Here is a 60,948-nt window from a genome sequence, read left to right as displayed (position 1 = left end):
TCCTCTCAAAGCCGTTTATAGAGTCAGCATATTGGCCCCCAGGAATTTGGGTCCTCATTCTATCCACCTCGGAAAGATGGAAGGCTGAGTCAACCTTGAGCCTGGTGAGATTTGAACTGCCAAATTGCAGTCAGCCTACAGTCAGCAGAAGTAGCCTGCAGTACTGCACTCTAACCACTGCGCCACCACAGCTCAGTATCATGGATATATTTTCAATCAGTCTTATTAAAGTATATGATGGCAAATGTCAACAAAAGACTTTGACAAGCAGAAATCTTGAATTCAGATTCCAATTCAGATGATTGTTTGGACATATAAATATCCCTCAACAAATATGTTTTTTCCCTCCTTTTTTAAACTACTGTAATCCAGCATGCACCACTCAATTATATGAGCTGAAAGAAAAGGCATAGTTTAATTATTACTTGACATCTTGGAGTGCATTTAGAACACTTGACTTCTGTTAGTCCTAATGGGATTTAAGTGGTCTCTGAGTGGAGATGTAGCTTTTTTTTTAAAAAAACTGTGTTGTTTTCCCCCCTGAAACTCTTTGTCCTCTTTTGTTAATTTGTGCTTCTCATCCTTTTCCCCATTACAGAATCTTTGTCTGGAGCCAGTTATTTTGGAACGTTTTTTGCAAACAACAAGCAAAGGCTGCTGATCCCCACCTCCACCCCCGAGCATGTTTAATGAATACAAAAGTAATTTCTGTGCAAATTAGTAATGATCTCAAAGCAATTTTGAGGCTTTTGATGAAATGAGGTTATATGTTTTTCACTCGGTTCTACTCAGCTATCCTGCATATATTATATGCTGATATACATTTCTATGGCATAGAAAGCTAACTGCTTGGAGATGTTAGCACAATTGTTGAATGAACAGGCCTTCCCCATTGCTTTCCTGTTGATGTTTTGTCTTTTCTTATAATAGGCTATTCAAGAAGTTCAGTCGTAGGCCTGATTAAAAGGTTGAAAACTTTTTCCACCTTCTACCCTTTTATTCAAAATAGTAATTTTACAAGGACGGGCCTTGGCCTTTGCAATTTGTTCACTTGTAGATGTATCCAGCATGTCAAGAAGGAATCTGCTCATCTCAGTTTTAGTGGAACTATTGGACTCCGTTTGTGCACAGGGTTTGTGAAGCTTACAGCTATTGCAACTCATCCATGCAGTATAGTAACATCAGGTGGAAAGAGTTATGTTTGACTCAGCTTATATTTTACATAGGGTGCATTCCTCTCACCGCCATCTTAAAATGATGAAGTTCCCATCATTTTATTTGGTTAGACTTTTGCCTTTTATTGCATCTGCAGACTGAAATTTCTCAAAATTCAATTGATGTAGTCATATGCAAATCCAAATGTTGGACATCCACCTTGGTTCCAAATTGCCTAAAACCTTTGAGGGCTCCTACGAAAAAACTGGAGTGGCTGAACAATGGTGTTGGTGATGCTTAATTCTTGCTGGGCTCAAATGCAGAAAAAAATTGCATCTTATGTATGTGTGCTAAAGATATTTAAATTTAATAGCTAGAGCCGTGGGGTTGTGCAATGAGCCAGAAAACACAGTTATGGTAGATTGGTTGGAGAGCACTGGCTCCTGTGTGAGGCAATCTGTGCTGTGATTGGCTACTGTGGATGTAAAGGGGGCGTTTCCTTGTTTTCCCGCCTTTTTCTTCCATGTATCCTGTATGCTCTGTGATTTACTTCATGATGCTCCTGTTAGTCTGACTATCTTGTTTGCTGCAAATATAGATGTAAAATATATTTATTTATATAAAACTACAAATTCATATCAGCGTCTCTGACTTCATTTGGACATCTGCTGTGCAATTCCCTGACTCTGTGTATGTGTGTGTGTGCGTGTATGTGTGTGTTCACTACCAATAGTTGTCTTCCATCCACAGAAAGCAAAGCCAGCTCCGTTCAGCATGGTTGCTATACCCTGTTTCTACTGACCATGTTCAGGGGTTATATGACAGGGCTAGTCAGGGCTGGTTCTAAGACCAGTTACAGGACGGAAAGCCCTTTTGGAGCCTTGTGCTACTAAATTCCAGCTTATATACAAAAAAAAAATCATGACTACATACAAGCAAAGCAATATCACGCTGACCATCGAGACAGCTTTCCATGTTCACATACAGATAGAAAAAAACTGTTGTATCTCCATAGCGGTCTCAGATTGATCTGGTACAAAGGCTTGCATAGTTGTGCTTATCCCTTTAAACCATTGTAGACGCTTTTGAAATGACACCTCTATACACATGCATGCACATACATGCACACACAGCTAGAGGCACGAACTAGATTTTATAGGTTCAATCTAAACACTACCTTTGCAAATGATCTTTAACTGGCGTTTCAAAGGCAGCCTCCCCTTTGGGCATAGCAGCTGTGTTCTTTGCAAATGGGATCCCTCCCATTTTTCAGGATTTGGTGGCGAGACGAGCTGGCGTCAGGTTACAGATCCAGGGAGTATTTATATTAATGTACATTCTGCAAGAAGTGGGTAGGCCCCTCCTTCCTTTTGTTGCTAGAGGAACAAATTAAGGATTCCAGAAGCTGTCATCTGTTCTGTGAAACTTCCTGCAGAGCGTCAGTTTGAGCTATAGAGCTCTAGTCCAAATCCTCTTGGTCAAGCTTCAAAGGAGGTCTGTTGAAGCCACAGACAGAGGCCAGGACCAGCAGGAAACTTGGAAGGGGTGACCTTGAACTTCCTTTGAGCCAAGGAGCCAGAAATCCAATCTCTGCTCCTAGAAGTTAGGAGAGTGTTTGGGTTTGTGGAAGGAGTTGCTGAGTTTTTTCAGGGTCTTTTTAATCCTCAGAGCTGTGAGTCTTGCTGAGGGACTCTGGAACCAGCATTCTTTCATGATCTTGGCTAGCGAAGATAAAGCCTGGAAGGTGAGGGAGGGGTGTATGTGAGGGAAAGAGAAGGGATAGTTAGAATCAAAACCTAGACTTAACACATTCTACACGGCTAGAATCTTGCATGCGTATTCACTGGACTCCCATCCTGAGCAAAAAGCCTGACAGAGTTTAACTATGGTTTGCTGAATAAATCTTAGATGTTGGGATTGTACATCATGCTGAGATGACTAGTCTTGCAAGGGTGGGGCTATGAGATTTTTCTTACATGTTTTAAGGCAGGGGGCTCCAACCTTGGTCCCTTTAAGACTTGTGGACTTCAACTCCCAGAGTTCCTCAGCCAGCTTTGCTGACTGAAGGACTCTGGGAGTTGAAGTCCACAAATCTTAAAGGGGCCAAGGTTGGAGACCCCTGTTTTAAGGGACGGTCTGTCTGTTTTTAAGCATCAGGTCTGCTTGTTAATATGAGGTGGAAGTCAGGGATGGTATTTGTTGAACCTGGTGCCACAATCAGAGTTAGGGTCTATAAGGAGAGATCAGGGATAAATTAAGGAATTAACCCTTTCATGTCATTTCCTACTGCCTGACAGAATTTCAGTCAGAGCTAGCTTTGGAGTTGATGCTGAAGTATTCTAGATTTATGACATCTAGGAGTGGCATAGCCATATTCTCAGTGTCTGACTTTTGGAGCAATTCAGAAGTCTATAGCACCAAGGACAGCTATAATGTCAACACACAATGAAAATTAAATGCTTAGTTTATACTCTTATTCAGATTAGGGAGATGCTTCTTTGGTGGGAATACAGGTAGTCCTCAATTTAAAGCAGTTCATTTAGTGACTGTTCAAATTTACAGCAACACTGAAAAAACTGACATGACCATTTTTCACGCGATCGTTGCAGCATCCTCATGGTCATGTGATCAAAATTCAGGCGCTTGGCAACTGACTCATATTTATGACAGCTGCAGTGTCCCGGGGTCATGTGGTCAGCTTTTGCGACCTTCTGACCAGCAAAAATCAATGGGGAAGCCAGATTCACTTAACAACCGTGTTACTAAAAATTGCAGTGATTCACTTAACAACAATTACAGTGATTCGCTTAACTATTTACTTAACAACTATGGTTTGCTGAATTAATCCTAGATGGCAAGAAAGATTGTTGGGGCAAAAATCACTTAACAACGGTCTCACTTAGCAACAGAAATTTTGAGCTCCATTGCGGTTTTAAGTTGAGGAGTACCTGTACCCCAGATTTTTTAACTGTCATAAATGGTTCAGTCTTTGATTAAGGTTGTATATCTGGATCTCATGTCCAGTAGGGACAGGGTCTACTAGGGTGATCTGCCCAAAAAAGTTACTCAATTTGAGTTGATTTTTAAAAGAGCTTGGAAAGTCTGTTGTAGCACCAGTGATTTTGTTAGTATTCTGGTTGAAATGTAGAAGAAAGAATTTTAGCACTGTTCACAAAATTATTCTGGGATAGATACATGGGATAGATACATGTTAAAGAATGCGGGGTGAGGGGTGAGGGGTGGAGAGACTGAAGTTTGGTAAGGTACAATATAAATGATTTTATTGTCATGGTGATCTCTGCAGCAAAACAGCAATTGAACCAGTCGGGGTGCCATCATTGACACAGAATCAAATATGAAAATCTCTCTCCTCTGATAGGGTAAAACTTGGACACCCGATAATATAGAATAGATCTTAGTTCTATAAAATTCCCTTTTATTCTTTTCCTCAGTATGGCTTGCAACATATTTGAGAGTTAGTTTGATCTAGTGGTTAAAACACCAAACTACAAACCAAGCTACAAACCGTCTTAGGCATGAAAGTCAGCTGGGTGACTTTGGGCCAGTCAAACTCTCTCAGCCCAACCCACCTCACAGCTTTGTTGTTGTGAGGAAAATAGGAGTATTATGTATGTTTGACACCTTGAGTTGTTTGTAAAGATAATAAAGGTGGGATATAAACAAACAAGCAAGCAAGCTTCTAAGTAGGAGTTTATTAAATACGTTTTTTGGAGGGAGGGGTGCCTTCAACTCAATGGTGACCGACTGGTCCTGGTGAATGACTGGACAAGACCCTGCAGTTCTTTTATTCTTGGCAAGATTTTTCAAAAGTGGTTTGCCATTGCCTTCTGCCTAAAGCTGAGACAGGATGGCTGGTACGAGGTCACCTAGTTGGCTTTGTTCAACTATATCGCTGCTACATCTGTAACTAGCAAGCAAATCTCCCCGAAGGAAGAAAAAACAAAAAGCTGAGGAAATGAAAGGTTCATTTCGGCTGACAGCTGAAGCTACCCTGAAGATTTATCATTTCCTGAGGATTTAGCATGCATTTGAGAATTTAACGTCTCCAGACTATAGGATACCCTAGGAGACAGAATGTAGAGATAACCCTCAATTTATCTGATGGAACAGGGATTTCTGGAAGTGTCTGTTGTAAACAGGAAGCTATGTCGGAAAAGAACCTACTAAGCATGGTGGTTTTCAGACTCTCCATAAGATGCCATTCAGAGATTGTATTCTGAGTACAGATCACCTGAGGGGGGCAGTAAGAGATGCAAATTCTTGTCCCTCATTATGCAGGTACCAAAGACGGCTGACAAGGATTTCAGAAAAGTGGAAGAAGGGCTTGTGTGTCAATCACACAGTTTTGGGAAAGGGAGGGAAGGAGGGAGGTATCCTAGCAACAGTCATGGCCCCTGAGGAGAGTGGAATTGAGGACATCAGAAAGTCATCAATAGTGAAATATCATATCATGCAATAGAAGGCAACCCTGAATTTTAAGATGACTACTTCTGAAAAAGCAGTTAGAGAAAATAAAAAAGGCCTACCCTCCCAAATTATAATGCCTTGGTAAGGCCACACTTGGAATATTGCATTCAATTTTGGTCGCCACGATGTAAAAAAAATGCTGAGACTCTAGAAAGAGTGCAGAGAAGAGCAACAAAGATGATTAGGGGACTGGAGGCTAAAAGATATGAAGAACGGTTGCAGGAACTCGGTATGTCTAGTTTAATGAAAAGAAGGACTAGGGGAGACATGATAGCAGTGTTCCAATATCTCAGGGGCTGCCACAAAAAAGAGGGAGTCAAGCTATTCTCCAAAGCACCTGAGGTTAGAATAAGAAGCAATGGGTGGAAACTAATCAAGGAGAGAAGCAACTTAGAACTAAGGAGAAATTTCCTGACAGTTAGAACAATTAATAAGTGGAACAACTTGCCTGCAGAAGTTGTGAATGCTCCAACACTGGAAATTTTTAAGAAAATGTTGGATAGCCATTCGTCTGAAATGGTGTAGAGTTTCCTGCCTGGGCAGCGGGTTGGACTAGAAGACCTCCAAGGTCCCTTCCAACTCTGTTATTAAGTTATGTTATGTTATAAATAAATATGCAGGTGGGATATGCTTCAACCCAAGGGGCAACTCCCCCCCCCAAAACGCAAGTAGAATGAAATACCAATAAAATAAGATATCCATTTATAAAATAAATTGAGGCCCATTTGCATATGGCCAACTACACCAAAATCAACCTCATGTACACAAACACAAGTACATATACAGGTAGTAGTCCTCAACTTATGACCACAACTGAGCCCAAAATTTTGGTTACTGAGACAGTTGTTAAATGAGTTTTGCCCCGTTTTATGACCTTTCTTGCCACAGCTGTTAAGTGAATCCCAGCAGTTGTTAAGTTAGTAGCATGGTTGTTAAATGAATCTGGCTTCCCCATTGACTTTGCTTGTCAGAAGGTCTCAAAAGGTCATCGCAGGACCCCGGGACACTGCAACTGTCATAAATATGAGTCAGTTGCCAACTGTCCAAATTTCAATCACGTGACCACAGGGATGCTGCAATGGTTGCTAAGTGTGAAAAACTGCCATAAGTTACATTTTTCAGCGCTGTTGTAACGTTGCATGATGACTAAATGGTCACTGTATATGATTGTGCACAGACACAGCCTTTCTTCAAAACCCACCCGCCCCACAATAAAAAAAAATAAAATAACAGAAAGGGGAGAGGCAAGGACAAAGGATAGCTGAGCTAGGAAAAAACAAAGAGGAAGGGAGAAACAAAAAACAGAGAGATGAATAGGCACAGAAGACAGATGGACAGAAGAAGGAAAGGAACTGTTCTACTTAGGCAGTAAAAAGGGTTAAAACTTAGCAGACGAGTGCCTGCTCCCGAGGGATGGGTAATCTGCAAAGGCATCCAGGTTTTTCCAACCGTGAACCTGCAGCCTCCTGCACTCCCGGCATCTTATCAGTCAACGGTATGCCTTTAACCACTTGCACTGTCCCAGTTTGGACCAACCAAAGCTTCTGAATAGTCTTCCAAGGCCGCATTTGCAAAGCCTCTTGCAGTAATTTAGGCAAGATAAATGTATTTGTGTATCTTGTGATGGGTACTCCATCACTAGAAATGTTCGATCTTTGGCAAAGGACAATGTGAATCACTTCATCCCTATTGGTTGTAACTTTAGAGTAACATCAGCGAAAATGGTTGGGACTATTTGCGTTTGTTTTTCTTCCCTGGGTTGTAACAGCGAAGTTATGCTGTTGCTTCATTAGGCATGCAGATGCCAGCTCTAAAAGTGTTGTCTCAGCATTATAGCCTGTGTGATGACATTACAGAATTTCCCATGCTATAGGAAAAAGTTACATAATCAGGAGGAGACGGTACAATGTTGGCTAACATATGCTAAAGCTGTTACCATATGGCTTTAGTATTGAGGATAAATTATTTGTGCCTCAAGGCTTCTGGTAGGTGGCAATGAGAGTCTGGGAAAAGTTCCACAATTCGGAATGCTCCACTCCAATCTCCTTTGCAGATAAAGCAGGGATCTCCAACCTTAGTAACTTTAAGGTTTGTGGACTTCAACTCCCAGCTTTGCTGGCTGAGGAACTCTGGGAGTTGAAGTCCACAAACCTTAAAGTTACTAAGGTTGGAGACCCCTGAGATAAAGTACAGGTGGTCCTCAACTTATGTTCATTTAGTGACCGGTCAAAGTTACAATAACACTGAAAAAGTGACTTAAGACTGTTTTTCATACTTATGAGCTCTGCAGCATCTCCACGGACACATGATCAAAATTCGGATGCCTGGCAACTGACCCGTATTTACGATGGTTGCAGTGTCCTGGGGCCATAGGATCACATGACTTTCTCACAAGCAAAGTCAATGAGGAAGCCAGATTTACTTAACAACTGTGTTACTAATTTAACAGCTGCAGTGATTCACTTAACATTTAGTGGCAAAAAAGATCATAAAATGAGGGCAAAATTCACTTAACAACTAGCTCACTTAGCAATAGAAATTTTGGGTTCAACTGTGATCATAGATTGAGGACTACCTGTATAGAAAAAAAACACTATTGGAGTGGGATCAGCCACAGAGAAGGTTGGCCCAAGGAAATCCACCTCAGTAGGAAGCTCATCAAGTGATCTTGAGCTATTTGCTATCTCACCACTAATTCAGTTTAGGGGACATATTTATCATTTAGATCTTCGAGAAGGAAAATATGTCATGGAATATGAGAATGAGAAATTAAAAGCTTTCTTCATAGGATAAAGTAGTAGACAGGGCTCTTCAAGGAATGAAATGGTATTCAGGCTCAATGATTTATCGCTGGCTTAATTAAGATGATGGCCTGTCCAAATTCAATTGCTAATTGGGGCACACCCTTGTTTACATGAAGGAATCTTCAATATGGTGGTCTGCAAAGCAACAAACAATCCCTTATCGTTTACATGTATGGTTTACTCAAAGGAGGGCAAATAGCTCTGTGCTGGCATTTTATCTCCTGACCACCCAAGGCCCTGGTCACCCTCCCTTTAGCTTCTGGGATTCCAGCAGCCGCTGCCCACGATTCTTCCTGCTTATCTTATCTTTGCGTTCTTTTTTTCTTTCTTTCCCTGAACTAGTGCCAAGATTCTCTCCCAGGGATTCTGAAGTCATGATTTACAACACAATCTGCGCTTCTCTGTCTTATAAATGTCAAGTAGGTCCTGCAGCAGATTTGCCAGGTATCGAGTCAGAGATTGGCCTGGCCCACTGACAACAAAGAGTAAATCACGGACTTTCTTCCCTATTCCTTGCCTCATTCATTCAGCCCTATCTCAGACAGATGTTCTACAGTCGTAGAATACTGGTTTTTGTAACAAAGAAAATTGGGAAAGATAGAAAATGTAGAAAAAGTGTTGGATAGAGAACTGGAAAGGACAAGACACATATGGGCCCTGTGTCTTCTGATTAACTAGAACAGGGGTCTCCAACCTTGGCCACTTTAAGCCTGGAGGACTTCAACTCCCAGAATTCCCCAGCTTTGCTGGCTGGGGGATTCTGGGAGTTGAAGTCCTCTAGGCTTAAAGTGGCCAAGGTTGGAGACCCCTGAACTAGAAGACACAAAGCTATATGATAAATCCTCAAGTGGAAGCCTGGCAATCTGAACAGTTTTAAATATTATTTCTTCAGATATTGCCATGCAGAGGGCTTGCCTCTGGATTACCACCTCATAATTTTTGAAACCATCTTACAAAGTAGTCCCCATTTAATTTTTATAGTGGTTTTTTTTTTTGGTTTTAATTTTTTTAAAAATTTGAATTTATATCCCGCCCTTCTCCGAAGACTCAGGGCGGCTTACACTATGTTAAGCAATAGTCTTCATCCATTTGTATACTATATACAAAGTCAACTTTTATTTCCCCCAACAATCTGGGTCCTCATTTTACCTACCTTATAAAGGATGGAAGGCTGAGTCAACCTTGGGCCTGGTGGGACTTGAACCTGCAGTAATTGCAAGCAGCTGCTGTTAATAACAGACTGTCTTAATAGTCTGAGCCACCAGAGGCCCTAATAATGACTTTTGATACTTTTGTAATGATTTTAATGATTGTAATGATTTTTTATGTATTTCCTATTTTGTTGATTGTTGTAGACCAGGGGTGTCAAGCTTGCTGCCCACGGGGCGGATGCGTCACGTGCTGGCCATGCCCACCCCTGGTTTAGCGAAGGGGGGAAAAGTCACAATATATCACGTGACGACAATGTGACGTTGCGAGTTTGACACCTGTGTTGTAGACTGTCAAATGTCACTTTTTGTGAGCTGGGTTGCCACACAAATGTGATTAATAAATAAATTAAATGGTTAAGTATCCCAACAGGGCCATAATGTGATGGGGCAGCCCAGAATTCTCCCAGGGGAAGAACACCAAGGCACGGCAGCTCTTGTGTAATGAGAGTGGGCATCAGCGGTGAAATCCTCTGAAATCTGCTACCGGTTCTGTGAGTCTGCTAGCGAACCCGTGCTTTGCGTGTGCGCAGCACTAAAAAAGGATCATTTTGAAGACTTCCGAGTCTGCAAAGGTAAGTAGAAGAGCGAGGGGGTGGAGGAATCCGCTGTGCCACACAATTTAGATTAGCTAGAAAGCAGGAAATCTGATGATTCTAGCTAATATAAATTGCGCATTACAGCTGATAGTCGCCCAGCTGATCGTCGGAAATATTGGTTTGCCCGAATTGGTAACATTTTTTACTACCAGTTTGGGAGAACTGGTCAAAACTGGTAGCATTTCACTCCTGGTGGGCATCCTTGTAGGGAAATGCCTACCCTGCAGCTGTAGAGCAGAGTTTCTCAACCTTGATAATTTTAAAATGTGTGGACTTCCAACTCCCAGAATCCCCTAGTCAGCATGTTGACTGAGGAATTCTGGGAGTTGAAGTCTACACATGTTAAAGTTGCTTGGGCTAAGGAACACTGCTTTGGAGGTAGTGCTAAACATGATCATCAGGTCAGCTGTTTCAGAGAAAAAGGGTAGTGAATTAGCTGATGGGGTAAATAATCTCATCTTTCCAAGACAGTTAGAAGATACATGGCGTCACTGGGATAGCGTATAGCTTTCCTACTGCATGGAAGGGGCCTCTGTCTCCCCAAACAGTTCAATAGATCTAGCTGGGAAGCTTGATTCCTATGTGGGTGTGGTATAAGATGCTTTCTTTGCTTCTGCCTCTACTCTGGAAGTTGATGGCCACACAGCAATCCTAACTCAACAAGTGTTCTTTTTGAAACAATGGGAACCACTTCCTGTTCAATACCAAAATAAAGCCCCAAGAGTTATCTTTCTAACAGACTGCGTCACTCACCGGGTCAGAGAACATCCGGTTTGGAATGGTGGGTGTCTGCTGGTCAATGCAAACCACTTTTTTCATGTCTTCAAAGCTGGGGTCGACTGGGACCAAGTCAAAGAAAGGAGGTTTATAATCTTCAATAATCCCTGCAGGATAAAAAAAAATGGAGGGAAGAGGAAGGAGAAGACTTGAGACTGCAAACATGCAGAAATTATTCAGTGTGAACATCATCTTCCTGTACCATCTGTTATGTCCAACACAGGTCCTGGTGTTCGAACACAGTCAAATAAGGACAAAAGAAAAGCTACACAGATTCAGGAGGACTGTGCTGATAAAGGATCAGGCTCATACGAATAGGAAAAAAAAAAGAATTTTCTAGTGGTTCTGTTTCAATTCTCTGTGTACATAGGTATATATATGGAAAGAAGCTAAATCTGCCCATTATCTCAGACTAGGGGGGATCATCATGAACATGGAATTGGAATTTGTTTACATCCTATGCCAGCAGTCATGTTCTCCAATGCCATATAAACTGATGCCTTTCTTTTTGTCCTGGAATCAAAAACAACTGAACTGAGTTTGAGGACGTTGCCGTAGAAAAGACCTATTTTGATGTGCATTTCTGCCATTTGGCAACCCAACCAATTCCAAGATTGGGTTAAATAAAGGACTTTAAAATATTTCCTCTGGAAAATCTCAGAAAAGATTCCACCCTGAAAAACATCCAGATGTAGGTGGGCCTCCTCAATGGACACATAACATATCAGGGCAAAGTGCTTTAGATCAGGGGTCTCCAACCTTGGTCCCTTTTAAGACTTGTGGAGTTCAACTCCCAGAGTTCCTTAGCCAGCTTTGCTGGCTGAGGGACTCTGGGAGTTGAAGTCCACAAGTCTTAAAGGGACCAAGGTTGGAGACCCCTGCTCTAGATGGTTTTATTCCAGTACCCCTTTATTCTTTGAGAATCTAGAGAGTGTGAATTAAACAGATATTTGGTTTGACTCTTATTAAGTATTGTTTCCTTTCAATATATGTACTTGTATATAATGTTGTGACATAAATAAATAAATAAATAAAAAGTACAATAGTTAAGTTCTCGTGGTCAGTAGTCAGATATTCTATTCTGATTTGCTAGCACTTTAGCTGAGAGCCTTGAAATGTTTTGTAGAGATGGAGACAAGTAGGAAGCGTGAGCAAATCAGCAGCCGCCTCAAGAATCCATTTACAAATCGATTCTTAAAGTTTGAGATATAAGAAAAAAAAAATCGCATAAAGCAAACGTATTTTCTCTTACCACCTGAAGCAGATGCACAATATCAAATGTGCAAAGTTTAAGAAAGAATAAAGAATCCAAAGACAGCTTAGAACAGTGGTGAAATTCATTTTTTTTTACTATGGGTTCTGTAGGCATGGCTTGGTGGGCATGTGTGGCTTGGTGGGCGTGGCTTGGTGGGTGTGGCAGGGAAAGGATATTGCAAAATCTCCATTCCCACCCCACTCCCGGGAGAAGGATATTGCAAAATCTCCATTCCCACCCCACTCAGGGGCCAGCCAGAGGTGGCATTTGCCAGTTCTTCAAACTACTCAAAATTTCCGCTACCGGTTCTCCAGAACCTGTCAGAACCTGCTGGATTTCACCCCTGGCTTAGAATCTTACAGCTAATATGACAATGAAGCCAGTATGGTTTGTGTATTATAGGATAATCCAAGACCACAGTGAGCTCAATTTCCTATCATCTCAGGCTGTCAGAATTTGGCAAATCGACATGAAGCATCCCTTACAAAATGATAAAGAAGTTACAAAATTATCAAGTATTACATTTCAGACATGATTTCCACTCCCCCCCCCCATGCTGTACGAAAATAGCATGAGAAAAGCTCTGAGAAAGCTGAGCAGAAAAATACAGGAAAGACCAAGGTAGAAATCTTTTAAACAGCCTCCATTGAGATATAGCAAGTGGTGAGACTACTTTTGTTAGTGACAACCCACATGCCCATGCACGCCTCATGAGCAAATGCTCACATGTCTTCCATTAAATGCAATAAAGCAGTTTCCACTAGCTTAGCAAGGTAAGTAGGTGAGTGGGAGGGCAGGGGCTAATGTTGAAGGAAGGCTTCACCTAGGCTGTTGTTTTCTTATAGGGAGAATGGAAAAATGAGTCTAAATTGGTGAAGATCAGTGTTTTTCAAACTTGGCAACTGAATTAGTGTATGTAATTAGTGTATGTATATATGTAGAACTGCAGAAAAAACAATTGCTACCACCCTGCCTTCCATTGAGGATCTGTATACTGCACGAGTCAAAAGTCTTGGCTGTTATTAAGTTCAAAATCAATTTAGTCTCTATAGCTGTACAATCCATAATTATTCCTAGTAGAAAGAACTGCGGAGTAAACTTAATCTTCTTTTCAAAATATTCTGCATGATCCACCATACTTTCATCCACAATGTTTTAACTTTTTTACAAGTCCACCATATATGGTAATAAGTGGCATCTTCACAATCACATCTCCAACATTTAGCCTGTACATTAGGCTACATACATGACAATTTTTGGGGGTCTAAATGCCATCTATAAAACATCTTATAAAAATTTTCTCTCATATTTTGCGCTTGTGTAAATTTAACATTCCTCACCCAAATTCTTTCCCAAGTTTCCAACATTATTGGTTGCTGAAAATTTTGTGCCCACTTAATCATACAATCCTTAACCAATTCAGTCTCTGAGTCTATTTCTACTAATACATTATACAACCTCTTAATATGCTGTTGACCTTGATCTCTCATTTGTTTTAACAAATTATCCTCAATTTGCTTAACACCTATTTTTTGATCTAATTTCCATCTAGCTTGTAATTGTCCATATTGGAACCATGTATAATTTTTCCCTTCTTCCCCCATCTTTTCTCTAGATTTTAATTGTAATTCCCCCTTTTCCATACAAAGAAGTTCTTTATAGGTAACTACCTCCATCTTTTGATATATATTTATATTTTCTATCATATGTCTCGGGATTGCCCATATTGGAATCTTTCCATCTAATTTATTGATATTTCCTCCAAACCCTCAATAATGCATTTCTAATTATATTATTTTTAAATATTTTATCAACTTTCTTATCATATAATAAATGGGCATGCCACCCATATAACAAACCATAACCTTCTATATTCAAAACTCTTTCCTCAGTTAAATTAATCCAATCAGTAATTAATGATAAAACAACTGCTACATAATACAATTTTAAATTAGGCATTTTAAGACCCCCTTTCCCTTGTATCCTGCATTATTTTTAATTTTATTCTTGGTTTTTGCCCATCCATACAAATTATTAATCCCTTTTGCCATTCCTGTAATTTAATATCATTCTTAAGCACCGGTATCATTTGAAACAAAAATAGAAACCTGGGCAAAACATTCATTTTTATAGCCGCTATTCTTCCCAACAAGGATAGTTGTAACTTCTTCCAACTCTCCATTTCTTTCCATACCTTCTGCCACAATACCTCATAATTATTTTTATATAATTTGACGTTTGAAGCTGTAATATATATTCCTAAATATTTAACCTTTTTAACGATTTCAAAACCTGTAGTTCTTTCTAACTCTTCTTTTTGTTGTATATTCGTATTTTTAGTTATCATCTTTGTCTTTTGCTGATTCACCTTAAATCCAGATACTTTACCATACTGACCAATTAGACCTTGAAATGCTTCTTACGGAGCCACTCCTTCGTTGCCCGGGCGGTGTGTTTGGGATCATTGTCATGCTGAAAGACCCAGCCACGTTTCATCTTCAATGCCCTTGCTGATGGAAGGAGGTTTGCGCTCAAAATCTCACGATACATGGCCCCATTCATTCTTTCCTTTACACGGATCAGTCATCCTGGTCCCCTTGCAGAGAAACAGCCCCACAGAATGATGTTACCACCCCCATGCTTCACAGTAGGTATGGTGTTCTTTGGATGCAACTCAGCATTCTCTCTCCTCCAAACACGACGAGTTGAGTTTCTACCAAACAGTTCTACTTTGGTTTCATCTGACCATATGACATTCTCCCAATCCTCTTCTGCATCGTCCAAATGCTCTCTAGCAAACTTCAGACGGGCCCGGACATGTACTGGCTTAAGCAGGGGGACACGTCTGGCACTGCAGGATCTGAGTCCCTGGCGGTGTAGTGTGTTACTGATGGTAGACTTTGTTACATTGGTCCCAGCTCTCTGCAGGTCATTCACTAGGTCCCCCCGTGTGGTTCTGGGATATTTGCTCACCGTTCTTGTGATCATTTTGACCCCACGGGGTGAGATCTTGCGTGGAGCCCCAGATCGAGGGAGATTATCAGTGGTCTTGTATGTCTTCCATTTTCTAATTATTCCTCCCACAGTTGATTTCTTCACACCAAGCTGCTTGCCTATTGCAGATTCAGTCTTCCCAGCCTGGTGCAGGTCTACAATTTTGTTTCTGGTGTCCTTCGACAGCTCTTTGGTCTTCACCATAGTGGAGTTTGGAGTGTGACTGTTTGAGGTTGTGGACAGGTGTCTTTTATACTGATAACAAGTTCAAACAGGTACCATTAATACAGGTAATGAGTGGAGAACAGAGGAGCCTCTTAAAGTAGAAGTTACAGGTCTGTGAGAGCCAGAAATCTTGCTTGTTTGTTGGTGACCAAATACTTATTTTCCACCATAATTTGCAAATAAATTCGTTACAAATCAGACAATGTGATTTTCTGGATGTGTTTTCTCATGTTGTCTCTCCTAGTTGAGGTATACCTATGATGACAATTACAGGCCCCTCTCATCTTTTTTAGTGGGAGAACTTGCACAACTGGTGGCTGACCAAATACTTTTTTACCCCACTGTATATAGCTTGCCAAGCTTAATAACAAATAATTTAGTAAGAGTCTAGAAATAATATCTTTATAAATTATGAGGCATCTGTTGAACTAACATATACCATAACCCCTTAAAGATATTTGAGACTAATGGTTACAAAATCCTGACATCTTTACTGCTAGATGGAACTACAAATGCAGGAACTGGAAAAAAAACGCCATAAGTTCTTGTTAACTTTCCATCAAAATATTGCATAGAGCCATGGTAGTGCAGTGGTTAGAATGCAGTTCTGCAGACTGTTCGATTCTGACCGGTTCAAGCTCGACTCAGCCTTCCAGCCTTCCAAGGTCAGTAAAACGAGGACCCAGATTGTTGGGGGGCAATACGCTGCTTCTGTAAACTGCTTAGTGAGGGCTGTAAAGTACTCTGAAATGGTATATGTGCTATTGCAATATTGTTGTTATTACTATAACTTCACTATCCCCATTAGCATATCTTTCAAATCATAGGATGTAAAAATAGATGACCATAAAAATAAATCCAAGGGTGAAACAAGTGGATAAAAAAGCCACACTCAAAAGACCTTGCCTAGAAAAAAGAGTTTTGGCTGTTTCCTGCAAGACAAAAAGTGTGCGAAACGAGTGCGAATTTTGAGGGAAGGATGCATTAAAAGCCCCCACCCTTCTCCAAAGTGTTGAGACATACCTCAGCAAGTGGGTGGTACCTTTTAAGGGGCTTCCTCTGGTTAACCTAATTAGTGTTGCACTCATGAGGGACACAAGTCTGCAGTCTGACAATCAGGGTGTAGAAAAACATGTACAATAGAAGAAAACTCTAGAATGATAACTGAAACAAAGCCTGCACCAGAAAGAACATTTCTCTCCACAATTCATATGTTCTTCAGTTCAGAAAAGTCCCAAGCCTTGGAATGCCAAACACGATCTACTATATCTGGAATATCAAGATCCATGAACCAGGTGCATGATGACATAGTGAAAAGTACTACACACGGACTGAAAAACATATGCAAACCCGGAATGGATGGATTCAGTATTTAGCTTACCTTACAATCGCTACTCTAATAGATTTTTGAGGCACAATACAATATTAAAATGCTGTGCTGAAGTTGGATGTGAACTTTCATATCGATGGACTTTTAAATGTCTGATGTTACAGCTAGAATGGTTGTTGAGCTTAGCATTACCATTCATTGAGAAACTTCGTTAGGTAACTATGCTCAATGGTTCCTACCAGCTCTCAGCACTAATGCATTTGGTGCCACCTGCTGGCCAAGAACTTTATTTACCTAGGACCTCCATCAGCTTTCTTAAACCTTTCTATACTAAACAGCTCAATGGAACCTGACCCTAATCCATCTGACAACCTGCTTTTGGATGATGGGGGTCCTGATTCCCATTAAAAACACATCTCAGTGCTTTGCTCTAGCTAGAAGACAGGCATGATGCCATTTTTCCTCAAGATGGTCTTGTCATGCCAAGCAATACTAGCAAATTTTCATATGCAGGTGGTACAGGATCTTCCAAAGACAGAGAGTGGCTATGTACACGTAAAAGGCAGCCAGTTAAAGATCCTTTATTGTGAATGTGATTGTCTTATTAACTAGTATTACAGGTATTTATGGGTGACAGAATTAGCCCAGTTAATACATGCCTCAATTGGATTTTATTTTGGCTGTTTTTAATGTAATCACTATTTTCTTTGAAGCCTCTTGTTTCTGTAGTCAAGGATCAGACAAGTAATGAGATTTAGAACAAAGAAATTGATAAGCTCACAAACCAACAGTATAATCTCTGATTATGGAAACAAAACCCAAATTGAAACAGGGCAGGCATCAACATGGTTAGCTTCAGGTACGGAGCTGAGCTTCTGTTTGTTGCATAAGCCATCATTGGTCTGGGTTCACATTAAGTTACAAATTATAAAGTACAGTGACTGAGTTTAGGGCGCATCCTACGCTAAGCCAAAAATAAGAAACTCATCTGGGTTTAGCACAGTTTGTTAATCAAGCCACTGACTTAGTGGTTTGAGAGGAACTGAAAAGAAGCCAAACAGCAAGAGACCATACAGAAGCAAAGGTTTGTAGGGTGGTAACCTAGAGTTACTCATTGAAAGCCTTCCAATAAGCTTGGACAAAGCGGGCTATTGGTATTTCTCTGTTAAAACATCTGCTCATTTTTTCCTTCTGCTGTGGGTGAGTAAAATTATTTAGTTCTTAGGGTGCCTTTCTTGAAAAAAGGAAAGGGACATTTCCTTTGTAGAAAAGGAGAGCCATTCTATGTATCTAATGCAGCTTATAAAAACGTATGCCTTTTAATACGTTGAAAAAGCCCCTACCAAACTCTCTCTCCTTTCTTCCTCCCTCCCTCCCTCCTTTCCTTCCTTCCTTCCTTCCTTCCTTCCTTCCTTCCTTCCTTCCTTCCTTCCTTCCCTTTTTTCCTTCCCTTTCTTCCTTCCTTCCTTCCTTCCCTTCCTTCTTTCCTTCCTTCCCTTTTTTCCTTCCTTCCTTCCTTCCTTCCTTCCTTCCTTCCCTTTTTTCCTTCCTTCCTTCCTTCCTTCCTTCCTTCCTTCCTTCCTTCCTTCCTTCCTTCCCTTCCTCCTTCCCTTCCTTCCTTCCTTCCTTCCTTCCTTCCTTCTTTTGCAAATAGAAAAATCCCATACTCAGTTTCCAGCATCTCCAAGCATGGGTTGGAAAAACCAGAGGGAGCGCAGACTTTAGTTGTCAGCTGCCCAGTCATTTGGGAGATCAGTGACTTGTAAATTAAACCATTTGGATTTAAATTAAAATTCTGCCTCCCCTTCAGTCAAGAACTTTAGCCTTTGATCTGAAAATGAGTGCATAGTTTGATCTAAAAGCACTAGGCTGGAAATCAGAAAGTTGTGACTTCTAGTCTCTCCTTAGGTATGAAAGCTGGCTGGGTGACTTTGGGCTAGTCATTCTCTTTCAGCCCAATTCACCTCACAGGTTGTTGTGGGGGAAATAGGAGGAGGAAGGAATATTAGGTACGTTTGCAGCCTTGAATTATTTATAAAAGATAACAAAGGTGGGATAAAAAAAAGTCAATCGTTCAAGCAATCATTCATTCCAATTTCAAACATGAACCAGCAGTCAGCATCAGTACATAGCAACTTCCTAATTTCCGAGCAGGTACCTTCCTATGTTATATAGCCTCTGCCTCCCTGACAGGAGAACTGCACCCCCATGTGGAATATTTAGGAAGCGCTTAAAGACATGGCGGTTTCAACATGCATTGGGGAACCGAGGAAAGAATGGGGGTGTATGTGAGCTTGAGATGAATCTAGGTATTTTTTTTTTATGTTACAAGGCATCACGTTCTCTTATATTAGTATAAATTGTAAAGCACCCCTTCTGAGGCCATTGTAATTTTGAACAGTTGTTAAACAACTGGTTGTTGTTAAACAAGGACTACCTTAGTTTCCACTTTAGCATTCTAACCCCAGTGCTGGGCTGGCTCTTGATTCACATGTACATCCTCACTTAAGCTGTTCTTCAAATCAAGAGGGCCGGCCTTTAGCTCAGAATTGCTTATTCCAGCCCATAGTTTCAGAAGGGGATCTCCCATTTAGAGGGTTGAACTGGGGCCCTTTTTGAACAACCTTTGTTTCCCTCAAAATAAGACATCCTCTGATAATAAGCCCAATCGGGTTTTTCAGCGCATGGTAATAAGGCCAAGCGCTTATTTCAGGGTTCCAGAAAATATAAGACAGGGTCTTATTTTCAGGAAAACATGGTAGAAGGTTTACTATCGAGCATCCTAATTCTTCAAAACCGTATTCTATGGGTCCAAGTCTATCAACTGAATACTTTTGATCCTTGGAAAAGGCACAGGTTTATAGATACACCGTCTTACTTTTCCACACAAGGGCAGTTTCCTGCATCAGGACAGTGCTAATTGCCAGGGGCTGGAAAGTTGGAAATCCAAAAATTCTTTGGATCTTACTGCAAGTGAGATAGAAGGATAGAAGAATGATTGGTAAAGATGATAGACCCTGCTGGGATGGCTAAATTGACTTCTTTGAGCAGAGAAAGGCCCCATAGGGAGGGTCTCCTCAGGGTGCCGTCGGCCAGACAATGTCGACTGGCGACCCCCAGGGGGAGGGCCTTCTCTGCGGGGGCTCCAGCCCTATGGAACAAGCTGCCTCCAGGGCTACGCCAACTCCTTGACCTCCGGACCCTTCGGCGCGAGCTGAAGACGTTTTTATTCCATCGCGCAGGACTGGCTTAATAGTTTTTAATGGGGGTTTTACTGGTTTTATAGTTTTCAGCCAATTTTGTATTAGTCTTTTAAATTCGTTTTTAATTTTTATATCTGTTGTTTTATCTGGCTGTAAACTGCCCTGAGTCCTTTGGGAGAAGGGCGGTATAGAAATTGGAACAAACAAACAAACAAACAAACAAATAAGAGAAAACAAAAACTATGTATGGAAATGCCTTATGGATTTTTGCACAAAACTTAAAAAAAAAAGAATTTATGATTTACGATTTTGAATCATATATTGTTAACAGTAAGAGGTAAATTTTAACTGTTCTTCTACCTGCTGTAAAGAGGCGGTATATCCTTTGTACCTTTTCCTCTCTTTTCTCTTTCTCTTTCTTTTTTCTTTTCTTGCACTTTTAGCTTTTCCTTTTTTTTTTTTTTTAATTTGCATTTATATCCCGCCCTTCTCCGAAGACTCAGGGCGGCTTACACTATGTCAGGCATAGTGTTCTTCTTTTGAGTTCTTCTTTTCTTTTTTCTCTACTTTATATTAGTTTGCATTGGTTTAATCTTTAACACAACTACATAACCCTCCCCACCCCCCCACAAAAATACATTGGATCTTTGCTTGGTGTTCAGCGATCCTCACTGCAAACTTGTATAGTATGGCTTGCACAGAAGAACACTTTGGATGGGGGATCCTTTTCCAGCCTGTTCTCTGAAGGAATGTTAAAAGTGGTGGTGGGAATCAACTGAGAAGCCATCACTAGAAGCCTCTGCCTATTTTGCCAATGTAGGAGCAGAGAGGCTGCGCTGGTCAGAGGATAGCCGAAGTTCCCTGAAGGTGGCCAGTTGCCAAACTAAGCTGCGATGCTGCTTGTTTCCTAATCAGAGTTGAACAAACAAAGTGCTGATTGAGTCTAATGGTCCCTTTAATCTGCAAACTGGGTGCTGACACTAGATTACAGTGTTTATAATTTACAGCTAATCATTCGTGTGGAAAAAGAAAAATGAAAACACTTCCAACTAGGCCAGTCAAAAACATCCCCATTAACAGGCCTGATTAGCGATTGTTTCTACACAGGGAGCCAAAGGCAAAGGGGGGAGAGTGGCAGGCAGGGCCGGCTCCTTCCATTCTCTAACAGCAGCTGAGATTCCAATTCCTCAAAAAAGCATGAACTCAACTGCAGTGCCAGAAGTTATGGGTTTTTCCTTCAAATTAAAGAGCTGGACAACCTGCAGTCCCCCAAAGACTCTAGCTCCGGGCAATCCCTCTCTTTGTTGGCTTGGGCTGATGGAGGAATGGAGATGGCCCACTGCCATTTTAAAAGAACCAACGGCCCTCTGTGAACCCTGCCAGTTTTAATCTATTCAGCAAATCACAGCTGAGCAAATTATGCTCAGCCCCACGTATGAACTATCCTAGGACCGTTTCTAGGCCACACAATTAGGATCTGTTCGCAGGATCTCTGAGCAGGTTAAGAGTTACTGGAGAGCTATGAAAAGCTGGTTGCTATTCCACTTGTATGTGTACAAATTCTAACCAGGGCCACAGCACCGCGAAGACAATTCCACAAATGTTTGCAAGACTGTGCAGGAAGCTGAATCCAGCATGAAGAACCTTTCGCCGCGAGCTGAAGACACATCTATTTATTTCTGCAGGACTGGCCTAGGATTTTAGTTTTAAATGGTTTTTTTTACTGTTTTAATTATAATTTTAATTTGGCCTAATTTAATAAGTTTTTTAAATATTGTTTTTATCCTGTATTTATTCTTGTTCAATTTTATCAGGCTGTAAACTGCCCTGAGTCCTTCGGGAGATAGGGCGGTATAAAAATTTGATTAAATAAATAAATAAATAAGTAACAAACAGAGATGACCATCATGTGAGATTTCAGTCACCGCTGATCAGACGTCCGGTTGATACAGAAAACTGACTAAACTACTTCTTCCATTTATAGCAACACTTTGGCATGAAGGAGAGGAATAACTAAAATTCTAAATTGTTAAACACAGTCTCCATGTTAAGAGGGAATAGATCTCTGAATACCAGAGAGACCTGTGAATCCCAGTTGATGAGGGCCAGCAATGCCAGAGCGTTACTGACCCAGGGTCTGCATTACAGACTGCTAAAATGGCTGGACTCAATGGACATTTGGCTTGATCCAAGAAGGTAGCTAGCATAAGGCTCCCTGACAAAATGGCTGACCTGGTAGGTGTGGCCAGTTACAAAGCACCTCCTGCAAGCAAGAGAAATCGGTCTGACGGCTCTCTGTATCCTCCCAGATATCTTTCCATTTTACCCTTCTCTGAACAGGTGGGCACACTGCCAGAAGCCATTAAATGTTGCAGATGAAGATGCTATTTCAGATATTTAAAATAGTTCTGTGAGTAGCAGAAAAAAACCCCCCGTCTGATTGTGTCTGGATCAGAGAGGATTGATTTCTGCAAAGCTTCCATCCATTTTTGTAGAGCTCTCCTTTTGAACTTAGAATCTTATCTCACTTGCAAATTACCATGGTATAAACCTCCTGTGCAGTGGTGGGTTTCAAAATTTTTTACTACTGGTTTGGTGGGTGTGGCTTGGTGGGCGTGGCACGGGAAGGATACTGTAAAATCTCCATTCCCACCCCACTCCAGGAGAAGGTCTGTGTGGCTCAGACTGCTAGACAGTCTGTTATTAACAGCAGCTGCTTGCAATTACTGCAGGTTCAAGTCCCACCAGGCCCAAGGTTGACTCAGCCTTCCATCCTTTGTAAGGTAGGTAAAATGAGGACCCAGATTGTTGGGGGCAATAAGTTGACTTTGTATATAAATATACAAATAGGATGAAGACTATTGCTTGACATAGTGTAAGCCGCCCTGAGTCTTCGGAGAAGGGCGGGATATAAATGCAAATTAAAAAAAAAAGGTTACTGCAAAAATCCCCATTTCGTTCCGATTAGCTGGGACTTGGGAGGCAGGGAATAGATGGGGGCGGGGCCAGTCAGAATTTTTATTACCGGTTCTCCAAACTACTCAAAATTTCCGCTACCGGTTCTCTAGAACTAGTCAGAACCTGCTGAAACCCTCCTCTGGTCCTGTGGCAAGAATAAGGGGGTAGCACTGTGCCTGAACCATGAGGCAAGGCCCTAGATTACCGCATCTTAATTTATTTCCATTTGGCTTTCCTTACCATTCACAATAGTTCTTCGGGCTATCTCCCACAGGACCAGACCATAAGCCCAGATATCTGTCCGCTTGAAGGATTCAAAACAGTCCATACGAATCTGTTCATCCAAAACTTCAGGTGCCATATAGCGTTTGGTGCCCACCCGTGGGTTGTTCCCAATATCCAAGTAATCATTGCTCTGGGAATGCATGACTGCCAATCCTGAAAAAGAGGAACATCACCACCATTATGGTTGTCTTGTATTTTGTTTCGTTCTTGCAACAAGTGGGCAATCCTACACCAGGAAGCTAAACATTGAAAAGGTCAGATTTCATTGGGGGAAAAAAGACATTACCCTGAGTTTAGGAGAATAACATAATTTTTGTGGCTTGTTTAACATTACATTACACTTTGGTTTAATGGGATGAAGATATATGCAGATCAAGGGTGAAATGTAAAATTTGTTACTACCGGTTCTCTGGGCGTGGCTTGGTGGAGGGGTAATGTGACTGGGTGGGTGTGATCAACTTTTTTTTTCTTTTAAAAGCATTTTTTTACAACCTCTTTGGCCCAAGAGAATGTAAAAAAAAAAGCTTTTAAAAGGTTCTGGCGATCAGGCAACTCAGCTGGGATCGCCAGAGGAACCTTTTAAAAGCTTTTTTTTTACAACCTCGTTGGCTGAAGAGGTTCTAGAAAAAATGCTTTTAAAAGCCTCTGATGATCCCAGCTGAGCCGCGCAATCATGAGAGGCTTTTTTTTACTTTTAAAAGCATTTTTTCAGTGGAAGAAAAAATACTTTTAAAAGTAAAAAAAAAAATCTGATGATCGCATGGCTCAGCTGGGGGGGGCAGGGATTTTTGCTACCGGTTCTCCGAACCACCCGCCGCCATCGCTACCGGATTGGGCGATCCAGTCCGAACCAGGAGCATTTCACCCCGATGCATATGCCTTTGTCTATGGCATATGAGTTTACATGCACCACAACTCCTGTCTATTCTTTTCCTTTATTCATGCTTCTTTTTTTGGAGCTGAGAGATGCCATTGGTTTTCACTCTATAAACTCTGTTCTACTGAGAAACTAATTAGGAGTAAGGCTGCCTGGGTTAATCAATAAAGTCTCTTTGGAATGTCCAAATCAGGGATTCCTAAACTTTTTGCCACCACACCTCTCTTTAGTGTAACTCCCCTAAAAATCCAGATATCAAAATGAATACAAATGAACAATGAAAGCACTACAATGAAATTTTGGGAAAGGTGAATTTATTTTAACGATGTATCTAAAACAGCGTTCCCCAACTTTCTGGCTCCACAGACCGACGGTGGCTGAAGCGGAGGGGGAAAGAGATGGTTTTATGGGCACACACATTACTAGTGCAAACGGAGCTTCCTGTGTTTGCCCACCACTTGTGTGGCCCAGTTGCCATTGGGCCATGGACTGATAGCGGTGTCATGGACTGGGGGTGTTGGGGATCCCTGATCTAAAATGTTCTTCACTCTCCCTGGACTCTATGTGCATTTCCCTGAGAGAGGAACACTGCACAATTTGGGAAACCCTGGTCTAAACAGAAAGCTTAACTTGCATCCCTGCGATTTGGTAAAAGCTAATATCGGAAGCCAGGAAACTCTTTGTCTTCCTAGTGCGAATGGCTGATAATCATAATCATTATTTGTCCTTTCCTCTAAAACATATGGCTTGATCTGTTTATATGAGTTATCTGAAGTTATTGTATTGTAAACATATCTGGGAACAGATCTATTTTTTTACTCATACAAAGGTCAAACTAGTCACCACTAATGCAACCAGGAAATTATGTGCCTTTTTGGAAAAAACTGTGGATATGTGGATAACTAAGGATATGAACTTGTGAAAAGGAGTGGTTATTTCAGAAATTATTCCATCCCATCCCACCCCATCCATCCCATCCCAACAGGTCCTGGACTCACAAAACATATTAAAATAAAAAGACTAAAATATAATAAAATAAGAACATGTATGAAAAGAGAAGAGTAGAACAAGATAAGAACAATGCAGCATCTAATTCTTTACACCATACAACCAATATAATTAGACCAGATAAAGATTGCAGTAAACAGGAAGTAGTTAAATTCTAAGCCCTCTGCTAGGAGCCTAATCGAGACGGCACCTTCCATCCCTACCTATTTGACATTTTGTTCCTATATTTGTAGCAAGGGTGATTCATACACCCAGGGTGGGAAGTATATTGTTAGGCCAGGCTCCCCCAACCTTCCAGAGGTATCAATTTTAAATTCCAGAATTCTCAGGAATTCTTTGAACTGAAGCCCACACATCCCGAGGGCGACCAGATTGTAGAAGGCTATTAGGTTAATGACTTAGAAGTTCTAAGGGGCAAATATAAGAACTCAGATTACTTCCCCTAGAAAGCTCTTCTGCCCTTAAGAAAAAGGTACATACATATCAGCGCCTCTGCTTTGTCAAAAACATTTCCTCTAAAATCCACTCACCTAAATCAGCAATGCAGCACTGCTTATTGTTCTTGACCAAGATATTCCTGCTTTTCAGATCCCGATGAGCAATGGCTGGCTTGCCCTGGGTGCCAAAGATCTCCACATGCAGGTGAACGAGCCCACAGATGATCGAGGTGGCCAGACGCAAGCAGGTTTCCATGTCTAGCACTGTGCATTGCAAGTAATCATAGAGGGAGCCATGCTCATGATAGTGGGTGATTAGCCAGAGTTGAGTGCTCGAATTCCGCGATGTCATGTCTGACGCAATGAATCCTGTGGGCAGGGAAGGAGGATAAAGATCAGTGTACATTGCCAAAGTACCGAAATTGCCAAAGAAGTTATCAAAGCATCTATAAATTACGTTATGTTGTGTGTATGGGTAAACGAGACAGAGACTTTTAAACCTCTGAGCTTCTTCAGCTCCTTAAATCCCTTGTGCAAATTTAGGAAGTGTACTTAGCTTCATGGTTCTTAAAATGTGCTGCCTCCATTTGCTTGCCTAAGTCTTCTTGGGACTGATACACCTGTTGGATTTCTGTACTGTTTCCACTCACCTAAGATGTTGTCGTGCCTTAGCAGCACCGTGTTGTAAATCTCAGTCTCACGGAACCATGACTGCTCATCACGGGAAGAGAAAATCTTGACCGCCACGTTCTCCCCATGCCAAGTACCACGCCACACTTCCCCATAGCGTCCTTTGCCTGTTGTGGGGGAGAGGAACCAGAGGTTGATTTCAGTAGGTTCTGATCAGTTCTGGAGAACTGGTAGTGGAAAATTTGAGTAGTTTAGAGAACCGGTAGAAAATGAGGACCCAGATTGTTGGGGGCAATAAGTTGACTTTGTATATAATATACAAATGGATGAAGACTATTGCTTAACATAGTGTAAGCCGCCCTGAGTCTTCGGAGAAGGGTGGGATATAAATGCAAATTAAAAAAAAAAAATTTGACTGGCCCCATGCCAATCTATTCTCTGCCTCCCGAGTCCCAGCTGATTGGGAGGAAATGGGGATTTTGCAGCAACCTTCCCCTGGAGTGGGGTGGGAATGGAGATTTTACAGTATCCTTCCCCTGCCACACCCACCAAGCCACACCCACAGAACCAGTAGTAAAAAGTTTCGAAACCCACCACTGGGAGGAACATAATTTTCAAACCCTTTCACCTGCCTTCAGGAATGACTTCTTGCCTGAGCTGACTGATATTTCACATTCATATTAGATGTAATCTTAACATTTAATGTCTAACATACCTGCCTCACTTTTTTGGGCCAGAGCAGCTGCAGGAATTGACCACAGTGAAAAATCCTTTGATCAATTTAATCACAAATGGTTATTGATGAATAGTTGGCTCTTATAGCCTGTTTTCCAAAACTGCTCGGGATAAATATACAACCCATTCAGAATCTAAATAATATTACTTTTAAATGCTTGAGAACAAAACGTTCGGAGGATGATTGCTAGCAGAACACAAAGTTTCTTTGTCAAATATTCCAAAATATTTTGCTAGTGGCAAACTGGCAATAAGATATATTTCCATGGAAAAATTAACAGATGACAAACAGCTCTTTCCTTGCCTAATGTTGATCTATTAAGTTAAGAATTTTCTTCTCCATATCTCAGAGTTAAGGCAGATCAGCCCAAGTGCAAGCTTGATCTCCATTTTAGGTTGGCTTGCAGATAACAGAAAGAAACATGTTTAATGAAATGGCTCAGAACTGAGTGATAAACGTTAACATGTTTAGGTGGACCATCTGTTAATGGACCAGAAAACTTCAGGCAGCCGGAAGACTATCCAGGGTTTGAATTTGTCCATGCACAAATGATCCTTGCACATAAAAGAAGACAGGCTATTTCTTTGCTCGACGACAGAATCTGTTTTGCATCTCTGTGTTCTATATTCAGCAAGTGAGCTAATAAATTTCTGCTTTATAGTGGGATAATCCTGTCTGGAAGAAAAACGATATTTCTGTTTACAGGGGAAATTGGCCTGCTTCAAGGCTGTCTGTGTTCTCTCTCATGCCAGCAACCTTCCGGGCAACCTACAACCAAGATTAGAAGCTTTGGGAAAAGCAAATTAATTTCTGGTTACGAAATTAATATAGTGATGTCACGCCACCTTCACAGCTCTAGGTGAGCTTTCTGAGGAGGAATCCTCAGAGATGAGGAGGTAGCTGAGCAGATTCACCCCATTACAGATATATTATTACTATGGCTGGTTACGCAGCTGGCCAAGTGCTTAGATTGGATTTGGCATTTAATTTGCCTAAGAAGTTCTCCCAATGACCTGGGATAGGCAGATGCTGTTGTTTAATAATATTAAAGGTATCGTTGCATGATTTTGTAAGCTGTTCCAGGTAAAGCAGCCTTTTGCAATTGGCTGAAGGTGATTTTGCCAGTGCCAATGGTGGTGGTGGTGGTGGTATTATTATTATTATTATTATTATTATTATTATTATTATTATTATTATTATTATTATTATTCAGAATTATACACGCACTAAAATGTGGGTGGGAAGGTACTAACAATATCAAATTTTTCTTTTCTTTTTTTGTAAATTGAGGGTGGGGTCTCTCAGAGTTCAAGAGCTGTAGTGATGCAGTGGTTAGAATGCACTACCGCAGACTAACTCACCGCTTACTCCAGGAGTTTGATTCTGAGCGGCTCAAGGTTGACTCAGCCTTCCATCCTTCCGAGGTTGGTAAAATGAGGACCCAGATTGTTGGGGGCAATAGGCTGACTCTGTAAACCACTTAGAGAGGGCTGTAAAAGCACTGTGAAGCGGTATATAAGTCTTAAGTGCTATTGCTATTGCTTCACAATCTACAGTCTGTAGGCTCAAAACACTTTATAGGGATTGTGCGTAGAAAGAGTGCTGTGTGGCAGTGTTCTGAAAGTGCAAGCCAGACCCAGATATGCCTCATGAATAAAGTGATGGCTCAAATCTGTATATTTTATCAGAGAACTGGAATGTATATTCTTGTTTCCAATCAGTCCAGCCGTTCTCTGCTGGTGACAATTCAGACGTTTCTTTCTCTCTTTGGCTTACCAACGCATTCAACCAAGGTGATCTGCCGAGCCACAGTTCTTTGGACCAGAAAGGGCAGCCCAGAACCGCTTCCAGTAGTGCAGTCATCATTCAGCAAGACCTGAATACAAATCAAACATGTGAAGAAGCTTCAAGGAATAGATGGAGAGGTATATTTTGGTGAGTGTAACAAGCATGCCAAGCCTGCTTCTGGAATTTCCAACTCCTTAATAAGTTGTACTCTGCACCACATGCCCATGAAGGAAGGCGGGGTTGGCAGCATTATATGACAATTGCTTCCATCACAGGAATGCAGTGGGAACTTTTTTCTGCAACTGTGACATTGTTGTTAAGTGAATCTGGCTTCCCCATTGACTTTGTTTGTCAGAAGGTTGCAAAAGGGGATCACATGACCCCAGGACACTGCAACCGTCATAAATATGAACCAGTTGCCAAGTGATTGAATTTTGATCACGTGACCTCAGGGACTCTTACAATGGTCGTAAGTGTGAAAAACGGTCATACGTAACGTTTTTTTCAATGCCGTTGTAACATTGAACGGACACTAAATGAACTGTTGTTCCTGTAATTCCTTTCCAATATTCAGTTGGGTTGGAAAGAATAAAAAATCAAGATCTAACACCAGGCGGAAATTATTCTAATGCACTTTTGTCATTTTGGCTTAGCTTGATTTAGCTTCTCTGGTTTCCCATCTCAGAAAACTTCTCCCCCATAGTTCATACTGAAGTTACTTTGAAAGAAACTTTAGTAGATCTCTAGGATACTTCCTATGGGAGAAGGCAAAAGCGCTAACAATAGCAGAGAACATGTAATTACCGCCAAATATATTCATCCCAATGGTGGGGCAATCAACAAAGTAAAGAAAGCTGAACAATTTAGAGTGGAAAATATTCAACAGCAGATAAGATAAAACAAGCCAAAGGCAACCAAAACAAGGGCAGGTCATGATATTTGAACCTAACCTGTCACTGTTAAAACAGTTTTGGCTTAGAGCAAGGTCAGCAACTAACCCCAGTGGCATTGAATGCCGTTCCTAATGCAGACTTACTTCTAGGGTGCTGTCCCCAGCCAGAGAGTTCTTCAGCATAAAATCCACATCGCCCAGTTCATTAGACCCAAATGGCATATGTCTCTGCCGGCTTTGGGCCCACTTCCAGACAAAGAGACCAACTAATATAATGAGAATCAAAATAGCAAACAATGGAACCAGGACCATCAGGAGAAGGTTCTTCAAAGATGGGCCCTCTTCAAGCAGACCTTCATCTGATTGGAAGAAGAATCCGTTTAGTTACTCTGGCTTTTCTTCTTCTTTTTTATAAAAATTTATTAAATTTAAAAAAATATACAAAATACCGTACAAATAATAATAATAAGAAGAAATTAGAGGGAAAAGAAGGAAAGGACAGGGGAAAAAACAAAATACTGGCAAGAAAGAATAATTCCTAACTTTTTTTTTTGGTGCAGATGCAACCATAACACTTGGTACTTCTATAGCCATAAACAAATCCAATAATCAAATCCCAGGGTTAAAGTTGGTTACTACTGCTTTTCTGATGGCAATGGGTCCTATAGATTAATCATGTATGGCTTCCCAGTTATTCTAAAGAAATGGAAATATCTCTCTGGAAGGAAGCATCAGAATATCTTTATTCCATAACTCAGGAAGCCATATAGTCTTTGGATTTTCATTTCCTTTGACAATATAATTAACAAGAAATAACATTAATATGGTGTCTAGAGATAATTAAAATGATGCACAATTATAGGTATGTCTAGCTCAGGGGTCAGCAACCCGCGGCTCTGGAGCCACATGTGGCTCTTTCAACCCTCTGCTGTGGCTCCCTGTTGCTGGTCGGCTCCACAATTGATAGGGCTTTCAGTTAGGACAGGTAGAGGAAAAAGGATGTCGCACTAGGAGGAGACTCTTTGGTGGGGGAACCAGCCTTCTGGTCAGCAGAGAAAAAAGGACACCACGCTAGGAGGAGATGATGATGTGGGAACTGGACTTCTGGTTGGCTCCAGAATTGAACGGGGGCTTCCAGTTAGCACCTTTGTGGCTCTTTGAATGTTTAAGGTTGCCAACCCCTGGTCTAGCCTAACAAAGAGAAGAAGACATGGTAGCTGTCTTCCAGTACTTGAAGGGCTGCCAGAGAGAAGAGGACGAGGTCAACTTATTCTCCAAAGCAGTTGAGGGTAGGACAAGAAACCTTGGATGGAAGCTGGTTAAAGAGAGATCCAACCTAGAACTAAGGAGAAATTTCCTGACAGTGAGAACAAGTAATCAGTGGAAGAGCTCGCCTCCTGGAGTTATGGGGGTTCCATCACTGGAGGTTTTCAAGAAAAGATTGGGCAGCCATTTGTCTGGGGTGGTGTAAAGTGTTCTGTTTTCGGCAGGGACTAGAAGACCTCCAAGGTCCCTTCCAGTCCTATGATTCTAAAAAGCGGGAAAGCTTAGCACCTAAAGCAGCCTCTTAACCTTATTGGAAACCTAACTTCTGCCCAAAACCAAAACCACCAAGAGATAACTATGGTGAGTAACAATCCAATTTAAAAAGAAAGCAGAATTATAACATTAAATAGGATTCATTAGCTAATCCATTCACAAAATGTATGGCATCTCATTTTGTCCAGGAATGGAAAGATTACAACTGCTGGCTGCGTGTCTGTGTGTGTGTGTATAATACTACAACCCATTGTGTATATTATGATAGGGGGAAAGTCAAAAGGCATACAATCTTGTTCCCGTCTAAGGGAGAATAGTCTTTATAGAACGAAATAATAATAATAATAATAAAAATACCTATTAGCCAGATGGAAAGATTGAAATTACACATGTTGCCCTGGCAGCATTTTATGCCGTAGGTTTTTGTGATAGAGCCCCAGCAAAACTCATTTGCTTCCTTCAGGCAGCCCTTTTTATCGACCATTTTCCCATTCTCCAAGTGTTTGCTTACAAAACACCAATCTCCTGAGCATGTGAAATTTTCTGAACATACCGATTGCATACAGACGCAGTTTGGCTGACCTGTAAAACAAAAGAAAATATAATTCACAGATACGAATGGGTATCTTATTATTGGTTCGTATGCCTTCTAAATCAGCTGATACAACAGCTGTATGGTATTTTAGTGGCTGGAGTCACACAATTAGGATTTGTTTGGTTTTAGTTGAAAATATTGGGTTTTTATTTTTTCCATTTTTAGATTTGGATCCCACCTTTTACAACTTAAGGTGATGAACACACCAATATCTCATTCTATTTTCCCACAACAAGAACCCTGTGAAGTGAGTTAGCCTTAGAGGGAGAATGATTGGCTCAAGATCACCCAGCCAGCTTTTTTTACTATTGACCTCACCCCATTCCTAAGAGGTCTGTAAGGGGCGTGCATAAGAGCACCAACGTGCCTACCGTTTCTGTCCTAATGTTCCCTTTGATTGTATCCAATTTCATATAGTTATCACATACTTATGATTATATTTATGCTTATATATCGTATAGTTATTTCTTGCTTATGCTTATATATATTGTTGTGACAAATAAAATAAAATAAAATAAAATAAATAAATAAAAGTGTTCTGCAGAACTTGTCACGGGAATTACCGCCTGGTCTCCATTCCTTAGAAAGGCTGGCACAAAGAATCGGTCCCTGTACTTGGCTTGGAAAGGCTTTCACATAATGGCAATTTCAGATTTTTTTTAAAAAAAAAAGTTTCCCCCCCTATTCAATTACACCCAAGCTGTCTGGATCCAAATTGCAGGAGTGAATAAGAAGCAGAGTAACAGTTCAAACTCTCTCTCACCCTGTCCCAAGATCCTCTGCTTGGGTTTTGTTGCTCAAATTGTTATCAGAAAGAAGCTGCTGGGGAATTGTTCCCAGCTGACATGCTTTGCTGCTTTCCTACCGATCTATTGATAAGGAAGAGGAGAAAACAGCGATGGTTCTAATCTAATCCGTCTGCCCTGCCCATTATTCTTAGTAAGCATTCTACTGGCATCTAATGAAGTGTTCTGGTGTAACCATCAAAAGCATACAAACATCAGTCACGAGTCACTTCCACAAAAGTGACTTCCAGCATGTTCCTATGATCACCCAACTATTGCTGAAGTACTGTAAAGCCAACACTGTTATTGTTATTTTGTACAATGATGGTTGGACAATTCTGGAAAATACTATCAATCACTAACATTAAAAAGGTGATATTCAGTACTGGGAGAATAAAACAACAGGGCCATTGCTTCTAATTCTGGTAGATGCTAGCTTGGCCCAGATGATAAAACTGTAAGATCTGTGTCTGTTCCCCGCCCCATTTCTTCAGACACCAGATACATTTTAATACTGGTTTCATCAAAGACCCTTTTGGAAGTTTTATTTCTTTTAAAGCACATAAGGCATCTCATTAAGAAAGAGCCACATTTAGCTTCTGGGTTTCAATGCAGGGGTGAAATCCAATTTTTTTTACTACCGGTTCTGTGGGTGTGGTTTGGTGGGTGTGGCTTGGTGGGCATGGCAGGGAAAGGATACTGCAAAATCCCCATTCTCTCCCCATTCCCAGCAGAAGGATATTGCAGAATCTCCATTCCCACCCCACTCGGGGGCCAGTAAGAGGTGGTATTTGCTGGTTCTCTGAACTACTCAAAATTTCCACTACCGGTTCTCCCGAACCTGTCAGAACCTGCTGGATTTCACCCCTGTGTCAATGTTTAAGCTTTTCATAGTGAACCTCCAGCTTTCTCAGTTGTATGATAGGGCAGCGTGATACTGTAAGTTGAATTCTTTCCTTCTTTGATTTTACTCCCTCTTTTTTATCTTCTCCTGCAACTGGGCATAATTATCCACAAATTAACCAGTGCTCTCTAATGCTAGAATTAGACATCCACATCTACGTGTATGGCATTTCACAAAACTACAAGGCTGTATGTTCCAGACTTCAACCCTGCGGAAAACAGCAGAGGAAATGGGACACTATGCCAAGGAAGGAGTAAACAAGGAAACACTGCACAGAGAGATTCTTTTGTGGAAAGGAAAATCACAGATGTGGTGAAAATGAACATTATAATGTTAGGAATGCTCATAAAAGTATGTGAATACTTTTCTAACTAGCTCACTGGAAGTCACCAACTAAGTTGCTGTTAAAGTCCTGGGAAGAGATTCCATCAGTTTCGGTGAAAAAGGTTGAGATTTTTTGAGAGACCAGATAAAACCAAAATAGTTGTGCTTACAAGGCTTTACAAGTGTACTGGGCAGAAAAAAAGAAGGGGTAGGAGTTTTTGAAGGAATAGGTGTCCACCTTTTAAGGTAGACTACATTAAGAAACAAATGCCATCTGTATTTGTGGTGTTCTGATAAATATTTTAATTAGAACAGTCATAGTAATAGAATTTTGTACGTATGAATGTGCTTCCCTCATTTTATCTTCATGTGAATTAGGGAAGGGCTTGTCTGAGGTATTTCCTTAATTTTTTTTTCTTGGAATGCGCTCAAAACAGGCTTGTCTGATTGTTGCCTCGATAACAGATCTTCCCACTGTCCTTCAAGGCCATTCTCTATTCCCTCTACAATAGGAGACCTTCAGACAATAAGTATTTTTTTTTTTTTTTTATATATTTTTTTTTTTTTGTTCAAAAAGTTTTTATTGGTCAAAAAAGGTATATACAAATACATATCAGGTATGGCAAATTTTCATTTTTCTTATCCTAGATAAGAATTTTACTCAAATTTTTTAACACATACAACAGCCATATGGCAAGCAGGTGACACGAAGTAGCTAAGTTTACAAATCTTACATACGCAATAAAGAAGGGTCAAGAATAAACAGAATATCATACAAAAGAGAATAAGGAAAACCAACACAATACCAAATATCTTTATCACTTCCTAGTTTTGGATCTCAGAACTCTGGGTTCAGCCTGACCCAACTCCAGGGCCGCAACAGCGGCAGCCGCCACCGCCCCATGGTCTATAACCTCCCCTTCTTCAATTCCTGGGTCATCTGATTCCAGGAGGGCTTTGTGTTCCTCCACGTAGGCCGTAGCCTCCGCAATTGTACTAATTTTTTTCCTAATGCCCTCCCGGAAAATCATCAATCCCTCTGGCATCAGCCATCTGAAGCCCACTCCCTTCTGGTACAATTTGCTTGACAAAAAGTAATATTTCTTTCTCATTTCACGTACCTGTCTGGGAATCTGCCTCAGAATGGCTATCTCCCTGCCCCTGTAAGTCAATGCCCCACTCCTATGACAATAAGTATTCATATACGACACTAACCTTAATGTGGTTTGCTTGGTTTGGGCTTAAAAGGATTTATGAATCAAGACACTGTGGTTTGTACGCCATAGTCTTAATTTAACATAGTCTTAAATAAAGCTAGCCAATTGAAGCTGATTCAATAAAATATATTGAGGCAAATGAAGAGCTATCACATAAAATGAACAATATTTGTGAATGACAATGGAGCTCGCCATCAATATTTTTCTCTAAACTTCGTAGATGTTAATGCAAACCAAACAAAATCAACAGAATTCCATAGAAGCCTCTCTATTCTTCAGATATTTCTTACCAGCTGTGAGTGCGCTGTTTCCTGCAAGACACAGAATTATTGAAAAAAGGCCAGCGGTAGCTTCTTGAGAAAGCATTTTCTCTGCAGAATGAAAAAAACAACAAAATGAGTTACTAATAAGGATACTAACAAGCACTTTTCAAACACACACTGTAATAAAACTTGTCATGTTAAAATATGTCTTGTGCCTATTTCTACACACATATCCTTTTTTTTAGACAAAGGATAAACGTACAGAGTATGGTCATCCACCTGAGAGAAAGAAAGAAAAAACATCAAATAAAATAAGAAGGAAAAGATACTGTAGAGCTGGGAACTCTGCCAAGGAAACAAATGAACCGGGAAGACACAGTTGCTGAAATCATCTTAGGATAATTATCTCTATGGAAATGTTCGTGGTCAGTCTTTATCCTGACCATTGGGCTAGTCAAATTAAGAGTGAATTTGTATCCCTCCCTCCCTCTTCTACTTTTGCGTATAGCAATAGCAATAGCATTTAGATTTCTACTGAATCAGAATAGAGCTGGAAGGGATTTTGGAAGTCTTCTAGTCCAATCCCCAAGCAGGAAACGCTATACCACCTCAGACGGGTGGCTGTCCAGTCTTAAAAACCTCCAGTGATGAAGCGCCCACAACTTCTGAAGGCAAACTGTTCCACTGGTTAGTTGTCCTCCTGTTAGGAAGTTTCTCCTTAATTCCAGGTTGCTTCTCTCCTTGATTAGTTTCCATCCGTTGTTTCTTGTCTTGCCTTCTGGTGCTTTGGAAAATAAGTTGTCCCCCTCTTCTTTTTGGCAGCCCCTCAAATACTGGAATATTGCTATCATGTCACCCCTAATCCTTCTTTTCTCTAGACTGTACATATCCAACTCCTGCAACTGTTACGCATGTTTTGGTCTCCAGACCCTTAATCATCCTAGATGCTCTTCCTTGCACTTTTTCCAAAGTCTCAGCATCTTTTTTGTAGCGTGGTGACCAAAACTGGATGTAGTATTCCAGGTGTGGTCTTACTAAGGATTTATAAAGCGATATTAATACTTCACATGATTTTGATTCTATGCCTCTGTTTATACAACCAAGGATTGTACAAACTTTTTTGGCTGCTGCCACGTACTGCTGGCTCATGTTTAAGTGATCATCCACTAGGGCTCCAAGGTCCCTCTCACAGTTGCTGTTTTTGAACCAGTTTCTCCTAATCTGTACTTGTACCTTTGGTTTTTCCTGCCTAAGTGTAAAATCTTGCTTTTTCCCCCATTAAATTTCATATTGTTGGATAGGGTCCATTGTTCATGTCTGTCAAGATCTTTTTGAATCCTGAGTTTGCCTTCTGAGGTGTTGGCTATTCCTGCCAACTTAGTGTCATCTGCAAATAAATATACTAGAAGGCTGTCAATAATCTTAATAAACCTTAATAATAGGACATGAAAGAGTAATGTGCAGGGCCTCATTGCACATTGCACAAGTTTTTATATTTTTGTTCTCAGAAGACATAAAGCTATTTAGGGGTAGTCTCTGGCCTCAAAAGATCCTGGGTTTCCCTACACTACTGTGATGGTGATGGATTTTTTTTTTGGCTGCATTTTTGGCTTTTTTCCAGCTTTGCTCTTATATCTTCATGAACTGAGGTCAACTGTTGATTTGAGAGAGAGACTTGGAGGTTTTGCAGCAACCTCATCAAGGATATAAAAATACTCTTTGCGAGAATCCAAAAATGTTCCAGCTGTTCCACTGAGAAGATAGGAGCAAAATGGATTTTTCTCCCCCTCCCTTCTGAGGGCCGGGGGTTGCTTATTTGTTCACTTCCTTGTGAAAGGAAAACTCCTGCCAAATTAAATCTAGCAGAGTCGTGACCCAGCCCAATCTGCTTCCAACTCGTGCAACCTTCCTCTTTGTAAAGGCAGAAAAAATGTGGGTCCTGAAAGTCCAGGACTCGTTTTGTTCTGTTTCACCCACAGATTCCTAACACAACAAACAAGCTATGTCTCGGTTTCCTGCCATTCAAAAATTCCAGCCTGTGGTCTGGGCGTTGCAGGCTGGACAGGAATCAAGATTGTTTAGATTCTGCTGTTGATGGGGGAGAAACGGAGACATATACAGAGAGATCTATAAGCCTGTACAGATCTATCGGAGGAAGACATAACCAGTGTGGCTCCAGCCATGAGGCCGCCTCGCAGGGCAACAAACTACCTCACAGAAAAACAGCTGGCTTTGTTCCTGCTGATGAAAGAAAAACACAGGCACAACATTCAAACAATATTGGCCTATAAACACTGAGCTCCGAAAAGAAGGCTATCGAAGTCCCGCATATGATGTCCCAGTAAATCTAATGCAGGTGCTTCTTTCTCTTCTCTGCCACCAATTCATTTTCCTTGCAGACCTTAAGGAGTATTTAGTAGTACTTCTGCATTTATCCAAGCCATGGTTTATATCGGGGTCACCAACTTTTCGGACCTCAGGGACCACTAAATTCATAATTTTAAATCCCGTGGACCACTAATGCGAATCCACGCGCCACTTGCTGAAGCGCCTGGCTCCCAGTGATGGGATGGGGTCCTTCAGGCACTTAGTTTGGCTGCCTGTTTCTGCAACCTTAAACACTCAAAGAGCCATTTGGACCTGTTTCCCACAGAAAACAAAACACCAGGATTTCTCATCTCTCTCCCCGCCATCTTTGTCTGACTGTCTGTCTGTCTCTCATCTCTCTCTCTCTCTCTCTCTCTCTCATCTCTCTTTCTCCCCCCCTCTTTGTCTGTCTCTCTCTCTCTCTCATCTCTCTCCCCCCTCTCTGTCTCATCTCTCTTTCTCTCTTTCTCTCTCTCTCATCTCTCTGTATCTCTCACTTTTTCTCTTCTCTCTCTCCCCCTCTCTTTTTTCTGTCTCTATCTCTCTGATCTCTCTCTCTCCCTCTCTCTGTCTGTCTCTCTCTTTCATCTCTCCCTCTTTCATCTACACTGAGAGCATATGCACCAGACAAATTCCTTGTGTGTCCAAATCACACTTGGCCAATAAAGAATTCTATTCTATTCTATTCTATTCTATTCTATTCTATTCTATTCTATTCTATTCTATTCTATTCTATTCTATTCTATTCTATTCTCTCTCTCTTCTCTCTCTCTCCCTCCCTCCTTCTCTCATCTCTCTCTCTCATTATCTCTCACTCCCCCCTCTCTTTGTCTGTCTCTCTCATAAATAATAATAATATTATTGTCAATAATAATATTGTCAACCATAAACTGTCAATTATTGTATGATTTATAAATAGCGAGGAATGAATTTGCACTTCAGGCTAAGCCACAGCCAAACAAACTTTATTACGGCTTAGTGCATCTCGCCAATGATTGGTCTGAAGTGAAAGAATTTGTCAGAAGTGTTCTTTGACTCTTCCCATTTTCCAAAGGGAACTTGGTTTGCGTGTCTGATTATACTCAGACTGTGGAACACCCTCTCTCTCTGGACATATTCATCTTAGGGCCAATATTTTAGATGACGGGAGAAGTCTGTCTGGTTCCCATGTTTCTTTCCCCCCACCCCCATTGTATTTCCTCCTCCTCTGTTCTTTCTTTCCCCCTCTTGGCCAGCTCCTCAGCGTCAACATTTGAGTTCTACTTCTCCTCCAGCTGTTCCCAGACTCCTCTGTCTTCGGTGCAAAATTCAGTGACCTCTTCCTTTCACAACTGGCTTGAGTTCTAATTCTCATAGACATCGTCTACATCGGAGTCCCCAGAGGATGCGCCAAAGAGGCGCCTTCTCATGTCAACTATCTTCTGTGTCTTTTCTTAAGAGGAGACTTGGGAATCATACAATCAAACCCTTTTATAATAATTCTGCTCCAAAAATTGGGCAATTACATCTTGTCAGGAGTAGAGAGAGGAAAAACATAAAAACATGGAGGCGGGGGGGGGGGATACTATTTTATCTTCTATGAAAACCAAAGAAGCTATGGATGACATTTACAAGCTACAATGCTTGAGGATAAATAATATTTGGAACTTGGCACTATGGAGTGCACTCTAACATTGAGTCAAACTCTGATCTAAACATCTTTAAACATATATGTCATTCTACAATTTATAAGCATAGAGAAATGGTTCTAGAACTTCACTGAAACTGTAAAATCAAATGAATCTGGAACCCTTTTAATCTTTATAGCCCAATGATTCATGAGATTTTCATAATCTCAACATGACTGCAGCTTCCAGAATTAATTTTAGCTGGATGAACCTTCTGTCCCTTATCTACTGGGATGGATCCGCGAACATCTGGAGGTTACAGTGCCAGGAAATCTAGATAAGAATGCAGGTAATGTAATAACTCTTGATATCTATTAAGATAAGTGGATTATATTGTTTTGGTTACCACTTATAAGCTTTTCAGTTTCTTGGATCTAGCAATTGATTGATTGATTGATTTGCTTGCCACTTATCTCACCTAGAAACATTAACAAATTATTTATTTCATTTATAATCTGCATTTCTATTTAGGGTAAGCATTCCAGTTGGCATTCATGGAAACGCATGGCATTTCACCATGGAATGGAATCACTCAGAAATAAATGTCTAAAGGCTTAAAAACAGTGTCTCCTCGTTTTTTCATGCATATAAAATCAGGATTTTAGTCCATTTTCATTTGAGAGAGAGAGAGAGAGAGAGAGAGAGAGAGAGATGGGTGTAAATCAGCGTATACAAAGATGAACTTACTTTCATCCCCCTCTTTTCCAGTGATTAAATGCTGCTTGAACAATTCCTAGATTCAGAAGAAACACACCTCTTGAATGTCAGTTTATGGGATCAACACAGATTCAGGCCTATGGATTTTTCAGAGGGATACGAGAAGATGGTCGCTGAACACAATCTCTGAGGGAGATGGGTAATTAAGAAATAGGAAATATAAATGACTGAATAAATCAATGAATGAATAAATAAATAAATAAATAAACTGATTAAATAAGTCTTTTCACAAATTTTTATATGTGAAAAGTTGCTGGCAATCCTTATAATTTATATTGATATATTGACCATCAATTGTGTTGTAAATGTTTTACCTTGATGAACGTATCTTTTCTTTTATATACACTGAGAGCATCTGCACCAAGACAAATTCCTTGTGTGTCCAATCACACTTGGCCAATAAAAAATTCTATTCTATTCTATCTGAGCTGTTTTCTACAATTTATCTCCTTAAGTAAATCAGAGTAGATAGAGACCTGGAACTTATGCCCCAAGCTTCATCAGTAGTCAGAAAGCTAATGTGATTCTCTTCAAGTTGCACCAGAGACATTTCATGAAGCTGATGGAATGGTGAAGTACTAAATGTTGTTTAGGATTGTGAAATTGTTCCATGATTAAATAATCACACAGCTTCCTCAACCACAGCTAGGTTTCTGCACAGAATCAATCAAACCACATTTTGTATGTGTCAATTTACTTGTGTTACTTGGCTCTAATTTGTAGAGTCATCGTTTCTCTTTTTATATGATAAACATATAGGAAGTCGACAAAACTCAAGCCAATATAGGAATCTATTTAGCTGGGTTCTTCCCTTTATCCAACACTAGATCCATTTAGGTGGAGATATTTGGGGTTTAAGCTGGGACTGTGCTACTGAAAGCTCTTTCAGACATAGGTGATAATCTATCAGCTAAGGAAAATGACTGTTGTGGTCCGCCAGCAGCCTGCGGAGCTGGCAATGGAGTCGGACAGCGATGAGGCTGAGGAAGAACATGGGCCAGTCCTGGAGGCTGGGGAAGGCCTGGATGAGGATTCTGCATTGGAGGCAGAGATGGGACCAGGGCCATCAGGGAGTGAGGTGCAGACTCCAGAGCTTCCAGAGGCTGACAGTAGTGAGGCAGAGGAAGAGGAGGAGCCTGTTCCTAATGCATTCATGAGAAGAGCTGCCAGAAGGCAAGAGCAGCTAAAGCAAAAAGGACGACTCGAGAGTAAGGCCAAGAGATGATTAGCCCCTCCCATAAGGCTTAAAAGACCAGCAGCGGCATTTGGGCTCTTTGTTGGAAAACAACGTTGATAGCCTTGCTCCTTGTCTTGCTGCATTTATTTCTTGTTGGTGTCTTTTGCCAAGAAAAGCCTTTGGCAGTTTGCCTAATTAGACCAAGATTGGTGATAAGACTGAAGAATTGTGTTATGAAGAATTTGCTTTGATTTATTTTGGACGACAATGAGAATGGGTTAATTCTCAGCTGTTCTAATAAAGTCTGTTTGTTTTTGAACTGATTGCGTCTACTACTACCTACTTGGGCCTGGGTCACAACAATGACATCCCAGGGTGACACAGAAGACGTTCTAAGTTAAAATTGTTACATTTCAAATGCAATATGGATTTAGCTATTCTGTTGACTTCTGATTTTCCCCCTTTATTGCTACTCTTTATTGTTTTAGCACTAGTCTTTAATAGCAATGAACAGTATGACTTGAGTATCAGGTTCATGTAACACATGAGACACAATGGCTGGCTTTGTGGTAACCCAAAACCATAATAAGGACTGTTTTGTTTTTGCTTAGCATAATGTGTGAATTTAGCCATTGTGGTTTGCAAGCTGTTGCATATTGCTTTTTTTGTTGTATGAACTGGGCTAATTATAGTTTATTCATGTATGGCACGTGATGTGAGCCCACTAGACATGACATATTATCAACTTGCACCCCTCATCTTAGTCTGTAAAAACATAATCATATTTTATCCAATCATCATAAGGATTGAGAGCTTACTGAGAAGTCCTTTGAATCCCTGAAAAAAATCCTCTCTAAATGTAGAACAGAATTGTGCGGGTCTCAAAACCTCAAAATAATTTGCTGGTTCTCCTTTTTAACGTTAAAATAAACAGCTGTGACTTGGTTCCTCTTCTGACAATAATATCCATGTGTCTTTGTGGGCAGAAGTGACTTTTGGCCAAATTTCAAAGTGGAGAACTGGAGAATTTCTCACAGTTGTGATGCCCAGGCAGTGTCATACTTCCGCTCCATGGCAGTAATGAAAGGAAGAAAGCCTAACTAAAAGCCAGATTCATGCTTAAAGAGGGAACCCCATCATTTTTGTAATTTCACCAGTCTTCAATAGTTTCACAGCATTGACAACGTCTCTATCATAGTTTAATCTGAAGACAAGCAATATTTGGGGGGTGTAAGGTTGCATACAATTATTGTGTGGATTGTTAAGGTTATATTTAAAAAGGGGATGGTGCCACTGGGGAAAAAAGTTCAAGGCATTAGCTAATATTTAATCTAATTAAAAAGAGCTCTGCCACCCACAGTGGGATTCTTTTAAGAGAGGGGTGTCAACTCAAGAACCGCAAGCTGGATCCTTTTCACTGGTAGAGTTAAATTTATGGAGGAGAGCTCTATTGATAGCTCACAACTATGTTTCTTTGGAAAGATCAGCCATCGTCTTACATCATCATTGTAACCTTTTGTATGAAATGGTATAACATTTCCTGCCTGAGCAGGGGGTTGGACTAGAAGACCTCCAAGGTCCCGTCCAACTCTGTTGTTCTGTTATTCTGTCTCCATATGCACTGTAGAGATGTTTTTGTCACAATTAATGCTGAGATAGATTTGTCCATATTCTTCAATATCAAACTCCTAATGGTTGCTTTATTCATTTTATTCTATCGAGCTTTTGCTGCGTTTATTTAAATGCCTAGAACAACACCTACAGTTGAATCAATTTACTTCAGTTAAAATTATACTAAATTAATTAAATTTATAATTTACTTTTCAATTATTAATTTTATTTTTCTAACACATTAAGAATTGAGGTGGTAGATAATTCTGAAGGGGACTTGAAACTGTACCTAAAGTTTTAAAGGTCCTGGAGCTCGGCTCCAGCTCCTACTAACTCTGGATAGCAGCACTTTTCACCAGTGGAAAATTTTGAATTGTCTTCACAGGCATATGCTCAGAAACATGAGACAGCAGAGAATTTCCCCAGAAGTCTCACCAAAGCAGAACTGAAGTGATACACTTCTCTTCATAGAGTTTAGAACTTCAGTAACCTTTGAATTGCTGATTCATAATGCTATGAGCCTTTTTTTACCACTGCTGAGCTGAATTGCTTTCTACTCGTCCTTGAGTCAGCAAAATACATGCACCCACCCACATACATACATACATACATACACACACATGTGAGATTTGCTGCTTCCCCAGCTTATATTTCTTCCCGGTCACTAGAATTTCTTGATATGCCTCCAAGGCAATTGGGAGCCTGCATAACAAACTTATGCTTTAACTGACAACTAGGAAAACATCTGATGGATAGGTTACACTGGAGAGAGCAATGAGTTAAGAGATGGAAAAGTAGAATTTAGGGATTTTGGTGTGCAATTCTCAGTTCTGGTTTTGCACTATTGCAATACACTTGATTGCTAAGAAACTGTTCCTTTCTCAACAAATGGAGCCAAGGATTGTTTCTATTTAGAGGTTTAAGCTGTGGCAAATCTGACAGCAAGCCTAATAAGATTTATACTTTTTGAGGCTGCCTATATATGATGCCAGAATAAAGAAAACAGACATTGCTACAACCAAGGACAATTGCACATGGTATCTAAATCTAAGTATCTAACTTTATTCATGGACTGGAAATGACATGAAGGCAATATTTTGGGGATGCTGCAGACAAAATATGTTGTCAGGGTAAGTTTATAGTGTGATTAGGTGCAAGTAGAAAAGACTTCTCTTGTGATCTGGTGAAGCCCCAAATCCTTTTCAAATGTACCACTTTCCAACAAACACATTGTATTTTTTTTCCCTCTGTGTGTAAAAGATTACATGTATTCTTCTGCTAAAAATTGTTTGGGGGAAGACGGGCATTATTTCTGGCCACCCTGGAAACAGTGAAGGACCAGCCCGCAGTGCCTCTGCCAGCGAAAACGGAGCTCAGGAGCCCATTTTCACTTGGCAGAGCACACGGGCTACGACAGATGCCCCCAACATGAGTAGTGTCAAACTGGCCATGCCCACCCTCAGCCCCCGAGGTCAAAAATAACCCTCAATGACATCGAGTTTGACACCCCTGCTGTAGAGTGTATTATCAAAATTATCTTACCTGTTCAGTTTCAGATTTTCAATCTATGCTTCCAAGCATGTGTAGATTTCAGTCTTGTGGGGATCTACTCTGATTTTTTTCTCCTTAAAACCCAAATATTCTCTGGTTAGCCCTTGATTAAAAGATATATGACTACTGGGAGAAATCTACTGAGGTTATTTACTTATTTATTAATTTTATATGCTACCATTATATGATGTAACAGCGACTCTGGGCAGTTAAACTTGAAAGTGTTTATGAAAATGCATTCCCTCCGTATCTCCAGATATATGTAGATTTACTAGAACCATGAGTTATCATAATTTAGACATCACCCCCTTCAGAATAATCAGGAACAAATGCAACACTTTTGTGCTCTGAACCAGTTGCCCTGGGAGGAACACCAGCACTTGATCTGATCTTTTTTTTGCCATCATTTGATTTGGATGTGCTGAGTTAACAAAGCACGGAGAGGAAGCCACCAGGTTGCCATTTGCACAGTATCTGACAGCGTCCTTCTATTGTGGAAAATAAAATGATGGTTGATTGCAAGGCCGTTTCATTGTTAAGTCTACTGGATCAGAACAGTTCCCTTGCTGCCATCTCCCCATCTGAGCAGACTTACCTAGAAAACAGAGGATGAAAGACCTTCCACAGGAAAATCCATTTTCAGAAATGTCAGGACTAAAAAGTCTGGGGATGGTTCCTCAGTCTAGACTCTAGGATAATGTTGGGAAGATTGGAAAACACTAGATTAGACAATACAGAGCAGCCATCGACAAAGTATGCACTTCATTTGAATAGTGCCCTTTCTAACTGCTTGTGGTTTTCTGTTACTGACTTGCATTTACTATATAGAAATATAGTAGAATGTTGTGTATGTACCTTCCTTATATAGAAATGACACATGCCTATATAGGTAATATCCCCTGTCTCTAACACCTAGTGCTGAGGTCTATGTTGAATACATAGATATGTTCTGAGGCTATAGAATAGCCAGCTATAGAATCTATGACTGCTCCAAATATCTTTAATATTACTGATTTGTGTTTATTCCTCCTTCTTTCTGAATTAGACAGATGCCCCATTTTTACATAGTAAATACAAGCCAGTAACAGAAAACACAAGCACTTAAAAAGCCATTATGCAAACAAACTGCAAAATTTGTTTATGACTGCTCTGTATTCCCTAATCCAGTGTTCCCCAATTTTGGCAACTTGAAGATGTGTTGACCATCTCCCCAAATTCATTAGCTAGTTTGAAGTCCATACATTTTCACGTTGCCAAGGTTGAAAAACACTGCTCTAATCTGTCCAGGCAACAAATCTTAATTAAACTGGCTGCTGAAGGATCACTAAAAGAAGAGAGCAAAACCAGAGGGGGTATTCAGCCAGTTTGGACCAGTTCAGGTGAACTGGTGGCGGAAATTTTGAGTAGTTTGGAGAACTGGCAAATTGCACCACTGGCTGGCCCTGCCCTATGTATCTTGCCTTTACAGTGTGGCCCAGCTAATCTCCGTGCCCCGCCTCCACACCTCACCTCACCCACTCTGCTCACCAAAGGTAAGCATGCCGCCTGCTCGCCCATTGCCTTGGGTTGGGGCCTGGGGACACGCCATTCCCCGGCTCCGGCCTTGCCCTGGAGCCTCTGCCCACTCGCAGTTCGCCTCGGCCAGGGAACGCACCACTCCCTGGCTCTGCCCTTGCCCTGGGCCTCTGCCTGCATGGCTCTGGCCTTAAACTATGGCCCCCTGGGCTGAAGCAGTTTATTTGGCCTGCAGCCTGCTGTGCTAGGCTGAAGGGCTACAGGGGGGTGCGTGGCTGCAGGAGGGCCAAAGCAATTTGGGAATGGACCGGATGGTTCTTTTTACCTGCAAAAAGTCCCATCCGGAAAGCACTGCAGTGGAGACCTTGCAGCCGCTTCTTCCGTCCCTTGCTGAGCCTCGGTCACTCGTGGAGATGCTCCATGTGCTCTCCAGGTCGGCAGCTGCTTCTCTCCTCTGCTGCTCTTGCTGGGAGAGCATCTTGTGCAATTTAGCAGCTATGAGCCACCACTTTCCTCTAAGTCCCATCCAGAAAGCGCTGCTGCTGAGAGAAACAGCATTCAACTATGCTGCAACGCTGTCTGGATGGGACTTAGAGGAAAGTGGCGGCTCACAGCTGCTAAATTGCACAAGATGCTCTCCCAGAAGTGTAGAGAGAAGCAGCCACTGTCCCGGAGAGCAGAGGTGGAGGGGAGCAGGCCCCGAAAGGCTGCTCGGTAGAGCCTTGCCATGTGGCAGAAGCCATGTGCACGCACATGCGTGGAAGCCCTGCATGTGTGCAGACTCACATTTTTGGCGAACCAGTGGTGAAATGATTTAGAACCCACCACTGAGCAAAACATGATATAGAACACAGATACTTATATATTTGCATGTGTACATGAATAGGTGGATATTCATAATGACTGTAATTTAAATAGCATCATACTGTATTTCATTATTGAAGAAAAAACTGACTAGGCAATCTCTGTTTCAGCTCAACCTGCTATCTGTATCGTAAATATTTCCACATTAGACATTAATTATACCTCTGATCTAGAAATGCGGTCTTTTTGTGAGTGGCATCAAATTATTTTAATTGCTTTGTTTTATTCTGAAGAGGCAGCATCTGCAATATTCAACAATCTCAGAGCATATCTGAATTTAGCAATTTAGCGAGAAAGGGACTGATTTGGGGAGTGGTTAGGCAGGGGGGGGAGGCCTAACCTTTCTCCAGCCCAGAGAGAAAATTACTGCTTTCTCTCTGAAACCTCCCCTTCTCCACAAATGAGGTTTAACTATTTCTTTCTTGTGCTGATTCTCTATTTCTTTCTGGCCAACTGCCTTGACATCTTACAACTGTCTGATGCAGAGGTGGGTTTCAGCAGGTTCTGACCAGTTCTGGAGAACCGGTAGTGGAAATTTTGAGTAGTTCGGAGAACCGGTAGCAAAAATTCTGACTGGCCCCACCCCCATCTGTTCTCTGCCTCCCGAGTCCCAGCTGATCAGGAGGAAATGGGGATTTTGCAGTAACCTTCTCCTGGATTGGGGCGGGAATGGAGATTTTACAGTATTCTTTCCCTGGAGCGGGGTGGGAATGGGCATTTTGCAGTATCGTCCCCCTGCCATGCCCACCAAGCCACACCCACAGAAGGTAGTAAAAATTTTTGAAACCCACCACTGGTCTGATGGAATAAAAGCCAGAGTCTCCACAAAAAAGGAGGGAAGACAGTTCTGACTTGTGACTGCATTTTCCTGGTACAATGGGACAGAAATATTTTCCCTTCTCTTATGTCTGGCTGGTTTTGTTTTTTTTAAACTTCTCAATCTGGATTAAGTCCCAAGAAGTCTCCCATCTAAAAACTAAAATCAGAACCAGTCCCTTAGGAATAAATGCAAATCCCAACAGATACATAGATGGGGTGTGTTTGTGGGGGTGGGAGGGCATTGTTTGGTTTCTACAGTTGCCTGCTAAATTGGTATTAATTCATGTATGTTGCCCAGAGTCTCTTTAGATAGCGAGGTGAATGGCATATAAATTTAATAATGTTTTAAAAATCATATTTTGGGAACGGAATGGAAGAGCCTATTGCTGTTGGAGCTAGCTTACCATTGCAGAAACTGATACCATATTTCTTTGGAATTGGCCCTGCAAAAACTATCCTCTATATTTGGAATATTTAAGGAGACAGCTTGTAGTGATTGGGTTTTGCTTCTTAGTACTTCACGGTGCTGCTCTTTGAGGCTATTACAACCCAAGACGGATCCCTCCTAAATCCCTTAAAAAATAAATCAGCCATCGCCCAAGATGTGGTCTTTCTACAAATATCCTACAAGGCCATCATGCTCAGTTTTAACTGCTGATGACCTGACAGCCTTTCCCACAGATTTGGATGTCCTTCCTTTGGGGAATTCAAGTCCCCTTTGGAAGATGGACTTTGAATTTTAAACTAGAGTGGGAGTAGCTTCATGCTTTCTTTGGAGATTTGACATTACTGTTGTCTGGATTCAAGAAGGGGAACCATTCTTTGAGCTGAACTCAGCAAGAAAGAAATGGCCAGTCATTCAGAAAAAGGAGCAAAAGTAAACCAACTAATTTAGTTTGTGACTGATTATCTGACAACCTCCCTGGGAAACTCCAGCCTGCTAGGCTACCTCTCCTGTTCTGACACCACACACCCCACAACCCCGCAAAAGACCTGGAAGCTGAAAGAGTCAGTCTTAGGAGACGGGGACATTTTCCTTTCTTGCTTGGGAGCGTTTAAATTTTGAAAAGAAAAAATAACAAAGGCAAAAAAAAAATAGAAATACTGATTGCAACTTACCCGGAAGATTTTGAACTGGGAGGGGAGCAGAGCTGGACTACGTCCTGTATCCTGCTGCTTTCCTGCTTCTGGCAGGCTGTGATGAAGTCTTCCTCCGATGTGAGGTTTTCCTCCAGTATCAAAACCTGAAGTGCCTTTTGGAAAGGTGTGTTTAATTTCTCTGCCCTGGGCAAATCCCAGTTTTTCTCTGATTGCACCTAACCTGAGAGGGGGTCCCAGACCTCCTTTCGGATCATCCTCTCCGTTTCACATTTTTTCCCAACTGAAAAAGAAGATTTCCCCCTGATTCAGCCCAAAGCTCAGCCTGGCTAAAGTTTGTCTCAGGGAGGTAGTGTGTTGAAAAGCAGGCACAAGAGGGAGGGTGTGTCTTATGGGGGGGGGGGAATAGAAGATGAGATCTTATTTCCAGCCCCTCTCTTAGCCTCTCGCCCGAAAGCAGCAGTTTGGCAAGATCTGGATGTGGGAGAAGTTAAAAATGTTTCTTATTACTGCCTCTTCCTGCTTGGCTTTTCTCCACCACTCCCAGCTAATAAAGCATTTCCTATTGTGGAGCAGAGATCTATGCACATACTCTCTCTCTGCCTCTCTCTCTCTGCCTCTCTCTCCCTCTCTCTCTCACACACACACATTTTTCCTACAAAACCCAAGCACCCCCCTAAACAATCGTTTTCCATGATCTCCCATACATCCCCACTTGCTTCACCTTTCCTCCCCGCTCTTCCTTGCTATGGACTTCATTTTCAGAGGTTGCCAGATCCATCAGTGCCTCGATGCCTCCTTTAGCAGATCATGCTTCTCTTGGCTGTGATGTGTTGATAAAGCCATAGTTGACTGGAATTTCAGACGGATGGATTCACATGGTTGGCCTAAGGCCCTAAGCGGTAAAATTGTATTCCGTTGGGAGCAGCAATGGCTCCACATTGTGTATCCAACTCCGCAGCCAGGGGACATCTGGAGAACAGCTGGCTTCTCAACCTGCTTAGCATGGCCACGGCATCAGTGTTTGCTGCTTGCATTTTCCATCAGTCACTTTAGCTCCACATTTTGGCCAATACCTGATCCTGGCCCAGTTTGAAATCCAAAGCAGGCTGCCCTTTTTGACTGGTTGTATCTGGTATCTCTAGTTTCACTCCTCAGAATTGGTCCTGACTAGGGACAGCAATAACGAAAGGAGTTTCAGGCAAGACTCTGAATTGTTCTTTCTTTAGTAAGAGTTTGTCACAGAAGATGCCAGTCACCTGGAGAGGTTAAGAGAGTGACTTTTATAAAACTCTGACTAAAATTAGCAGCATGGTATGTGAGTGTATGTCAGTCCTCTGCCCCTTTTGAGTGTGCATCTTCATCCGGTTGTGGCCCCATTAACAAAAATAACATAACAGAGTTGGAAGCGATCTTGGAAGTCTTTCTAGTCCAGCCCCCTGCTCAAGCAGGAAACTCTATATCATTTCAAACAAATGGTTGCCCAATCTTTTCTTAAAAACGTCCAGTGTTGGAGCACCCACAACTTCTGGAGGCAAGTCGTTCCACTGATCAATTATTCTGTCAGGAAATTGCTCCTTAGTTCTAAGTTGTTTCTCTTCTTGATTAGTTTCCATCCATTGCTTCTTGTCCTGCCTTCAGGTGCTTTGGAGAATAGCTTGACTCCCTCTTCTTTGTGGCAGCTCCTGAGATATTGGAACACTTGTATCATGTCAACCCTTGCCCCAGTCCTTCTTTTTATTAAGCTAGACCTACCCAATTCCAGCAACCGTTCTTTATATATTTTAGCCTCCAGTCCCCTAATCATCTTTGTTGCTCCTCTCTGCACTCTTTTGAGTCTCCACATCTTTTTTATATGGTGGTGATGAAAACTGAATGCACTATTCCAATTGTGGTCCAGTTGTGGCATTATAAAGTGGCATTTATTTAAAGAGCCCTGGTGGTGCAGTAGTTAGAGTGCAGTACTGCAGGCTACTTCTGCTGATCACCGGCTGCCAGCAGTTTGGCAGATCGAATCTCACCAGGCTCAAGGTTGACTCAGCCTTCCATCCTTCCAAGGTCGGTAAAAATGGGGACCCAGATTGTTGGGGGCAATAGGCTGATTCTGTAAAACCGCTTGGAGAGGGCTGTAAAAGCACAGTGAAGCGGTATATAAGTCTAAGTGCTATTGCTATAAGTGCTATAAGCCCTCCTGCCACCCAAACATCCCACTGGTTAAAATTACATGCCAATTTTTCAGGGCATAATGTTTATTGATTACACATAAATGTGCATTGGATTGGACTTTCCAATCATTAACTTGGTTTGTTAAAAGGTTTCAACATTTAACTTTTCAGAAGCTATTTAAACTTCTGATTTTGAGCAGAATTCTGTTAACCTTAATATAGTTATAGCATCAGCTTTACAGATTTACACTTAAGGTTTCATCAACCCAGTCAATTAAAGAGAGTAAACATGGGACTATGTAATAGCCCCTTGCTAACTGTTGTTTCTTAATGCTTTTATTATACCACAGTAACTTTGTGAAAGGGATGGCTAAGACGCTGAGCTTGTCAATCGAAAGGTTGACCGTTCAGTGGTTCGAATCCCTGGTGCCGCATAACGGGGTTAGCTCTCGTCACTTGTCCCAGCTTCTGCCAACCTAGCAGTTCGAAAGCATGTAAAAAATACAAGTACAAAAATAGGGACCACCCTTGGTGGAAAGGTAACAGCATTCTGTGCACCTTTGCTGTTTAGTCATGCCGGCCACATGACCATGGAGACGTCTTCGGACAGTGCTGGCTCTTCGGCTTTGAAACGGAGATGAGCACCGCCCCCTAGAGCCGGAAACAACTAGCACATATGTGCGAGGGGAACCTTTACCTTAACCTTAATTTTGTGAATTTGTAGAATAAAGCTTATGACCAAGGGATACTCAGTATGAACTCAGACAATGGTGGTCAAGTAAAATAAAAAAGCAAGGTTTAGAAACTTCGTGAGTAAACCCAGCCAATGCTCAAGCAGCCTTGAGGATAAACATATTGTAGAAATTAATTGCTATTTGTTTTGTAAGAGATGCTTCCATTTCTCTACCCTGTTTCCCCTAAAATAAGACATCCCCTGATAATAAGGCCTTCCCAAAAATATTTAAATGCATGTGCAGCCATTTCCTCTGGTTAGGGTTAGGGAGACAGAACTGGAAATCAGGTAAGACGGCAAGAGGAGCCCTGTCTTGCTCCACATGTCCCAAAATAATAAGACATTCCCAGAAATAAAGCCAAGCCATTTTGGGGTTCAAAAAAATATAAGACAGGGTCTTATTTTTGGGGAAACACGGCAATAATAATAGAGAGTAGACAGTATGTTCTGAGAGGGTTGGAAACCAAATGGAAGAAATAGCATTATGCTTATTTCATATGGGTGTATTGAGCAACTTGCCTTGTTTCCAATATTTATTAAAGCAATTCTGAAGGTTAAGTAAATGTCTCTTGTAACCATTATGCTCTATTTGTGTCATTTCTCAGAAGTGAAATTGGAGAGCAGCTACAAAACTGAAAGAAATCCTTCACTGCAAGGAGGTGGCTAATGCCACAGCCGCTCTTACCAAGAGTTGTAATAAAGCTGTCAAAGAGAAACACCAGTGACCGGCAATCAAGAAATCTTCTGCTATTTCAGCTTTTTAAAGAAGGCTAATTTACAGATAGTCCTTGACTTACAACAGTTCATTCGATGACTGTTCAAAGTTACACCACCAATGAAAAAAATGACTTAGGATCACTTTTCACATTTATGACCGTTGCAGCATCCCCATGGTCACATGATCAAAATGCAAACACTTGGAAACTGACTTATATTTATGAGGGTTGCAGTGTCCTGGGGTCATGCCAGCTTCTGATCAGCAAAGTCAATGGGGAAACCAGATTCGCTTAACAACCGTGTCACTAACTTAACAGCTGCAGTGATTCACTTAACAAGTGTGGCAAGAAAGGTTGTAAAATGGGGCAAAACTCACTTAACAAATGTTGCACTTAGCAACAGAGATTTTGGGCTCAATTTTGGTCGTAAACTGAGGACTACTTGTAATTTGTACTCTATATTAGGGCAACTGAAGATAAATTCTATCATCCCGTAACATTAGAAGATATCTGTGGCTTTGTAATCTTGTGCAAAATTAATCTGTGCTTAATCCAACATTAATCCATACTGGTTTAACTTTCTATCGACTTTCTGTCACTTGAAAATAAACCCATCTGTGTATAACTTCTGTGGAAATGCAGATACGTTAGAAATTTTAAATACGTTAGAAACCCGGTAGTTTTAATTTACCAGTTTTAGCTCTGTGAACGTCAGGCTTGATAATTAGGTACTTACTACAAAATATATGGGTAACTGAAGCTGTACAACAACCCCCCTGCTTTTTGGTGTGTAGAAAATATGGATGGTGGTTTTAATTTCTGGGTATTATGTAACTATTTTTGCAGAACTTGTTAGACTGAGTGGATCCTTATCCAAACCAATGTATCTCCTTTCCAAATAAACTTCATAATCTCTATAGTAAAAACGAAAAAAAGATTTTTTCCCATTCAATTGCATTCCTATCAGATGTAAATTCTGTCATGTTTTCCTATCAATTTAATGAGTAATGTCTGAATTTCTTTCTTAAAGGGTGCATTTGTGTGAAACTAATATCTTAGTTCCCAAAGTTCTTCAGCTCATGATGATTTTAGTATAATCAGAATCCCACATAAAGGTAAAACTAAAAGTGCAAGACAAAAATGTGGCAAGAGACCCATTCTCCTTCCTGTCTCCCCTTAACTTCCTCTTCCTGTTGGAAAAAACTGAATCTAAACTCAGCAATTTCCTTTGGAAAGGATACAAATCTACCTATTATACAGGAACCCTGCCAAAAATTTTCTGCATATTTTGAATCAAACTATCCAGTTCTTAGTTATTTCCTCAAACCTACTTTGCTAATATTCAGTCCAGATCGTTTCCTCACACATCCAAAACTCAAATAAGGTTAAAGCAAAAAAATAAAAAATAAAAATCATCCTGACACATTTATTATGATACAAGTTCCACCATCTACTATATATATAGTCAACGAAAGCTATGAATTTGTCAGCTTTTCAAAAGTTTTTATTTTAAAAAAGTAGATAAAAGGTAAACATGAAAATAGATAAAGAAAAGTTACAGGAAGAAAAAAAGAAAAAGATAACCAAAGAAGTGACTTCTGATATTTTTTGCAGCAGTTACAGATAAAGTATTATCCCTCCTTGCTCATTCAAATTATGTTACAGAGATCCCTTTTGTCTCAGATTTAACTCTTTTTTTTCAATCAACAAATCTACAAATCACCATTTCCCTTTTTTCCATATTCAGCAAAAATCCATTCAAAGTTTCAGTCTTTTAACAGGTCAATTTTGCTGTTTTTTGTTTGTCATTCTGTCATCTTCACATTCCAATCCTCCACTGTGAGTTTTTCAATATTTCTCCATCATTGTTCATATACTAACCTTCCTGTAATTACCATATTAAAAAATCAGTCTTCTGTAAATCTCTAAATGATTATCCATAAGTCCCAGTAAAAAAAGGTTTCATCTTGATATTTATGTTTAAAATTCTTTATATCAACCTAAGCATTTGTATCAATTTTTTTTTGCTTTTTTTAAAGTCCATCAAAGACTTAATAAAGTTGTAATAAATCGTAATAAACTGGCAGTAAAAGTTGGCAAAGCCCAGAAAGCTCTGTAATTGCTTTCGGGTCTTGGGCACCTGCCAATCTATCACTGCTTTCACCTTTGAAGGATCCATCTCCACTCCCCTTTGCGATATACGAAAGCCGAGATAATCAAGTCTTGTCAGGTGTAACTCAGACTTAGAGAGTTTCACATAGAAGTGAGCGATTGTTCAGAACTTGGCGTACCAGAGTGATGTGTTCCTCTGTTTTTGTATAAATGAGTTTATCATCGAGATACACTAGCACCCAGTTATATAGGTGTTCATGCAGCACCACATGGAAGAGCTGCATGAACAGCAGGAGTGCCTTGCAAACCGAAGGGCATCACTCTAAACTGGTAGCTCCCTAGGGGACAATTGAAGATGGTTTTCCATTTGTCCCCAGCCTTCACCCGCACCTGGTAATATGTTTCCCAGAGATCCAATTTAGTGAACACCCTTCCTTCAGCCAAGTGGGCCAACATGTCCTCCATTAACAGCAGTGGGTACAGGTGTTCTACACACACTGCGTTAATCCCACAAAAATCCACACACACAAACGGAGCCCACTATCTTTTCTCTCTCAAAACAGGACGGGCACCACTACCCGGGATTGTGTAGGCTGGATAAACTCGCATTTCAGGTTTTTATTGATGTATGCCCTCATTTCCTTAAGCTCTACTGGGGTCATTGAATACATCCTGGGTTTTGGTAGGGCAGCACCAGGAAGGATTTCAATCCCACAATCAGTGGAGCAATGGGGAGGTAAGATATTGCATTCCTTCTCACTAAATACATCTTTTAGATCAGTGTACACCTCCAGGTAACCTGTTTCCTCAGATTTCTCTGCCTCTGCTATAGCCTGTACCTGTTTGGCAGTTGGGCTCCATTCTTCATGTCTTGGAGGAGTGGGACCCATACCTATCCTTAGGTGGTGACAAGCACCTCCACACCAGATAGTTGGACCCCATTTATCCAACCAGGCCAAACCCAAGACTATGTCCTCAGTTGTCTTCAGGACAACCACAAACCATAGTTTTTCCCTGTGGGCACCCATTTCCATGGTCACCATTTCAGTGACATGGGTGACCAGTTGACCTCCAAGCAATGACTTGTCCATTTGTTCGAATTTTATCAGCTGGGACAGCCTCCTGAGGCCCACTCCCAAACCGGTAGCAACCTCTAATCTCATCAAACAACAGGTGCATCCTGTGTCCACTAAGGCCTTACACTCCCTTCTCCTCCCACCTCTACTACTATCGGAATAATAAATGGCTTAATGGGCATTCTTACCATGGGGTCCTGCTCCTCTTTGTCCTCACTGTTGCTTGGGGGAGGGGCCTCAACTGGGCTAGCCATCATCTCACTTGGCATTGTGGGAATTGCCTGTTAAGCCCCCCTCAGTTTATCTGGAGTAGCCTTGGTGCTCTTCTGAGCTGTCCCTTGCCGAGGAGTAGGGGTCCCAATTTCTCTTTTCTGGCTGATCTCTGGGCATTCAGCCACTCTATGACCCAGCTTTCTGCACTTGAAGCACGTTAGAAGCAGTCTAGTGGGTCCAGGGGTGGTTGGTTTGATGATCTGATGGGGTTTCACGGTGTTGAGTTGTTCTCTTGTCATGAACTCAGTAGGATGACAAGGTGCTTTTTGATCCCAAATGGGTCCCTTCACCTGGTCCTCCCTGAATTCATGACCTAATTCCATTGAGGCCTGAAACCAGGCCATGAGATGATGGGGCAGACCTTGGCATAAACAGGCCTGTCATAGGGTTCAATCCATCCTGGCCTTGAACTGATATACTAACAGGCGTTCTAGCCAGCCCCTCACCTTGCCTGCCAGATGCTTGAAATCATGGATGTACTCTTGGACTGGGCATCCCCTCTGTTGCATAGCCAACAACTTCCCCCTTCACTTGCTGAGACCGTGTTGTATCCTCAAAACATTCTTGGAGCGCACCCAAAAAGAGACCCAGGTCCCCCAATTCTTTGGCATGGTCCCCGTACAAATCGGCCATCCAGTGTGCTGCCTCATCTTCCATGACTGTCGTTATGGCTGTATCAGTCCATACGGTTCAGGATTTAGCTGATGAAGAGGGCTACCTTCTCACCACTCCCATTGAACTCACCGGAGGCGGGTCCCAACATCCAACCGTTAGTGGGTCTTGGCTGACTCTCACTCCTACTTGTGGCATTGGGCCTTGGTCACCATAACCTCGAGGCTACACCATGTTCTTTCTTTGAGCGTTTGGTACTTGAGCCATCGGGAATGTCCCTGATGGAGGCCTTTGTACCTGTGTTCCCAGGGTGCCTTGAATGCCAATCTTGCGGACCTTACTGGGATCCTGTAAATGTCCAGACCTAGGGGTTCTGTCTCAGGGAATGATGAACCGGCCTTGAACCCTGCCATCCCCTGCTCTGCCCTGGGCTCTGGGCCCCGGAACCCCACAGCCCCAAAGATTTCTTGTAATACATCCATCGTTTGGCTGCTCATGGCCGTTGAATAACTCCATTAATCCTCAAAAATTCTCTGCTTCCTCCACTGGGAAATATGGGCCCCGGAAGGGGTAATCACCGGGCCAGCACCCTGCATGGTCCTACAATCCATGGCCCCTGAGAGGCCCAGCCACCAACCTTCTGTTCCATCCTGGCCAGCATCCAAGGCTTCATGGCTCTTTTGAATACCTGGCCCTATTGCCATACGTTCCTTAGGCCTAACCACCATAGGAATGCCCTCTGCTGGTTCTACAGCCTCTAGCACAGTCCCTTCTGTTGTTGCCACAGACTCATCCAAGTCCGCAGCCTCCAGCCCTGGTACTGTACCTTCAGCCATGGTAGTTATTGAGAGCTCCAACAAACTGTCAGGTTCCGAAAAAACAGACTCCAAAATCTGATGCTGGTTAGAAGGTCCTTTATTCTTCTCGGTACAGACTGACATCCATTAGCAAAGAAAGGAAATGTTGGAGCTATCACTTCCTGCTCCCCACCACCTTATAAAGTCTTGTGCATGATTATCCCCTTAAAGCAGTCCCATCACCCACGCACGCTCCTAAAGCACCGGATACCTGCCCACATCCTGGCCACACTCCCATTCTTCCTCCCGTGCATCCGGGGCTTGGCAGCAAGCCATAATCACCCCTAATCAAATCCCTCTCAAGTCCTCTTAGGTTGCCTTCATTCTCTCCAGCCATGCCTGCACTTTGGATTTTGAAAAGGCTGCCTGGTGACATCATCTGGCGGCACCACCATAGCGCTTCTCAGCTGTTCTAGTTAGGTTTTTATCTAAATTAAATAGTTATTTTAATTATGCAGGAAACCCTTGAAAACTAAATCCCTTTGTAGTCAGTTGTTCTCTTGACCTCATCTTCTCAGCTGGCCAGGAGTGTCGGCAGGTTGGGAGAGATGCGCGAGACAGAGATGAGCTGTCACAGCATCTAGCGGCATTCCGGGGCCAGCAGGAGTAAGTAAGGGAGTACCAAACAGTAGCAGCAGAGGTTGTTGGTTGGTGGGGGAAAGAAACGGGGCAGCAGATGCGAGCGACTGTTCCGCCCTCCGTAATGGCGGCCCTGAAGCAGCAGCTGGGCTGGGGCTGGCAGTGTCCTTTTGTGTTTTTCACATTTCCACCATTGCCTAAAAGTAGCTTTATATATCTTAGATAATTTCTCTGATGTAATATATACCAACGGTACATCATTTTATAAAAAATCTCTCTTAAATTATAACACAATATAACTTTCAGTCCTTTTACCTACATCTTCTCCTACTGATCCATCTGTATGTTATAAGCAAAATTCTTAATCTATTTCATCATGTAACTTTAACTTGTTCTTCTTCCATTTCAATTCTCAACAAAAGTTCACATATTTTTGCAATCACATGTTCATTAGTACATAGTTCAATTTTAAATTCCATCTTTCTGTTGTTCAATTCTAGTTAGATTTTTATCTAAATTAAATAGTTCTTTTAATTATGCAGGAAACACTTGAAAACTAAATCCCTTTGTAGTCAGTTGTTCTCTTGACCTCATCTTAAAGCTCTCCATGTTCCTGCCCCACAAATCTTGGTATGTTAACCATTTATCTTTGCCTGTGTTTTCTTCTTCTTCTTCTTCTATAAAATGCTTCTTCCGCTAAGACCAATAACGGTATTTTAGGACACAGCATGGGCTTGTATTCATTCCATATTCTTAATATGGCACTGCTTGTTAATGATTTTTAAAATCTCTATTAAAGCACTTATGCTTTATCCTACCATAAAAAGCCACCTGAACCAAACCTCCAGTTACGTTCTTCTAATTCTAACATTCTTTTGTTCCTCAGTGACTCTCATTCTTTCATCCAGGTTTGTCAGCTATTTTTTTTTTTATTTTGCTGTAACAGGCAAGTATGGGTGACCTTTGAAATTATTACAAGGCTGGAATCTTTACATGCTCTGGTCAGCTAAGTTTTAGGTGAAGCTTATTCTTCACCTTCTCAGCTAAATAATCATCCATCCTCAGTCTGCAAGAGATTGTTTAACCTTCTCCACTTAAATTATATCTGTGTTCATCTGTACCAGGGGTCTGCAAACTTGGCTCTTTTAAGACTTGTGGACTTTAGCTCCCAGAGTTACTCAGCCAGCTTTGCTGATCTATACTATACCTAATCGTGATGTTGCCAGAAGCATGAAGTGAACAATGTGACATCACAATCCAAGCGCTGGCCTTTCATATTTCTCTCAACAATGTTAGATTGGGTAGTGGAAGAGACCAGAGACCTGGTCCGGTTAGCTGGCCCGGATGGTTCTGATCAGTGGTTCACTTTTGTCGCCAATGTTAGATTGGGTAGTGGAGGAGACCAGAGTCCAGAGACTAGATAGTGACAACAGCTCTTTTATTTAGCGTGAGACTTCAGCAAAAACACAGGCAGGATGGTCTCCTTATATACACACCTGGATCAGTGTCAACCAATAGGATTTGAATGTTTTCCCACTGGAATTTCCCACCAATGGGAACATACACAACATAAAACATCACATGCAACTACATAAGAAGTGAATTTTGCATCACAACCTCCTGGTTCACAGTTCAGCAGTTGTCTTTGCTTGCCCATTCCTGCTACGGGGGAACTTATGATTTAAATCTGATTGGCTGGGGGTGTGTCCTGTTTGGGTGGGGGCTTGGTTGTGCTCAGTTTAGTCTGTGTTGCAGGGGGATTTGAGCTGGTGAGCTGCATTGCTGTTGTTTGGCTTCGTGGTCATGCTACATCTTCATAGTGGGTGTCAGTCTGCTGCATGTATGGATTGGAACGGTTTGAAATGGCTAATGTTGCAGCTGCGATCTGGCTTCTGGTCCTTGGTTGTGCTTCATGATCAGTGTGGGTTTGGGTCTGCTTTCTGGGTGGATGTGCGGTGGTGACATCCTGTGTGGACCTCGTGAGTGTGGGTCTGGTGTCATTTCTTGTGTTAGGGACTCGTTTGTCAATAAGGGCGGGTTTCCAAATGGCTGGTAGGCGGGAGGTATCATCTCGTTTGTTCATGCTGTGTGGGTGTTTTTCTATCTCAATGGCTTCTCTGATTATTCTGTTGTTAAAGTGTTCAGTTTTGGCGATAGTTCTGGTCTTTTTAAAGTCAATATCATGTCCTGTGACTTTAAGGTATTGGACCAGGGAAGAAGTTGGTTCCTCTTTTTTGACAGAGTTCTTGTGTTCTTCAATGCGTGCACTTATTCTTCTGTTCTTCTCTTGGTTTGTCCTTTGTCCTATGTATGTGGTGGGGCAGGCGGTGCATTTGTCCTATGTATGTGGTGGGGCAGGCGGTGCATGGAATCCCACCACATACATCGGACAAGCCAACAGAAGAATAAGTGCACGCATTGAAGAACACAAGAACTCTGTCAAAAAAGAGGAACCAACTTCTTCCCTGGTCCAACACCTTAAAGTCACAGGACATGATATTGACTTTAAAAAGACATTTGGGGATTCATGTAACAGCATGTCTGAGACTAATACTTGAAGATGAGCCAGGATGAATAGCAGTTACCTGCATATGTATATTTTTTTCTCTCCCTATACTAGCATTCTGATGAAAGCTGGCCATTAGAATTAATCCTTACTCTAAGAATACAATTACTCTGGTATAATGGTCAATGTGATTTACAAACATCCCATGTGTATCACACTTAACATTCAGTGAAGTATATCTTTTATATCACTGGTATTTCTGAATTTCGGAAATCGCATGTTTTAAAGTCCCCTTCAGAAGTTTAAAGATAGCACTTTAAGTTTAGTAATCATTTTGCAACAGCTATTTATAAACTTTATTAGAATGGGGAAGAAAACAGCTGAAATGCAGTTCTTCCTCTGAAGTTTCCTGTGGGGAAAAAAAGGCAGCGCTAGAGTTTTCTAAAACATTGTGAAATTACTTTAGCATATACTGATAAGCTTTTATTTCTTTTTTTCCAGATCTTTGGGCCATTGCCTGTTATCTGAGTTTATCGCTTTAAGAGCTGTTCCTTATCTTAGCCTGAGGGTTGATTTCAGATCCTTGGATGGGAAAGCAAGGAGTTGGAGTCTCCTGAACTGGAAATAAACACTTTTGATCTGATAGCAGCAGGTCTG

The 60,948-nt window shown here is 41.4% G+C and overlaps 1 protein-coding gene across 6 annotated transcripts; it reads right to left on the bottom strand.

Annotated features, from left to right (window-relative positions):
- Nucleotides 1–520: 520 nt before the first annotated feature.
- ACVRL1 (activin A receptor like type 1) lies at nucleotides 521–49,231 on the bottom strand. Of its 6 annotated transcripts, XM_058168725.1 has the most exons (12): nucleotides 48,684–49,216; nucleotides 44,962–45,055; nucleotides 39,998–40,153; nucleotides 35,304–35,384; nucleotides 31,546–31,770; nucleotides 29,794–30,008; nucleotides 28,746–28,845; nucleotides 26,254–26,400; nucleotides 25,697–25,972; nucleotides 23,237–23,434; nucleotides 11,008–11,138; nucleotides 521–2,892 (listed from the first exon to the last, which is right to left on the bottom strand). In XM_058168725.1, the coding sequence occupies exons 4-12, from the start codon at nucleotides 35,377–35,379 to the stop codon at nucleotides 2,752–2,754; spliced, it is 1,509 nt and encodes a 502-aa protein (XP_058024708.1). In that variant the 5' UTR covers nucleotides 35,380–35,384; nucleotides 39,998–40,153; nucleotides 44,962–45,055; nucleotides 48,684–49,216; the 3' UTR covers nucleotides 521–2,751. The 6 variants fall into 6 exon arrangements, with proteins under 6 accessions (XP_058024708.1, XP_058024712.1, XP_058024710.1 ...); XM_058168729.1 differs by lacking the exon at nucleotides 44,962–45,055 and having other exon boundaries at nucleotides 29,794–29,915; nucleotides 48,684–49,231; XM_058168727.1 differs by lacking the exon at nucleotides 39,998–40,153 and having other exon boundaries at nucleotides 48,684–49,221.
- Nucleotides 49,232–60,948: the final 11,717 nt, after the last annotated feature.

Source organism: Ahaetulla prasina, chromosome 2 (assembly GCF_028640845.1).
Source record: "Ahaetulla prasina isolate Xishuangbanna chromosome 2, ASM2864084v1, whole genome shotgun sequence".
Lineage (NCBI taxonomy): Eukaryota > Metazoa > Chordata > Lepidosauria > Squamata > Colubridae > Ahaetulla > Ahaetulla prasina.
The sequence above is the reverse complement of the archived record's forward strand: the minus strand, read 5'-3'. Positions and strand labels throughout refer to the sequence as shown.

Coding starts and splice junctions, on each gene's coding strand:
- ACVRL1 (XM_058168727.1), bottom strand. CDS start 35,379: ATGCTTTCTCAAGAAGCTACCGCTGGCCTTTTTTCAATAATTCTGTGT. Junction 31,771..35,303: donor AAACAGCGCACTCACAGCTG/GTAAGAAATATC, acceptor TTTGTTTTACAG/GTCAGCCAAACTGCGTCTGT. Junction 26,401..28,745: donor CACCTTGGTTGAATGCGTTG/GTAAGCCAAAGA, acceptor CCCCCACAACAG/GCAAAGGACGCTATGGGGAA.